The 72,089-nt window shown below is 43.6% G+C and overlaps 1 protein-coding gene across 1 annotated transcript; it reads right to left on the bottom strand.

Annotated features, from left to right (window-relative positions):
• Positions 1-8,795: 8,795 nt before the first annotated feature.
• LOC147631328 (proteasome subunit alpha type-3-like) lies at positions 8,796-52,185 on the bottom strand. Its single transcript, XM_086809720.1, has 11 exons — positions 52,034-52,185; positions 47,168-47,250; positions 46,991-47,030; positions 46,759-46,842; positions 33,015-33,088; positions 32,785-32,871; positions 32,592-32,676; positions 32,439-32,485; positions 32,295-32,360; positions 32,079-32,169; positions 8,796-9,106 (listed from the first exon to the last, which is right to left on the bottom strand). Exons 1-11 carry the CDS (start codon positions 52,172-52,174, stop codon positions 9,032-9,034), a joined length of 873 nt encoding a protein of 290 aa, XP_086665846.1. The 5' UTR covers positions 52,175-52,185; the 3' UTR covers positions 8,796-9,031.
• Between the last annotated feature and the right edge of the window lie 19,904 nt (positions 52,186-72,089).

The following is a 72,089-nucleotide window of genomic DNA, read 5'->3' on the forward strand; positions in this document are numbered from 1 at the left end:
AGCGTTCAACAGATATATGCAAGTTGCATTTTTTTATACAAAGGGGAGAGAAGGGGACACTCCAAATGGAGTGGGAATGAGAACTTAATGATGATTATGGATCATGCCCTAATACCATGTTGGATTTTGGGTTTGGAGAGAGCCTAAGGTGGAAAGAAGTGGTGATAAAGCACGGTGATCATTACTAATGGATATATTAACACTTCAAACTTCTCTCATGAGAGAGCCTTCATGAATAAATATGCTATGTTGTCCCTTGTTTTAGCACATAAGCCAAGCTGATTTCCCCTACGGAGCATCTCTCCCCAACATAATGATAATGCACCTTAATGTGCTTTGTTTGAGCATGAAAAAATAGATTCCTCGAAACTACCATAGCACTCTAACTATCAGTAAAGATGGTAGTGGCTAAGGACTTGCCAATACCCAAATCAACAAGGCGTCTGAGCCAACACACTCGACTGCCCTATACTCAGCTTCACAACTAGAAGTGGCCACAGTGGGTTGCTTCTTGCTGAGCCATGATATACATGAATCACCAAGGTGAAATCAAAAACCACTTGTGGACACTCGTGTTTCGTAACATCTAGCCCAACTTGAGTCTGTAAATGCAGCTGTGATTTACCCCCCTTGGGAATAAAACAACCCAAAGTGCTTGGTGCCCTTTAGGTAATAGAACACTTGTTTAACAGACTGCCAATGTTTTGTGCCTAGGCTATGCATAAATTTTCTCAATACTGAGACCCCATACTAAATGTTAAGCTTGGTGTTACATAATAGGATAAGGAATACATGCTAGCATCAAAAGGGTCACCTTCATCTTCAAGACTAAGTCGCAAGAGCAACACATTTGCAATCTCCAAGATTGAAACCTTTTCAACAATTCCTCTATTTATTGTGTCTGCAAGATAAGAATGCCATCATTACGTTGTCAAAACTCAATGCCCAAATAAAAGTGCAACAGGCCAAGATCTAACATTTCAAAAGTCCTCTATAAATCAGCTCTATAAAAGCTGAAATATGATCATCATCACGGCCTATGAGGAACATGTCATCAACATATAGTACAATGACCAAAAATTCATCCTTAGTCCTCTTAATGTAGAGGGTATTGTCAGTAGGACTATTGCACAAGGTTTGCAGGCAAGTATACATGTATCTTCTCATACCATGCTCTCAGAGCTTGCTTAAGACCATACAAAGCTTTTTTCAATGTGACATACTTTTGATTCCTGACTTTTCTAAACAAAACCATAAGGCTAAGATACATAGACCTCCTCATGAAAATCTCCATTTAACAAAGAAATTTTAATGTCCAATTGGCATACATTCTAACCTTTATATGTTGCTAATGCAATGATACTCTGCATGGTAGTCTTATGATATGTGGGTGCAAAGGTGTCACCATACTCAATGCCTTTTTCCTATGCATAACCCTTTGCAACAAGCCTTGCTTTGTATCGCTCAATACTACCATCATCTTTACGTTTAGCTTGTAAACCCATTTTGTGCCAATGACCTTCTTGCCATGAGGCAAATCAGACAACTCCCCAAGTATCATTTTTTAGTAAAGCATCATATTCAGACTGCATAGCACTTATCCATTATTCTGATTCCTTTGCTTCATCAAAGGAGACAAGTTTCTCTTCATTTCATAAACGAGCAATAAGAGCATGACCTGCATCAACATTATATGCATAATGAGAATCTACACGTTTTCTACTAGAAAAAGGAGTGGCCAATTTGATATCACATAGTGTTTGCACAAGCCATTTGGCATACTTTTTGACCCCTCGATTTTCCTTCTTTCCTCATCAACTACATCATCCGCATTTGCCTCATCAATAGACTGATCTGTGGGCTAAAAAACATGATGATTTTTAACGTGTGGGTTGATTTTTAACATTTCTTTGAGTACCCAAATGCTCTACATCAATGTGTCATGCATTGAACAATGGAAGGAGAGTATCAAATATGTCCTGCAAACATACATTTTGTTGTTTTTTACACAAAATCAAGGGCTAGATTGCATCTTCCACAAATACAATATCTCTACTCACACGAACCTGCTTGTTGGTAGTAGGATGATAGAGACGGTAGGACACCTATCATCCTACTTGGTAGCAAGATGATAGAGACGGTAGGACACCTATTCAAAACATATGTTGCACACATGATTGCTTCTAGTCAAAAACCATAAGGTAACTCCTGACTTTTAACCATATAACGTGCCATCTCCATGAGAGACCTATTTTTGCATTCAGCTACACCATTTTGCAGAGACGTATAGAGAACAATACATTGGTATTTTATCCCATAATCAGCCATGTATGCATGGAACTTCTTAGACATATACTCTCCCCCTCGACCGATACACGCATGGTATCAATCTTACATGTAGAAGCATTTTCAACCATAGCAACAAAGTGTTTCGAGCACATAAAAAGCATCAACTACAACATTGTCACGTCCAAGAGTGTATTGAATAGCTGGCTGAAAACTTTAAATAAAAGATGCCCACTTAATACGCCTATCCGAAATCAAAGGTTGTGACAGAAAATGTTTGATGCTTTGTTGATCAGTTTTAATAATAAATTCCAAACCCATGAGGTAATGCTTCCAAATTTTTAATACATGCACAACAGCAATCAGTTCTTTGTCATAAGTGCTATAATTAATCTAAGATGGTTTCAATTTCCTAGTCTCAAAGGTAATAGGATGATTATCTTCCATAAGTGCAGTACCAATTCCATGTCCACTAGCATCAGTTACTACCACAAAAAATGGTCTAAGAAAATCAAGAAGTGTTAATAGAGATGCATGTGTAAGTGTGTACTTAAGAGCATTAAAAGATTTCTCATACATGTCAGTCTGGAAAACTTTGGCCTTTTTCAAAAATACAGTCAATGTGCTTTGTAAGCAAAATCTCCTATGATATAACACAATCCAAGAAAAGATATCAATTCATGAATTTCCTTTGGTCTAGCCTTTGGTCTAAGCCATGTTCTAAATAGTCTCTATCTTCTTAGGGTCAACACAAATTCCATCGACTTTCTTTAAATGCTTTTCATTCTCATCTTCATCTTTGCTAAAGACTAAAATATCATCAAAGAAGACAACAATAAAATTCTGGTGCTTCAGGAATATACGGTTCATCATATGACTAAATGTAGCCAGAGCATTAGTAAGTCAGAATGGCATTACTAAAAACTCATAATGACCCGTTTATATGCAAAAGGCAATCTTATAGACATCCTCTTCGAAAATTCTAACCTAATGGTAACTTAATTTCAGGTCAATCTTATAAAATATGTTAGCTCCTTTTAACTTATCTAAGAGATCATCTACACGAGGTATAGAATACCTATTCTTGACAGTATTCTTATTCAAATCTTGGCAGTCTATATACATGTAAAATATTCCATTCTTATTTTTTACAAGAAGAACAGGTGCTCCATATGGTGAACTACTAGGCCTGATAAGTTTCCTATCAAAAGCAAGTCCTCTATCTCTCTTTTTGCTCTAAAAATTTTACCTTATAAAGATATCTACAATGAGGGATGCTACCAGGGATAATGTCTATACTATGGTCTTTTGGTCTCAAACTAGGCAAACCTGGTGGTAGCTCATTCATGAAATAATCTGAAAATTATGAAATGAATTGTTTGTGTGATGAGTTCTTAAGAGTTAGTTTAGAAGAAGTAAGCTCGTTAACCAAGACTAAATAAGTCTTCTCATTTTTTCTCATGGTCCACTTAGCCTGGGTGTGGCTAAGGAGTGCACATTCACTAATTTTCCTAATCCTTTCCGACAAACATGCTCACCATTGAAAACAAATAATAAATCAGGAGATTTATAATCAATGTGAGGGTTATGTTCATGTCTGCATGGCAGAATAACATCATATGAATACAAGGGTGCAATGAGAAATGTGTGGGGTTGCTCGTAACGTGCAATGGATAATACATCTTTCACTTCCCTAGTACAATTATACTTAGTTCCTTGGAATGCAATTTTAATCTTGTATTAGAAGAAATAGCATCTACTTTAAGATCATACACAAGCTTTTCGAAAATAAAATCATGTATACTACCATCATCATATAATATACTACCATCATCATATAATATACTTACTTCCTTTCCCTTAATTGTACCTTTCATTTTAAGACGTATATGAGGAGAGATTTTATTTTCAAAACGATGAGTTTAGGCATACCTGGATCATCGTATTCATCTTCTTGTTTGGAATCACTCTCTTGCTTGAGAGAAAAGTCATCACGTCGTCCTCATTGTTTTCGCTATCGATCATGTTGACTCGAGCGGTAGGTTGCTTCTTATTCTCCGGGAAATTGATTGCAATGTGTCCTCGTTGCCCGCAATTGTAACATCTTGTAATTTTAGGTACGGAATCCTACTTTGACTTCACATCTTCACTCTTCTTGTTGTTGATGTTGGCACCTCGTTTGTCATTGCTAGAAGCTATGCTTCTACTTGCATTGGTATTCCTATCAAACTTACGAAAAGCAACAAGCTTTTTAAATGTGTTAGTATGAGACTCCTATGGTGGTTTGTTCTCCCTTGGTGCTCCATATTTCACTCACAATTGTGGGTCAAAGAGATAGACGTGGATAGAGAGCGTGGTTGTTGATCTCCACCATAAGTATAGGCTTCAATCCGGCAATGAATTTCCACTTTTGGTCCCTCGATCGCACTCTCTCGAAGGCTTGAAGTTGGATATGTGTTTGCCAAAATTTATCCACGTATATCTACACATTTTCTTTATCAAGTTAACGTAGCATATCCCATTGTTGACACACCCTAGCTTTGTATTGAGGTGGAAGGAAATTTGTTTGATGAGCTTTTGAAATTTATTCCAAGTCCTTGGTTTGTCTTATCCTTGCTTGATGGTGTTCCACCATAGAGATAAACTTTCAACCAAATGATTGGCAGCACATTTGACTTTGTCTTTCTCAGAAAATTCCTCCCGAGAAAAGTAGTCATTAAGTTTACTAAACCATTATAATATAATCTTTGGTTCCTTCTAACCATCTAAATTTTGAAAGATGAATGCTTTACGACTAATTTCGTTCTTCTTGCTCACGAAAAGTCTCTTGGATGGTACAACGGATGTCAAGTTGGGACTCAACACTTCGTTCACGTTTCTTATTATTGAGTATTTGCTCCAATTCTATTCTTTTAGCTCTTTCTTGGTTAATTTGAGCTTGAACATATTAAAGTTGTTCTATAATTGTTGGGAGTTGGGGATTACTCATGATGCGAAATTGAGAAGACAAAATAAAATTGTAAAAATGTATAGTATTTAAGATAAGCAAAGCAAACAATATATGTGCAAAATAATACTTACGGCCTTGCGTCAATTTGTTGGAAGCCAAGTGTTAAACCGATTCTTGAGCGAGCGAGAATAAATCTCCAAGTGTCAAATAAATCTGTAAGTAGCTTTTCAAGCTTGGAGGAATCTCGAAAAAGTTGTTGAAGAAGCCTCTTTAATTGGTTCGTCACAAGATAGCAAACTTTGATGTGTGCAAGTAGAAGCCCCGAACACTTGTTTATGTCCCGAATTTCAAAAATAGGAGAGTAGAGGATGAAGAAAAATTTGTGACATAGAAACTCCCTCTGTCTCCATCTTTAACCAAAGCAAAATTTGAATTTTGAAACTCTCTATTTATTGGTGCAAATTCTGAAATTCCAACCAAAAGGGATATTTGCAGCCTTTAATTCACTTAAGAAGGCAAGGATTTTGACGCTTGCCTTTTGAAAGGTTGAAAGGTTAATATTGTAGCTTATTGAAGAAGCTATTTTTAATAGCTTATAGTTTTGGTAGGTAGGTAAGCTATAGGCTAGGCTTAAAATAGCTTATAGCTTTGATAGGTAGGTAAGCTATAGATTATGCTTAATTAAGCTTAAAACTTGAGCATAATCGTAAGCACAAACCTCCCGTGAGACCAATTTTCGAAGGCATAAGTTTGGAGAAAATTAGAAGCCCTCCATTATGGATTTTGAGCAAAGACATAGCTAAGCGATTATAGAAATAGGCCCCTGATAATACAATTGGATCATGATGAGGATTAAGATTCATGAAAGTGGTTTTGGAAAGAAGAAGGGTGGTTTCTATTCAAAATAGTGGTTTTATGCAAAAAGGTGGCTTAAAACCTCATCCCTTGATCCCAATCTTGATCCGATGTCCCAAAAATTTTCCATAAACCATTGAACCTTTGCCCAAAGATCTCTTTGCTTTTGTCTCCTTTGCCCAAAGATCTCTTTGCTTTTGTCTCCTTTGCTCTTTGGATTTTTGAATGAATCCCTCTCTTTGTCCAAAGCCCTTGTACCTTTGCTGCAGGTCTTTCTTTTTCTCATAAAACTTACTTTTGCTTTGATGAAGCTTTAGAATTCTTCAAGAGTAACCTTCCTTGCTCCAAAAGCTTGAAATAAATTTTGCCTTGAATTTTTTTTCTCCACGAATTCTTCTCCTTGAACGGTCCCCAAGCTCTGATACCACTGTCAAGATCTTTATGATACTTGCAAAAGAATTACTCAAACTCAAATACAAAAATTAATTGAACATAGACTTTGCACAAATTAAACACCAAAACTTTACGTAAACAATTCAACAAAGCATAAACCATGAAAGAGATCACCATCAACACAAGATTGGGTTCAATCTCCCCTTGGTGATGTGACCTATCATACCACCCACTCATATTTAAATATTGATGCTTGCTTTTTACAAAAAGATAAAAATAAAACCAAATAGCTTTTTGAGTCTTTGAGCGTACAATCTCATTTCAAAAATATAGCAAGCCTAATTATATAGTCTTAGACCTACCAAAAACATAAAATACTAATTAGTATATACAAAGATCTAAGACTAAGACCTTCCAAAATATAAATGCCAGATATGAAAACCTAGAAGATGATCACATGTCTTCCAAGATATCTCATTGTAGTCCAACACATGTTTCATTCGTGATTAACACATAGTCGACCACTCAATTATCGCTTATACCAAAATAATATTAGTTAGCGCACATAGCCGATTAAATACATTAATCCTAACTATATCATATTAATGCATACAACTGATTAAACATATTAATCCTGAAAAAATGATATAAATAAAAAACGCATCCCATACACAAATATTGACCCGATCTACATACTTCACATATGGAATTAAAATAATGGCATCACCCACATTCTTATATGAAAGCAATTATTCCATAGACGTCCCCACTTGACTATAGAGTTCATGACTAACACTTACTAAGACCTTTTCCCATGCATCGTGATACCTTTCACGTTTAGGCCGCTCTAATACCAAGTGTTACAACCTCATGTATCTCCTAAACGCAAAACATGAGTGATTAGTACAAACCCCCTAAGAGGAGTGCATGCTAGCTCACCTATCAACTATAGGTTCTATGCTTCAAACCACCCCCAAGCCAGGAACACTAAAGTATGACTCCCACAAATCCATGCCAATCCTTCAACATAATGATCTATGCTCTACCACATAGATGGTTGGAGTCTTGGTCGAACTCTCACCAATAACCCATGGTTCACTTGTATAGTGCCCTATGCTGCCATGAATAACCAATTTATTATAAATAGCCAATACAAACCTTAGCCACCCATATTAACTTGCTTTCTCCTAATGCCAAGGTTGCTAGATTAGGCCCACTATTTCGAGAATTAGAAGCCTGGTACATAACACTATCCTCCGTCATTTTGCGACAACAATACTGGTTGCTTGGACTCTAGGGCCTAGATTTTTAATGGCACAAGTCGTGTGGTTTCTAAATCAGCAACACATCCAGTTGCCAAGTTCGAACAGATTCCACCAGGTGTACCAATACGCTATTTGAGCTGCTAGGTGGACCTTGACATTTTCGTGGAACAAGAAATCACCCCTCTTCTTTTGAGCATCTGAAGGAAGCTCCTTTAGTAGAGCAAAGCTAGCCTATCACTAGCAAGAGTGTGGTGGTAGCCCACCAGATCTGTTGGCCAGCACGTGATACATTACCTCTTGCTAGGCTTTTCAACAATCATGCATTGGATAGATTTAGACATTGATCCAAAACTGTGTGGTTAGGCAATGACGAATGCCAAACACCCTCTATTCTCTCCCCTATGTGAACCATGGGGCTTGATTTGATTGATCCAATGATACAAAACAAAAGGCAGCTCTCTTAGTAGGCAAGTTGATTGTACGTGATCTCTCGCCGTCAACCTCTTCCACACATGGCAACTCCTTCGTCTAGCCATGATTCAAGAGGAACAGCCCTCACTTGAAACCCCTACTTTCGCATCCCTTCTGTGGCCACTTGGTGGGTGTCCGATCTCATTTCTCATGGGGTCGCCCCTGCCTGGACTTTCAGTACTTCGCAAGTTTTCCATCGTGTGCCGGAGCAAAAACTCAATAGGTTCACCTTCCAATGGCAGCATCATTGCAGTGTTTGTACTCTTACCACTCGAGCAGGCTTTTCATTTAACTAATGAAAGGATCTTCTCTTGGGAAAAAAAAATGGAGGGTGCCGTTTTGATTATGTGAAGGGATCTTTGATAGGCTCAAAAGACAACTTAGTGCAACAGTTCTATGAAACGCAATCAGCATTAATTTTAGTGCTGCATAAGGCAGTGCTCAAACCGGGAGTTATATCTTCTAGCTTTCATTTTCAAGCAAAATGTTGCTCTCGTCCTTAACTTCCTTGGACTCCACTTCAGAATCATGCTCATCCCAAATAAGATGGAAAGACATTGTTAAAACCTTCCTTCTCAAGATAACCTATTTAAAACTTTTAGAAAGATACAGAAATTCAAATCTTATTACCAAAATCTCATTCAAAGTTTGAGAGGCTTCACCACTCTAAAGCATGAGGTATACATAATTTAGCACAAGACAACTTTTTCCGCCTTTTTTTGGACACATCTTCCACAATCTGCAAGGAATTCTACGGTCCTCGGGAGATCCTATGCCCTCCAGCAATGATTACCCTCACTTGGTTTCATTGCTAATCAGCATCCATGTCTTCCTCTAGTGCAGCCTTGGCAGCTGCCTTGGCCTGTTCAAGTAGATCAGCTGGCACCTGTTGAAGGTTAAAACACAACCATGAAATTTATGGAATGAGAAAAACTCTTACTTTTATGAGCAGCCATTTTTTAAAAGCCCTTTAAACATGCAAGCATGCTGGTGTACATGGCCTCATGTGAGTGTGCATGATGGTGGCTGCATGAGAATAATGATATATCATATAACCATTTGGTATGGTAAGAAAAAACAAGATTATGAATGCTGCTGAGGCATTGTCAAGGAAGCAAAGCTATGTTTATAATGCGCCATATACCTTTTGGTGTTAGCAAACAAATATAGGAAGACAGTTCCGTTAGGCCTGCAGAACTCTAGCTTTGGAAAACAAAATATGACATTTAGTGGATGTGGTATAAAAACACTCGTGGTTCTGAAGCAATCTGAAAACACATGTCGACACTATCAATGCATGTGTAATGTTGCATATTCAAATGTGGGCTGGCCTAGCATGTTTTACCAGGTGGCCAGGAGCATGCAATAAGGTCTATGCAATAGGACTGTGATGGATTGTCCAAATGCCTTGCTTGGCCTTTACACACCTTTTACTTGAATTTGTTAATGTAACGGGAGGCGGACGCGTGAATTGGAATCGTATAAATGTGAACAAGATTCTGAGCACTTAACACTTGAGCATTACAACCACAAAGCTGAAAATGACAGTACACCACATAAAGGGGCCGATGATAGGCTGACCCCCCCCCCTTTAGGTTATATTACCAAAAGAGTCTGCAAAGTACAAGATTACGGGTGCCTGGGGATTCACCACCAGCCTGCACCTGATTCTTCCAAATACATTATGAATGAATACATTTCAAACAAGAGAATCTGTAGGTACATCCGCCCTACACATAGGTACATCCGCCCTGCACAAGCCTCTTCACAGGTACATCAGCCTTGCACAAGAGTATCACAATCCTCACAGGTACTCCACCCTGCACAAGATGTAAATGGATCTTTAGGCCCTGTTTCCACGCGAGAAACTGATCCAGAAACCTGTGTTCTCCGCGAGCAAGTGTCCCCAATGCTTGCCCTAAGCACCTGCTATACCAGGAATCCTTGAGACACATCCATGCTCACATATTCCATTGCTGTCCAGCCTGTTTTGTGCAATAACCAGTCCAAAACAGCAACTTTCTGTCGCGAGAAATCCACATGTAAAGGGTCCTACAGCCCTGTGGAGGTCCCTAGAGCTGTCCTGTACTGTCCAAGTTGACTTTGGACACCTGTAACCAGTCCAAAACTCGCAATAACCAGAAATTGCAGGTCTGAAATTTACCAACCAGCCCTTTAGAAGAGTGTGGGGATCGTTGTCCAAGCTTGTGTGAGTCCGGGAAGCAACCAACCAGCCCTGTAGCAACTCCCAAAGCTGCAACCAGCTCTCCAATGTGTTGAATAATGAATAAAACAGCCCACAAGGGCCTTTAGAGGGAGGCGCCTTTTTCCAGTGCCACCTAAGGGGCCTCTTGAGGGAGGCGCCTTTTTCCAGTGCCACCTAAGGGGCCTGGTGGGTACACATACTGGCTGACAGGTGTCCCCATAAGGTGTCCAGCCCATAGTGCTCCATTTGTCCTGTTTGTATAAGTTTAGGTCCAACCAAATGGAAAATGACCATAAGCTGTCCGGACTTCATTAATTTTGGTCCAACCAAATGCGAACGCATTATAAGTTGTCCGGCCACTTATTAATGAGTGTGGACCTGCAAACCAACAAACCTTAGTAGTAAATGAAGTAAGCTGTAAATTGAGTGTGGACGCACTTACCACCTGCAAAACCCATAAGCCCACAGTTTTAGGCCCAAACAGGAGTGCACACACGTGTCCACAAGGTGCCCGGGCGTCCCCGGTCCCTCGGACTTCACAAGCCAAAATAACAAGCATTGTCCAGGCAGCAAGACAATGTCACACAAAGTAAAATAAAGTTATGGCATGCATCATTTATGCATTGTGCACATGTAAACTTGGAGAACCACCTATCATCTATTCCGCCTGCCATCATAACACACCATGTGTGCATGGCCGGAATCCACACAGGCACCGCCCGAAAGTCCACAAATGTCCTGCCATGTCCTTGGACTCATATGCATCCACTCATATGATCCATACACATGTCCAGGTATAATACATACATGCATCCGCATGTTTCTAGGCCTGACACGCATCCGCATGTCCCTAGAATATAGGGGTTTGTGACATCCCCCCGACTTCTAATCAGTTGACCGCAACTGAAAAGCCTCCAGATAGGCCTTCAAAAGATCTGGGTAATCCTCGAAGTAGGCCTCATCCATCCATTTCGCATCCAAAGCTGAATAATTCTTGAACTTCACAAGGTACCTACGAACAAGTTTGCCTCCCGCAAGCTTTCATTCCTTGTGAAAAACAATCTGTTCAGATTGAAGAATCTCTTCCAGCTCATCCACCTCGGGTGGGTCTTCCAAAACCGGCTCAAACGGTGTCGGTCCCACATAAGGCCTCAATAGGCTCACATGAAAAGCATTATGCATGTTCCAATGATCTGGGAGTACAAGCCGAAATGCAACATCATTGATCTTCTCCAAGATCTGAAAAGGTCCATAGTACCTGTTGGAAAGTTTAGGGTACTTTCCCTCTTTCCCTGGCCTCTTCCGAAGGCCTGCCTTTTCAAATTTCAGCAAGACCCAATCACCTTGTTTGAATTGTACATCCCTTCTATGCTTATCAGCTGCCTTTTTATTCTTGGTTTGAGACCTCTCTATGGCTGTCCGTACCTGTGCAAATGCAGTATCCAAGTCTCTGACATACTCATCTGCTGCAAACATCTCATCCTTTGTACGAAGGATGGGTGGTAGTACCACCTTGCCATAGATAATCTCAAAGGGTGCCTTGCCCGTAGAAGTATGTACCGTATTGTTGTAGGCAAACTCAACAAGTGGTAAATACTTCTCCCAATCCGATTTGCGATCGGATACATAAGATTTCAGCAAGTCGAGGACGGCTGAATTTGCTATTTCACTTTGGCCATCTGTCTGTGGATGGTAAGCTGATGAGAAGTTCAGCTTTGTACCCACATTGTCAAATAATGCGCGCCAAAATAAGCTTGTGGTTCTAGGATCTCTATCTCCCACAATAGATTTAGGCATGCCATGGTGTTTGAATATCTGTGCCAAAAACATCCTAGCCATATGGTCTGGCTTTATTGTCTTGCACACGGGAATGAAATGTGCCTGCTTGCTAAACCTATCAATGACGGTCCAAATAGCATCATTTCCCTGTGGCGTCCTTGGCAAATCCATAATGAAATCCATAGCAATGCTTTCCCATGGTTCATTTGGTATAGGCAAAGGCTGAAGCAATCCAGGTGCTTTATGTCGATCAAACTTGACCTTTTGACATACCATACATTCACATACATATGCTTCAATATCCTTGCGAATATCTGGCCAAAAGAAATACCTGTCCAAAGCTTGTGCTGTGGCCAAAATGCCTCTATGACCTGCATATGGAGGAGCATGGCACTCATCCATAACCTTATGGCGAAGGTTCTTTACCACACATACGATTTTGCATCATGAGATATCCATCTCTTATGACATAAGATGGGACAGCAATACCCTCTTGCAAATCAGCCCATACATGTGCAAAATCCTCATCCAGATGATAAGTATTACGCATATCCGATAAGTCCTCATGGTATGCAACTGTAATAGCATGAACCTGTGGTCGTCTAGATAAGGCATCTGCCACCACATTCTTTTTCCCTGGAGTGTGTAAAATCTGAAAATGAAACATTGTGAGGAAATTTGCCCATCTCATATGCTTCTCTGAGAGCTTACTTTGAGTCAAAAAGTATCTCAAACTTTGATGATCAGTTTTGACCATAAAATCAGCCCCTAAAAGATAGTGTTTCCAAATAGTAAGGGCATGAATTACAGCCAACAACTCCTTCTCATAAACCTGTAAGTGAAGCTCTGCATGTTGCAAGCGTCTGCTCTCATAGGCAATGACATGTCCTTCTTGGTTCAAAACAGTCCCTATGCAGTCCCCACATGCATCACATTCGACCACAAAAGGTTTGTGCAAATCCGGAATAATGAGTAACGGTCCCGAGATGATTGCACTCTTCAACTTTTGAAAGGCATCTCTCTCTTCTTGTGTCCATTTAAAGATTGCTTTCTTCTTCGTTAACTCGTGTAACGGAGCGGCAATGAAAGCAAAATGCTTGACGAACCTCCTGTAGTAAGCACATAAACCAAGGAAGCTCCTCACTTCATGGACTGATTTCAGCTCTGGCCATTCTTGCATGGCTTGTATCTTTGCGGGATCCATGCGCACACCATCCTTTGATACAATGTGACCAAGATAGTGAATCTCTGGGAGGAAGAATTCACTCTTTTTTGCATTTATGTAGAGCTGATTTTCCTTAAGCTCTTTAAACACAATAGCCAGGTGCTCACGATGTTGGGCTTCATTCTTTGAGAATACAATAATGTCATCAAAGAATATACCTGTGAACTTTCTATGCTTTCTGAACACCCTGTCCATCATCCTGTTGAAGGTAGCGGGTGCATTTGTAAGGCCAAAAGGCACCACCAAAAACTCATAAAGACCAAAGGCTGTCCTAAATGCAGTCTTGTGTACATCTTGAGGTGCTACTCTCACTTGATGATACCCACTCTTGAGGTCTATTCGGCTGAAACATGCCGAACCTTCAAGCTTGTCCAAGATGTCATCAATGCGCGGAATCGAAAACCGATTCTTGATGGTTATCTTATTGAGGGCACGGTAATCAGCACACATCTTGTAAGTACCATGTTTCTTTTGAACAAGAAGTACCGGCGAGTAATATGGCGAGGAACTAGGCCGAATCAAACCCTTTTCCAAAAGTTCATTCACCTGTGCCATAATCTCTTCTTGTTGACTAGCACTCACCCTGTATGGTAGCCTATTAGGTGGAGAGCTACCGGGAATTAGATCTATGCAATGATCTTCCGGCCTCTCTGGTGGCAACCTTGCTGGCAAAGCATTCGCAAAACAATCTTTGAACTGATTCAAAAAGTTAAGCTTGTCTTGATCTAATGTACTAACATCAACACTAGAATGTTCAATGGTATCACGTACAAAAACCAAGTAAGAACAAGCTAATTTCTTTATTGCCTTATTAATTTGTACATGGCTTACAAGAGGTATGGTACTTCCAGTAGTACCAACATCTATAGAGTGCTCACGGCCTCTATGTACAAAGCTGATTTTCTTCTCTTTGTAAGCCTTAATAGGCTCTAAACGGTGATGCCAGGGCATCCCCAACAAAACATCACAACCTGTAAGAGGAGCCACTAAAAAGCTCTCATGGTCGAGGTAGTCCTGTATATGTACACGGAGCTTACCAATGACTGGAGTTACATCAACCTGTTTGCCCTCAAAGGCGGCATCTGCATTCATTTGCATTCCCATGTCTTCCACATTGAGACCTATGGCGGCAGCCATCTGTACGGATATAAAGTTATCTGTGGAAGCATCATCAAAAAGAAACAAAGCGGGCTGATCCTTCAATTTGCCCCAAGCCTTGCATATGACTACTCTTGGGCTCATGCCCTGTATTACCCTGCACATCGGGTACAACATTCACAAGAGGCTTTTCCACATTAGGCTCAGCATTCTTAGGATTCTGTGGGCATTTAGGATATATATGATCTTTACTGCCACACTTAAAGCATTGTCCAGCCTTCCTGTACTCTTCCAATTGCTGTTTTGAGAGCCCAAAATTGTGGCGTTTAGCCCCCGGCTTCTTTTCGGAGTCATCCTTTGCATCTCGGCCATCTTTGGGAGCATTCTTAGGTGGCTGTCCACCCTTTTTCTGGTCATCCGCAATCATGGCTGAGTGTATAAGCTCTTGTATGGTCTTATTTGGATACACTCCCAAGCTTTGTTGAATGATGTGATGGAGCCCCGATTCAAACTTTCTCTTCTTCTCGTCCTCTCCAATATTCATGAAGGGAGTAACCTTGAGAAGGACTTTCCAAAACTTTGCTATGTATGAAGCCACGGATTCTCCCTCATCTTGGGATAGCCAATCCCACTCCTTGCGTACATCCTTTGCAAAGTTTGGTGGTAAGAATTGATCATAAAACTGAATTTTGAAAGAAGACCAAGTTGGGGCAGCACTTCCATCAAGTATTTTTGCAAGCCACCAATCACTTGCCGTATCCTTGAGATGCATTCCCACATGCCTGAGCATAGACTTTTCCGAAAAGTCTTCATTGCAAAAAGCTATCTCAAACTGTCTAATGAAAGCAAGTGCTTTGGTAGAGTCCATCCGTCCCTGAAAGTTTTCAAACTTTGCATCCTTGTCACCGGACTTGAACTCTCGAGGCTTCTTCCTTCTATATGCATCCCTATGTACATCCTGTTCATCTGCATGATGATGATGCCGTGATGAAGATTCACGATCCCTCTTCGTTCTCTCTTGAGCCACACTCTCCAAATGAGTGGAAAGCTCAACACGAGAACGGATATGTCTTCTTGGAGCAAAGCAGGAATGAGTAGAGGATCCCTCATCCTTACTCTTCTCTTGACCTGCATCAAGCCTAGCACCAGGGACTCTTGTCCTTTCAGCATTTGGCACTTGCTGTGCTCTTCCTGCTTGTTGTGCATCATGTGCACCACCACGGGCAGCCATGAGTGGTGGCTTCTTGAAAGCCAAACTACCATCTGCTGCAGTGTATACATCACCCTTAACCATTAGGTATGCAAGAGCAAGCTCTCGGGGTTTCTCAACATCCATTTCCTTTGCAATTGCTTCAAAAGTGACTTCATGGACCGAAGCCTTTGCCTTCGCAGCCAACACCCTTTGTACATCCGGGTCATTTTTCAATGACCTAAGCTCTTCGGTTTCAGCCCTATAGCGTCACACTTGACACCTCAAAGATTCCAAATCAGAATGCATAGTGTCATGAGTACCTGCATCTCCATAGACATCATTGCCTGCAGCATCTCTTGCATCCCTTGTACCATGAAATTCATGGTCCTGTGTGTTCTCCACACTGTCAGAAATGTGGCTGTCCATGACACTCAAATCAGGTCACCAGTTATGATTCCAAGCCTCAGACCGTTTTCCAATGAGGGGAAAAACTGAGCTCTGATACCAATGTAACGGGAGGCGGACGCGTGAATTGGAATCGTATAAATGTGAACAAGATTCTGAGCACTTAACACTTGAGCATTACAACCACAAAGCTGAAAATGACAGTACACCACATAAAGGGGCCGATGATAGGCTGACCCCCCCCCCCCCCCCCCCCTTTAGGTTATATTACCAAAAGAGTTTGCAAAGTACAAGATTACGGGTGCCTGGGGATTCACCACCAGCCTGCACCTGATTCTTCCAAATACATTATGAATGAATACATTTCAAACAAGAGAATCTGTAGGTACATCCGCCCTACACACAGGTACATCCGCCCTGCACAAGCCTCTTCACAGGTACATCCGCCCTGCACAAGAGTATCACAATCCTCACAAGTACTCCGCCCTCCACAAGATGTAAATGGATCTTTAGGCCCTGTTTCCACGCGAGAAACTGATCCAGAAACCTGTGTTCTCCGCGAGCAAGTGTCCCCAATGCTTGCCCTAAGCACCTGCTATACCAGGAATCCTTGAGACACATCCATGCTCACATATTCCATTGATGTCCGACCTGTTTTGTGCAATAACCAGTCCAAAACAGCAACTTTCTGTCGCGAGAAATCTACCTGTAAGGGGTCCTACAGCCCTGTGGAGGTCCCTAGAGCTGTCCTGTACTGTCCAAGTTGACTTTGGACACCTGTAACCAGCCCAAAACTCGCAATAACCAGAAATTGCAGGTCTGAAATTTACCAACCAGCCCTTTAGAAGAGTGTGGGGATCGTTGTCCAAGCTTGTGTGAGTCCGGGAAGCAACCAACCAACCCTCCCAAAGCTCCAACCAGCTCTCCAATGTGTTGAATAATGAATAAAACAGCCCAAAAGGGCCTCTTGAGGGAGGCGCCTTTTTCCAGTGCCACCTAAGGGGCCTGGTGGGTACACATACTAGCTGACATGTGTCCCCATAAGGTGTCCAGGTAGGTGTCCAGCCCATAGTGCTCCATTTGTCCTGTTTGTATAAGTTTAGGTCCAACCAAATGGGAAATGGCCATAAGCTGTCCGGACTTCATTAATTTTGGTTCAACCAAATGCGAACGCATTATAAGTTGTCCGGCCACTTATTAATGAGTGTGGACCTGCAAACCAACAAACCTTAGTAGTAAATGAAGTAAGCTGTAAATTGAGTGTGGACGCACTTACCACCTGCAAAACCCATAAGCCCACAGTTTTAGGCCCAAACAGGAGTGCACACAAGTGTCCACAAGGTGCCCGGGCGTCCCCGGTCCCTCGGACTTCACAAGCCAAAATAACAAGCATTGTCCAGGCAGCAAGACAATGTCACACAAAGTAAAATAAAGTTATGGCATGCATCATTTATGCATTGTGCACATGTAAACTTGGAGAACCACCTATCATCATTCTTGTACTTGAAAATATTCCGCCTGCCATCATAACACACCATGTGTGCATGGCCGGAATCCACACGGGCACCGCCCGAAAGTCCACAAATGTCCTGCCATGTCCTTGGACTCATATGCATCCACTCATATGATCCATACACATGCCCAGGTATAATACATACATGCATCCGCATGTTTCTAGGCCTGACACGCATCCGCATGTCCCTAGAATATAGGGGTTTGTGACATAAGGTCTATGCGATAGGACTGTGATGGATTGTCCAAATGCCTTGCTTGGCCTTTACACACCTTTTACTTGAATTTGTTTGTGCACTTACTGCAAGGTGCCCAGATATGCTCCATCTCTGTCTGCCATCCTTTGGGATAGCATACACATATACCAATAGTCCATCATGGCTACACGGAACTACCCATTCGGTGAAAGTTCAACTTAATTCCCAAATTTGACAAAAACCAAAGTGCAATCTCGACTCCATGAGAGCCTGAGAATGAAGAAGTCAGGAACGACAAGAGTACAGCCACTAGGCCCTTATTAAAGTGCATGATGCCTGCATGTCGCCATTTGGTCTAGAACCCCCTTTCTAATGAATGGTGCCCACTGAGACTAGATGTCTAGATAAGTATTGAGAACGGAAGATTTCCGAGTATCATGTCTTGATACAAGTATGTGCATTTGCACCATGCATGATTGCATGTGAATCTAGAAGATTTTTTTTTCCCCGGGGAAAAAGATCCTTCAATTAGTTAAAGAAAAAACAGCCACAAAGGGCGAAGTACAACCACAACGGGCTAGATACAAACTCACCTCATATAAGGGCGGGAAACAAGTGATCAGAAGGGGAAGAGATGCTTCTCCTCCGGCTGGCCGCTCTGTGAGGAGAAGGCTATCTCATAAGGGGGGGAGGGGGGAACAACCACAGAGGTGGTCTATAATGCCAAATGGGGTCACCGCCTCTATCTGTGAGGAAAGGGCCAGGCCTCCGAAGTCTCAAGAAGGCTTCCCACCGCTTCCACATGCGGTCAGAACCTCCATGTAACTTCCCCAACTGACCGTGGAGGGTGTGAATGATATCAAGCAATATGCTCCTGATGGTCTCAGCTAACGAAGTGTGGGTACCCTCGATGGCCTCGCTGCTTCTAGCACGCCAAGTGCCAGGCTGCTATGCTACTGCAAATCTCCCATCTCTGGCATGAGCCTAGCTGCCAGTCACCTATAGGTGGGGTTGTGAATGGCGGATACTACAACAATACGATGGCGGGAGACCTGAAGGGCTATTCCTCCATCCTCCTCGTAAGTCCTGACCACTCCAGCCTCACTGGCCCAAGCGACAATGCCCCAAGTGATGATCCGGGTCGATGCCTTGTCCATAGCGAAGATGCGAAGAATCCGCTGCCAAATCTGCTGAGCCTTCGGGCAATCCCGAACGCAATGTCGCTGAGACTCCTGGGGGTGGCCGCACCGCGGACAAGCTACTGACCGACCTCCAACTACCAGCCAAGTACCGACCGCCAAACTCCTGTGTGCCATCAGCCAAAGAAAGAGAATGATCTTCCTAGGCCGAAAGCTGTCCCAAAGCCTCTTCCAGAAATCTGAAAGGAAGCGCTATGATAGGCTCTGAGACTACCAATGTGTTGATGCTGAAGGTGTGCCATCTATCTCAGGCATCTGGATCCTGCGGCCAAGCCGTGCTGTGTATGCAAAGAAGGGGGCATCCAGAGTCTCCTCTCGATCCGCAGGATCATGCCAAGTCCACTCTCCCAGGTCCCACTGCAACCGCGTGAGAGGTCGGCACTCCCAAATCCATAGCCACCATAGTCCCTCCCTGGCCACCTTAGCCGGTGCTGGATCTGTGTGTCATTCCCGTGCCCGAAAACCAATCACCCTCACCCTTTGGTGTAGCCCCTCAAATCCTCCAAGGGGAGCTCTGATCTCTCTAGTCTACCATGGGATCCAATAGAAAAATTGAGCAGACCATTGTCCTCATCTGGTCCATGGACCGCCACGAGGATATCGTGTCTGGTATACATGCCTAGCCACACCGCAGGAGAGGGGGGGGGGGGTGTATTCTGGAATAGGCATAGTCACCAGAAACAAGAACGAAAACGTTCGAGGAATGAAAACGGGGAAACGAGGGCGGGTGCTGACACTACCCAAAAACCACACGACTTGTGCTAGTTGATCTGCGCTCCTGGTGCACGGCAGAAAATCTCAATCGCCTCTGCGAATCTCTGGAGATTTCCAACATCTCCTACAAGGTAAGCTGCTGTGTCGTCTGCAAACTCTAAGCCGCCCAACAGCTCCTACGTGCGGAGGGCAAGGCACAATCCCTGGAATCCAGTCTCCTGGGCGGGGAGAGAACTACTCATGGCGTCGACGACAAATAGGAAGAGGTACGGTGCCAGAGGCCAGCCTTGTCGAACCGAGTGGGAAAGGGGAAATCTGTCACCTCAAGCTCCTTGAATGAGAACCTGGCTGTGTGATGCTGAGTAAAGTCCTGAGACTCCATGAATCCACTCCATGGGGAATCCCATCCGGCTCATTGTGCCCTCTAGAAAGCTCCAAACCACCCTGTCATAAGCTTTCTCAAAGTCTAGGAGTAGCACAATGAGGTCCTGCTGCCGCATCTTGGCCGAAGCTGTCGCCTCCCAAAAGGTAAAGATGTTGTCTAGAATGCTCTGATCCTGAACAAAGCCAGTCTGAGTGTCGTGGATTAAGTCTAGAAGAGAAAGCTGAAGTTGCCTGCTAATGGCCTTGACCAAGATCTTATAAGCTGTCCCTAGGAGGGTGATAGGTCTCCACTCCCAGATCTCCAATCTATCACCACCCTCCTTGGGAATCAAATGTATCAAGCCCTCTGAAAGCCTCTCTAGCATGGCACCTATGGCCATAATCTCATTGAAAACAGCATGAAGGCCACCTTCCATGAGGTCCCAATGGCGAAGAAAGAAAGAGACAGGAAGCTCGTCCGCCCCCGAGCATTTGCCCCTAGGTAGTGCCATCACCACTTCCGCTAGCTCCTCTGAAGTGAAAGGGGTCAATAAGAAAGACTGAAGGGAGGAGGGAGCCACCTCTCTCGTGTGCCGCCAGACTCTCTCACGCACGTCCATCACCTGGGGGGATAATGGGGCACCAATGAGGAGATCGGAAGAAGTCCGTGGCGATGGCTCTCACATGTGGGGAATCAGAAACAATAGCTCCATCCTGGCCACGCAACCTGCGAATACCATCTCTCCTCCTATGGGAGCCAGCTATCTCAAAGAAATGTCCTATAACTCTGTCACCGGCATGAGTCTAGAATGAAGCCCTCGCATGGTATCTGTACTCCACCCTCCTCTCCTCAATGGACCAAATCTCCGTGCGGGTGGCAGCAAGCTAACTCTCAATCCACGGCCTGTCTGGGGAACTCTCCTGAAGACACTGTAAAGAGGCTAGGCTCCTCCACAGACTCCTCTCCTGCTCCCAAAATCCCTCCAAACTACTCTAGGCTGCCTCCAGTAAGAAAACATTGATCTCCCCCAAGCCACCATCCAAAGTGAACGCTGTAGAGCCTGGTGATGCTCTTGGAGGAAAAGAATGTCGATTGGTCCCCCCACCATAGCTCGCTGAAGCTCTCCTCTAAGGATGCCTCGTCTCTGAAAGCACTGAGGTCCCCTAAATCCTCATATCAATCTCTCTGAGGCGGAACTATTAGCACTGAGGTCCCCTAAATCCTCATATCAATCTCTGTGAGGCGGAACTATTGGAACTGCCCTCCACTCGAAGAGTCTTGGACGCCGTTTCAGACGGGGAATAGTCACAATCCGTCCTGGTGCGAAGTCGTGCCAAGTGGGCATGGATCTTGCCCTGCATGTACTGCCACTCTGTCCGAGCTCGAGAGTATGAATACTCCGTGCTCCATCGATCACAATGAATATACCTGTAAGAAGGGGGGGGAGGTACTGCGATATAGGTATGCATGAACACAAAAAGCAACACCTCCAGGCTGGAGGTCACCATCTCCCCTTCCTGGTCTCTGTGGGCTAATCCACCAAGCTCCATCCTGGCCAAAGGCCATAGAAAAGTAAGTACGTCGATGATTCGGAGATCCTGAAGATGCTGCGATAGCTCAACTGCCTGACCCTAAATGGCAGCAACCACCGACTCTGCGTCCCACTCTGTCCTCGGGGCTGCGCTCAAGAGGAAAGAGAAGACCATCACGCAATTCTTTGGCGTAGAGGGTCTAGAGTGGTGGAAGACCACACAAATCCGAATAGGGGCTACAGTCTCCTCAAACCTATCTATCCCTTCCATCGGAAGACACCGGAAGAAACTATAATCCACCGGCTGCCCCAAGATCCTTGGGGCCCACCTGGAAACTCGAGTGGGAGAGCCCTCACCGGAGAGGCCGCAATGATTATCTCAACCGGCTCTGAGAACCGATTCATGCGACGAACGGAACTCGCCGGCTATCTCCTCTCCGCATCGGGGGCAATAGGGGGCCGACGGGAGTGCTAGCGGGGGGGGGGGGGGGGGGGCGATGGGGGGCCCAGAAGAAGAGGAAGGGGCAAATGGAGCGACTGCAGGTAGAGTCGGTGGCGGGAGGCTAGAGAGGGACGTTGCTGAGAGGCATCTGTTGGAGAGGAAGGCTACTGGGGAAGGCCCGATGGAGAGAGGGTGAGGTCAACCGGCCCCACTAGGCACTGAGAGCTGGAAGAGGAGTCACGACGATGAATCGGCCGCCCGATCCGCGCGGGGGGGGGGGGGGGGGGGGGGACACCATCTGTGGACGGGTGCTAGGATAAGTGCTCGTAACAGTTCTTTGGCAAAACCGAATCCCCCTGCATGCTGCCAACCTGGCACGCATGGCAACGACGCTCAGCTCTGGTGCTCGGTTGGCAGGGACCAACCGTCCGCCATTATTTGGCTGGAGGGTCATCCGTGGTCAGTACCTGGTGCTCCGCTGCCTGGAAATCTGCTCCTCCCTCAGCCCCCTAGTGCAAAATTGAGCGGGAAGCGAGGGGGGGAGACCATCGAGGGCAATCTCCTAGACTGACACCGAGGGCAAGCTCTGGCCAGATGACCCATCTATCTGCAAATGAAGCATTGGCCTAGAAGGCCGGAATACTCCACTCGTTGCATAATGGGGTCGCCCCGAAGGCTGGGAATAGATATCATGTGAGGCACAGAATCCGGTGAGGCAACACACATGCGCAGAGATGGAATCTCGGCTACTTGTGCGAGGGCGAAGGCAGCTGTGGGGATTCCATCACTCTCCCGATGGCACCACCTATCATCGGGAGAAGAGGAAGGTATTCGTTCTTGAGGCCTAGAAAGTAGACTATCATGGGAAAGCCTGAAACTCCAGCTAGAGGGTCGGATGCCAAGTGGAGGCCGTGCTGGCACTGTCCAAAGAAGGCATGGGCCGTACGCAATGCAACGGGGCTCAGCTACATGACAAGATCAGACGCCGCTGGTGAGTCCCAGAGGAGTGCTAGTGATCATCAGTAGATTACTGGGGGACTTTTTACTTCAGTTAGTGGAGGTTTTTTCCCCCAGTTTAGCTCAGTTTCACTTATATGCAATTTATAAGTGTTTTGGTCCACCCGGCACATTTTATGGCCGGACATGTGAACACTTATCTTTAGGGTCACTATTATGTGGCTTTTGTACTTCACTTTTTTCATCAAGCAATAGACTGAAGTCGTGTTCTCTCTCTCTCTTGGTTTCCACGCCTGCTTGAAGCTCCTGTAAACCCTAACCCTAACACTTCATTGCCTTCATTTGGTATCAGAGCATTGAAGCCTTGCCCTGCCCTGCCCGTACACTGCCAGTGCTGCTGCCCATACTCCTGAGCGCCGTACACCTGTGCGCCGTACAGCACTGTTGTTGCTGCCCGTACATCTGTGCGCCGTACTGCAGCTTCAGCACCTGCTGCCCGTACACCTGTGCGCCGTACTGCATTCCGTACCTGACAGCGCCGTACTGCATTTCGTTCCTGTCAGCGCACGTGTACCAGCCCCGTATACCCAGACTGAGCCGCCTTCAGGTACTGTACCTGCCCCGTACAACTGTCAGCGCTGCCTTCAGCATCTGGTCGCCTTGCTACCAGCTTCCGTACAAACCTGCGCAGAAAGCCCTGCAGCATTCAGTGCTGCGTACCTGCTTTTGTACCTGGCGACTGTACCTGCTGTGATACGACTGCAACTTCCACCTGCTTCCGTACAGAACCAGTAAACTGTACCTGCATAGTACAGTCAACAGTACTTGTTCATTACTCAGTACAACTGTGGTAAGCATTACAAGTTCTGAATATTGGGCATTTTTTATTTTCTCTGTGAAAATCTACAGGCAAATACAGGCAGATTTTCTAGCAAAGAACTATACAGTTTTTTGCACAGTTTGGGTGCAGCAAATTTGGGGCATTTTGGCATTGTGTACGCCACTTGCTGCTCTACTCAGTCATTGGTGCATTGATCTGCACATTCAGAGGATTGAGAGTGCAGGCATAATTGGGTGAACTGTATTCAGTGAAGTACAGTTATTATCAGGGTTTCTGCTATTGGGTTTTTTGATACACAGGTACAACATTGTGCATAAGCATAATGGCAAATCAACAGCAAAGTGATGTATTCACATATTTGTCTAAGGAAGACAAATTGGATGGCACGAACTACTCCCTGTGGAGTTTTATGCTGAAAAATGTGCTTGTGGCAAAAGGTCTTTGGGATTTTGTTAGTGGTGATGAACCACGTCCAGGTCCATTGGCTCCAGAGACTCCTCCCCAAGGGGGTGCTCGTGGACGAGGACAACAGGTACAGGCTCCAAGACAGCCATTGCCTGTTCAAAGAACAAATGCTCAAAAGACATGGGATGCCAGGGATGCACAAGCTTTGTCACTCATTGCATTGTCAGTACAGAGGTCCATTATACCTCATATTCGTTCAGCTGGCTCTTCACAGAATGCATGGGTGACTTTGGAGCAGATGTATGCTGCTCGTAATGAGGCTAGGATCTCATTTTTGAAAAGAGAGCTGGAAAATCAGAAAATGAATGAAGGAGATGATATGTCTAGCCACTTAAACAAGCTGCAGGATTTGAGAGAACAACTCATCAATGTGGATGAGATTATTCCTGAGACGCAGCTTGTGTCCACCATCTTGCACTCTTTGCCAAGATCTTACTTGGCTTTTCATACCTCTTTGAACCTCAGCATGAGGAATGCTGTTGAACCCCTCAAGTATCAGGAACTTGTTGCTCTCTTACTACAAGAGGAGCAAATGAGGAAGAATATGAATATGAACACAAATGCTGAACAAGCATTTACTACAGGTCAAAAGGGGAAAGGAAAAACTCAGCCAAAGAGTTCAAATCAAAATTCAGGTGATGGTGGTTCTTCACAGGATACCAAGAAAGGTGATGGACAGCCCAAGAAGAAGGGCAAATGTCATTACTGTAAGAAGCCAGGTCACTACATCACGGAATGTAGGAAGAGGATTGCCAAAGAGAAGGCAAAGGAAGCTGGGATGTCTGTTAATGATGCTTCTAAAGCTCCTCCAGAGACTGCTTCTTTTGTTGAGGACAGGGATTACTGTTTTTATACATGCAGCTATGATGCCTCTTGGTCTTCACAGGCACTCAGTTTGACAGAGCATGCATGTACTTGGTATTTTGATAGTGGTGCCTCAAAGCATATCACATCTCACAGGGATTTGTTTAGTCATGTTGGCCCTGCCCCTGTTGGCAAAACTGTTCAGTGTGCCAACAATGCTTCATATCCAGTTCGTGGCATTGGGGAGATTCAGCTCACAGCCATTGATGGCTCCATTCTCCGCCTTACAGATGCCTTATATGTACCAGGGATAAAGAAGAATTTGTTGTCCATTTCTTCTTTAGCACATTGTGGTATGCAAGTCCACTTTGATGATGATAAATGCATGGTCAGAGACAAAGCTAATGCCTTGACCTTGATGCTTACTGGTACATTATGTCATGGACTTTATCAGTTGGATGCATTTCAGCCAGTGGATCAGTCTGCTTATCATGCATTCACTCTTACTCCAGCTATGGTTGATGCGGAGTTATGGCATGCTCGCATGGGGCATGTAAATTTTGGTAGTCTTATGCTTATGCAGCGACATAACATGTTTACAGATCTACCTCTCATGGAGAAGCCTCCAGATCACATTTGTGAAGGATGTATTTTGGGAAAAATGCATAGGTTTTCCTTCCCACGTGATCAGGCTCTAAGAGCAACTGCAAAGTTGCAGCTTATACACAGTGATCTTTGTGGTCCCATGCAGACGAAGTCATTAGGTGGTTGCTTCTATTTTGCAACATTTATTGATGACTTCTCTCGTATACGCTGGGTCTATCCTTTGACACAGAAATCACAGGTATATGATGCATTTTTGGCCTTTGTAGCACTTGCTGAGACAGAGTCAGGATGCAAGGTCAAGACTCTCCGTTCTGACCGAGGGGGGGAATATATGTCACATATGCTGAATTCCTTTCTTGGGAGTAGAGGTATAAAACATCAGTATACTACTCCTTACACCCCACAGCAGAATGGGGTTGCAGAAAGGAAGAATCGGTCACTCATGGAGATGGCCAGATGTATGCTAAAGGCAAAAAGGCCACCACATATCTTTTGGGTGGAAGCAGTCATGTGTGCTTGTCATATTTTGAAGTCCCACAAAGGCATTGGTTTCTATTACTCCTTTTGAGGCTTGGCATGGCCGCAAGCCTTCTGTATCGCATTTTCGTATCTTTGGGTGTCTTGCATATGCACACATACCCAAAGAGTTGAGGAGGAAGCTGGATGATAAAGCCACAAAATGCATTTTTGTTGGGTATAGCCGTGAGAGCAAGGGCTACAGGTTATATGACCCACTATCCAGGAAGATATTCACTAGTCGGGATGTGATTTTTGATGAAAAATCAGAAATATCCATGGCTGGTTATGAGGCAAATCAGGCTTAAAATGATGTGTTTGAAGGTCTACTACCTATGGAATTTCATTCCACAGTTGGTGATCCAACTCATGAGGGTACAGGACAGCCAGCAAATGATGTAGGTGGTGCAGAAATTCAGCAGCAAAATGAGCCAGAAGCTGAACCAAATATGGGGCAGCAGGCACCACAGGTCAGACATATACCTAGATGGTATTTGAGGACATTACAGGACAGCCATTTAGAGGGTCCTCTTGCTGGTCGTACTCGTAGGGAGACAAGGACCAATGAGCATGCACACATCATGGATTTGAATCTGGTTATGGCAGCCAGTTTACAGGATGATGATGAGCCTGATTCATTTGTGGATGCACGAGATAATGTGCATTGGAACAAAGCCATGCAGGATGAGCTTGATTCTATTAAAAGGAATCAAACATGGGATTTGGTTGATCTGCCCAAAGGCAAGAAAGCAATTGGTACTAAATGGGTCTATAAGTTGAAAAGACATGCAGATGGATCCATTGACAGGTACAAAGCCCGTCTAGTTGCAAAGGGCTATGCACAGAAGAAGGGCATTGATTATGAGGAGACATTTGCTCCTACATCCCGTATGTCGACACTTAGGTGTGTCATTGCATTGGCTTCACATCGTGGTTGGGTTGTTCACCAGTTGGACATAAAGACTGCATTCCTACATGGGGACCTCGAGGAGGAAGTTTATGTATTTCAGCCCATGGGATTTGCAGAACATGGTCATGAGGGGAAAGTTTGCAGGCTGAAAAAGGCCTTGTATGGTTTGAAACAAGCTCCACGAGCTTGGTATGCAAAAATAGATGCTTTCCTACTCACTCAGGGATTTGTGAACAGTCCATCAGAAGCCACTCTGTATGTAAAGAAAGAAGAGACAGATCTGCTGGTCATCACTCTTTATGTGGATGATCTCTTGCTCATGGGATCAAATGATGACAAAATTGCAGCTTTTAAGGAGATACTGCAACAGACATTTGACATGTCTGACTTGGGGCTTGTACATTACTATTTGGGCATACAGTTTGTGCAGGATAACAGAGGCATTGGGTTGTTGCAATCACGTTATGTTACTAAACTTCTGGAGAAGTTTAAATTTCAGGATTGCAATCCTATTAGTACTCCTATGGAGCCTGGGATGAAACTGTCACTACAAGATGACAGTATTTCCTTTGATGCCACTACATATGCACAGGCTGTTGGGTGCCTCATTTATTTGTGTAATACAAGGCCAGATATTCAGTATGCAGTCTCTCAATTGAGCAGATTTATGCACAGCCCGCGGTTGTCACATTGGCAAGCTGTGAAGCGTGTATTCCGTTATTTGCAGGGTACCTTGTCTCTTGGATTGCTTTATCTTGAGGGGGGTGACATGCAGTTATACGCTTACAGTGATTCAGATTGGGCTGGTGATTTTGATACCAGACATTCCACTAGTGGAAATTGTTTCTTTCTTGGCTCTTCATGCATTTCTTGGCTAAGCAAGAAACAGACCACAGTGGCCACTTCGTCTTGTGAGGCAGAGTACAGAGCAGCCTACACTACTACTGTTGAGTGTGTTTGGTTGCGTCGTCTCATGACTGATATGGATATTTCAGTGGAGGAGCCTACACCTATCTATACTGATAGTCAGAGTGCCATTGCTGTGGCCAGGAATCCTGTGTTTCATGCTCGCACGAAACACATTGAGATTCACTATCATTTTGTTCGGGAGAGACTCCAGGCAAGAGATATCAGTCTGATCTACTGTCCTACAGATCAGAATGTGGCAGACATCTTCACCAAGGCATTACCACGTCCGAAATTTGAAGCATTCCGCAGTGCTTTGAATTTGTTTCCTTTTGGTGGATGATGTACAGTGATCACATATCACTCCAGGGGGGGTTTGTTGGGTTTTATGCTGTGTATGCACCCAGAGGAGTGCTAGTGATCATCAGTAGATTACTGGGGCACTTTTTACTTCAGTTAGTGGAGGTTTTTCCCCCAGTTTAGCTCAGTTTCACTTATATGCAGTTTATAAGCGTTTTGGTCCACCCGGCACATTTTATGGCCGGACATGTGAACACTTATCTTTAGGGTCACTATTATGTGGCTATTGTACTTCACTTTTTTCATCAAGCAATAGACTGAAGTCGTGTTCTCTCTCTCTCTCTGTTGGTTTCCACGCCTACTTGAAGCTCCTGTAAACCCTAACCCTAACACTTCATTGCCTTCAGGGGGGGAGGTCACGCTCGACTGTACTGGCAACTTTTTTCTCCTAGGAAAATCTAGAAGATTTGCTAGATATTTGGTATGTTTTTGTGTGTTGCATGAGATGTTGTGTAAAGCCTAGGAGTGGCGGGACCCGGACATGCTGGCACATGAGAGCTTTGGACTTAGACAAATTACGAGCAATGTGTGTTCACACTCATTAATAAATGAGTATGAACATGAGTAAGTTGGGCACCACGCATTTCATTAAAGATGAACATCCCCCACCATTTGAACCAAGTGCCCTCCTTATGGCATACTGTGGGGTGTCCAAGCCTCATTTCGGAAAGTAAAATTCAGTTTTTAATAAGCATATGCGTCACCTGGAAACTAGTAAAAAAGCTTGAAGACAGCAGACCTTTCTGCTGCTAGAGTTTCTCATTAGTGCCCAGAAGCCATGAAGAACAAAGAGAAGTTGCTTGTGAAGCTTGGAGGAACCTTCAAGACCAGAGAGTGCTGTCCTTGGGTGCATCCAAGCCATATGAGACTGGACCTGGCTTGAGAGTTCCACGTAGAAGTCTATTTGAGACTCAGCTGTAATGATGTGACTTGTTGCTTGATAATTTCAAGTAAGTACAGAGGTTGATTCTATGGCATCATTGCTTATGTCAAACTCACACAAATATCTAGATATTATTGTGATCCCTATAAGAGGTGGTTCACACACACACACACACACACACACAAACAGACAAGTGACCCCTCTAAGAGGTGGTTCACATGCACAAGTAAGACCTTGATTCCCAACAGTGTCCAGAAGACCCAACCATGAAGGTTGTCAGCCTACTGACAATGCCCATGATAGTTGTTCACACTAGGCTAAGTGCTCGTGTCCACATTGATTGCCACATTGCCAACTCGACTGCCATGCTACCTGTCAACAACTTGTCTGGCACTTGTATGTTGTTGTCGACTCATGTGTGTGTTGCTCCCAAGTGCCACATGTGCCCGCAATATACGAGGATGTGTCACATGGGCTATGGGAGCCAAATCCCTTGGAAAAGGCCAGATTTCTATTGGGAAGAGAGGGAAGCAGCAACAATACTCACACACACACACACACATAGAGAAGCAAGTACACAGTCGTGTTAGCTTGCGAGAAAGAAATCACGTTACACAATGATATTGGGTGTACCTAAAAATGAAAGTACAATGAAATGATAAGGTAAAACACAGTAATGGCTTAGGGTGTGTTCCTGTGCACACGGAAAAAACCCCTCCTTAGGAGAGTTAAGAGTGCTTCGGCTATCCTACACTGTGACAAAGATGTCAACAAACCCCCCCTGGAGTGATGATGTGAACATGTGGATCAATCCCCAAAAGGCAATAATTCCAAAGCTTTGCGAAAAACTTCGAACTTTTCACGAGAAAGAGCCTTCGTGAATAAATATGCCATGTTATCGTGTGTAGGCACATATACCAAGTTAATCTCTCCTGCTGAGAGTCTTTCCCTGACATAGTGATAATGCACCTCAATGTGCTTATAGTGAGAGCATGAAACACTAGGTTTTTCGCAACTACCAATGCGATCTGATTGTCAATGAAAATGGTAGTGGAGAACAACTGTCCAACACCCAAATTAGCCATAAGGAGTCTAAGCCAGACACACTCAATTGTAGCTGTAAAAGTTGCCTTGTACACAGCTTCACAACTAGAAGTGATCTTCTTCCACATTTGATTTAAGTCCTGCAAGCTAGTTCATTAGGGAGTTCATTTTGTTCACATGAGCATCAAAGCTTTCATATGGTTGCATTGTGAGTCCATAGAACTCTATCTATGGAGAAACCTTCGTGGTTCTTGCCTGAATTCCGAAGATCTTGTCCAGCTTTTCAAAAGCCTCTTTGGAGGTAGTGAGAACGCCAACATGGTGTATGAAGTTATCAAATGGCTATGAGGCCAAAGGCTCATTGATCTCTGAGCTTCCAAGATTTTTGTAATGCATCTTCTTTCTCAAGCATCTTCTCTTCCCCTTCAAAGAAAGGCCAAAGGCCTTCGCTCATCATACTAAACTTCAGCTTAGTATGCCAGGTGTGGAAACTCTCCTTATTAAATATTTCAATGAACATGTGGCAAGCCACTTTATGCTATGAAATTAACAGAGGAATGTATCCAATGTCAGAGTCTAATCTCGTACAAATAATGCCAAAACTTGGGGTTTCAAGAAAAATTAGAATTTCCCAAAAATTAGGGCTTTTTGAAAATGATGCTATTGGAGGCTATAGCAACACTTGAATGCTCGATATATGCCCTCAATTTTGAAAAAAGATTAAAGATTTGGAATTAATGCTCTTATTAAGGTGGATTTAAGAAATTGTAAAAAAACCCCAAGTTGATTTTACTTTCCTAAATTTTGTCGATTTGATGCAAGTTACATTGGAAGCGGCTATCTCTGATACACATGATCTCCAATGCTAATGTTGTTGTAGGCGACGTACATGCGGGTACACCTCGCCGAAAAGAGAGCTGCAGCAGGCGGAGCAAAGGTGGCACTAACTAGACTCTGCTGCAAGTGCTGAGTTTCGGGAATGTCACAGCATTGTTTGAGTAGTGGCAATGTCGGTCGCAGTTGACGTCACCAAGCAAGAGCTAGATGGTGAAGACTCACCAGGTGGGAGCTAGATGGCGAAGACGACGTAGTCACCAAGCGAGAGCTAGATGCAGACTGAGCAATGCACAGAAGTTGTTGAAATCGGGCCAAGTGGCAATCCAGCTCCGACTCCACTCTGGCCTTTTTGGATGCTGTCGTGATTAGTTTCTATTGTATTGGTTGTAACCTCCCTTGCAGCAAAAGCCACAATTCATTCATTCTACCTTCTCGGGGTGAGATTCTTGCCAAACAGATATTCAAGAAAAGCCATTTCCTGAATCCAGGAACATGCCCAAATTCATCTTTTAAGAACATGCATGTTATATACTCATGGTAGTCAACCCACAAGACTATATAACTATCACCTCCATTATGCATAGTACGGACTACTAACGTCATCAGTGCCCAATAGTGGAGAAGCAGTGTACATTTTATGTTTTCTGTACGAGGCAGATAGCTAACTGTTAGTCACCCCATTTATTTATTTATTTAAAAACCTTGAAACAGAAAAAAACGGGCATGAAACATCCAAAACATTTTCAAAACACTTCCGACTTTTAAAAAGGTATGTAACATGTTCATTGCAAGTATGCAATATGACCCAAGGTATCATAATTTAGGAACTCTCATAAAAAATACTCTCAAACATTATTAAGCTCACCCGTTGGTGTTCACGGTTTGATTCATCACATATCCAGCTCATCTCCAGTTCAAAAGCCTTGTCTTTTGCTTCATCATGAACTCCATATATACTGCAGAGGATGGCAGAGATATGAAAGCAAGTACATACATTGACTGTGCCAAGAACATCTCCATAACAGTGTCTTTCTAATTGTACCACATTCCAAGCACCAAAATGAGTCTACATACAACTTACATTTTTGCTACTTCAATAACACCTTCTCTGCAAGTCATTTCTGCTAGCTTCAGCTTCTCAATTTCCCTGCTCAGCGTTCGACACTAGTTTTAAATTGGTTATGTTTGAACCCTAACAACTTCTGAAAAAGAAACCAAGACTCACGTTTTCGCAGCTTGTCTTCCTTTTCCAACAGCTGCCCCAAAATACCTCTGCCAACAAATCAACCCAATCTTTTAGGCACGGTCATCTCTTTGAATAAAGGAAAAAATGATATACTCAAATGTAAAATCTGGTGAGGATAGTAAAAGCCATTACATATGCAACACCTGACGGCTCAATCATGTATAGCTGTGGACCATCCCGATCATACCCACCAAGAAGAGCCGCTGTCCCAAATGGTCTGCATAACATCAAGCTAGTAAGCCCTAGAATCCTCCAAGAAGCAATCCAAAGCCAGACCTGAAGATTTTAATGTAAGGACTATGAAAAGCATGTGTTTGGGGAAAACCTCAACCACCAATAGAGAGTGCACAAATGCACATAACTAGCCACACGGTCACTAAGCTCCTTGATGGGAATTTCTTCCCCATAAAAACTGACGAGAAAAAAGATACTTGTGAGTTCTTTTAATGCAAACTAGTATAGTATCTGAAAGAGATCGCACTTCTGAAGCCCAGCCATAATGCTTGGGCATCAAATTAGTCTCCAAGCAAACATTATACTTTTCAAAAGGCATACCTTTGGTAATTGTTAGCTTCTCCCCGAGCACGTGACACTATTTGCCTACCATCAGCTGCTAGCCCTGCCATTGCCTGAATATAAAACACAGGTTACAACCATGTATTGCCAACAACTTAAGAGTGACTGACTACAAGGAAGGACAGAACATCTACACAAATGAAAGAAACTCGCTTTTATGTTGAACCAGTGTTACAAAGGAAATGCCTTCCCAATTTCAACCAAGACCTAGATCTCATCAATTGAACAATGCCTTCGCAGCTAAAAATGAGCATCAGAGTTAATTCTCCCAGGGGCAATTATCTATCAATGCAGCTGCTCCCAGTTTTATTTGTTGCTGACACCTTTGTCAGACTTGGGAGTATCTGGTCATTGCCTAGCTATTTCCCTCACACCCTACTCTCCCTCCCTACCTTAGTATCTCTACCTCTCTTTAGCTCCCCCTTCTCCTTCCCCTCTATGCCTCTCAAACACACACAAACAACGAAAAGTGCCTGGCCAGGAGCAAAGTATCACAGTAATTAACATCAATAGACCAAGATGTACATGCAGAGGATTATACAAGGCCCATAAGAAAGTAAACTATTTGGAATATTACTCCAATATCAAAACCTAATAGATACACAAATTTTTTATTTACATGGTTCTCTTCTGCTAATGAATGCCTTTGATTGATTAATCATAGCTTAATCAAGCCTGAAACTTTTTAAATGGCTAGTCTCTGCCCTCAACCTTGGCCATACTTGCCTATATCTTTAGTAGCTATGAGCATTCCCATTTACAACTTACACAACCTTCGAAAGTTGTCTAATCTTCTTAAAAGAGACAAATCGTGTCTTAAAACACAAGCTGAAAATCAGCCCTTTCACACAAAGGTCCTTCCACTAGGCAGACCTCATACGCTGAAGCATAATTTGAATCTGACTAATACGTTGAGCATCAGTGTGTACTTATACAGATCAAAAAAGGTGGTCCACTTCTCAGCCCAGCTATCCAAGTAAAGCTCCTCAAATTCTTTCTTCTCAGTCGAAAAAGGTTACGATGAAAACAGTCTCGCACAGGAGGAGGATTACTAGCTGCAGCTTGGAGGGCCTGCAAGCGTAGCTCCCAGTATGGGCCAAGGACTTTGCACATGGAGCCATGTCTCGGATGCTACTTTTCCCCTGTGCTCAAGGGTGAGCCTGAATGGCTCTACGGTTGGGCGGTGAGCTAGATGCTCATGTCTATGTTTGATTTCCTGTTTGTTTATGCTTAATCGTAGGGGCTTTAGCTTGGGGGCTAATTATTGGTATCAGAGCCAGCCAGCCCTGCTGGAATTAAGTGTGGTAAACTCCAAAAGGAGGAGGGGAGAAAATCCATCACCGGGTCTTCCAAGGCCTGCATGGTTAGATATACAAGAGACAGTCTTTGTGGTGTTGTGTATCTATGAAAAAGTAAGAGCTTTTTGCCATGTTTATTTGAGTTTTGTGTGGTCCCTGATTGGACCTCTTATGCGTGTGTTTGTGGGTGAAACCCTTAGCCTTGGTCGTTTTCATGCATAAGAGGATTTGGGACTGTTTGCTGTGTTATACAGGGAGCTGGTAGAGTTCTGCAGAGGGCTGAATTTTATGCGCTTGGGACTTTCTGCTTTTTGGGACTTTAAAGGATGCTTTTTGTGTACATGGCTGCAAATAGCAGTACCTCAGGCATCTAAAAAAAGCATGCGCATGGAGAAAAGAGGGCCAAAAACTGAGTGTCTTGTTAATTTGGGGTTGAGATTGCTTTTCTGGGTGCATGCTCACAATAGCCTGCGTGTGTCAAGCGTGGGCTGAAAGTCGACCTCTGTGAGCTGTTCTTTTGCAAAAGCTGAAGCCTGTTACACCTACCCCTTGTTGGTGACCATCTCCAACCCTCTGAATTCCTCATACTCCTGCAGGCTTATTGAAATTTCTGCATCTTCTCCTTAGCGCAAGACTTCTCCATCATTCATACGTGCTTCTCCCATGGCTGAATTTTATATGCAAGCAACTATGGCTATGGATACACTGGTGGACAGCCTATGTCCCCTATTTGGGAAGGGAAAGGGAGTTCCACTTAGGCCATGGATATAAGGCCAGGAATTCATGTGCAACCACCTGTGACAACTCAGGTATCGCCTCCTTATGTGGGACAATGGTTCCTATGGCGGGTTTCAGTATTGATCCTAATATTCACTCTGCTTTTTCTCATACCCTTAGCCATTAACAATCGATGTGGGCTACACTTAAAGGTTGCCCGTGAGCACTAGTAAACCATCCACATGAGAAAAAATAGCAAGGGTTGTATCCCTTCACGTAAGGAAGGACAGGTGGGACAAGGAACCAACAATACCAAAAAGATGGTGACTTTTCCCAACCCCAACCTATAAAAAAACTCATGTTAAATTGTCTTCAAGTGTCAAAGCTCTAATACCAATGTTGCATGCGGAAGACTTGGAGATGAATTGTAAACTTGATTAGAGCACAGATTCAGCACTTAAACTAGACGATTTCATATGCACAAATGACAGAGAGAGAAGCACGAGAGAGTACACCATACTGGGTCGCAAATATCCCCCCAACCTCAAGCAAATCCTTTTATACTTTGCACATTAAGTGATGTAGCAGTGCACCGTGGCCCTGCCGTGGACATGACTGCCGAGGAATGTGCAAGCCTTGTGGTTGGACACCTGGGCCCTTGTGAGCCCTTGTGAGCCCTTGTCCAGGGATATGTCAACCAATGTGCCACCACACGAATGCCAAGGTCATTGTGCACATCCCGCATAGGTCAAGTCATGCTTGCCCTGCACACTGAGGTAACCCCTTTGAATGATGTATCGATGTTCCGGGCACTTACTATATACCTAGATGAATCCAAGAACATGCCCAAATTCACCTTTTAGGAACATGCAAGTTATATACTCATGGTAGTCAACCCACAAGACTATATAACTATCAACTCCATTATGCATAGTATGGACTAGATACTCCGACATCGCCACTAACGTCATCAATGCCCAATAGTGGGTGTAGAACTTTGTATCAAGATATGCTCTCACACACGCACTCCACCCACACACACACACACATAAGACCATATATTCACACAAAGCACTTCGTGCTGAGTTTCTGTCAAACCTCCAGAGATGCAGGGCAGAATTAGCCATAATGAAGCCTAGCACTAAGGGAAGTAGCAAATAGAAAGAATTAGTACAGCAAATAAGTAGTTGATAAGGCAAACGCGCCGCTAAAGATAGAAAGAATAAGCACAATATCGATGTTCCGAGCACTTACTAGGCTAGTAGCTGGGTGTATGGGCAGCTGAGTCTTAGGTTTGGCGCTTATATATGTGTGAACCCATTATTAGCATGACAACTAGCAATATACATTAGGATTTGTGGTGGCTAGTTGGTCATGGGCTGTGGACAGCCCATTGGCTTGTCAACGCCTCATTAAGCTTTGATAAACCTTATTCAAAAAAGGCCACGTAGCTTAGCGCCTCTATTGTTCACGCACTGCCTACACCCTTCCTGTCACGCTCTAGCTGCCATCGCTGACACTGAGGCTGCGCTGAAAATGTGCAAATTGTGACTAACAAAACACAAAGCAAGAGGTGAATAGCATTGTGCTTAGCATGTCAGTCTTCAGTAGGTTCTTGGTTGATGGATTGAGATAGAGGACTATGAAGATAAAGTGAGTATGAGTGTGCAATGGGCATGCCCAAACTACTCTTTGAATTTCATTGTCAGTGGGAGGACCATGAAGATATAAGAGTTAAGTGTAGGAAGGTGTCATGTGCATCCCGCACTTGGATGCCACGTAGACATATCTGTACAAGAAGGTGCAAGACATGGGATGGAAAACTGGTCCCATGTGAGCCCAGTCCGAGACGAGTCAGCCAGGGTTCCACTCCAGTCGTCCGAGGTCTAGTGTGCATTGTCCTGCACAAACGTCAGGTGTGCATTGTCCTGCACATGAAACAGTGCCAGTCCACGTTGTGAGTCTCCCTCTGGAATGATGTCAGTGATTCTGTGTATCTGGTATGACACTGGATGCCAAACCTCTGTGTAGGCAAGAGATGGGGCCAGCCCATAGAACTACCCCAAGACCATTGATGTGGGCATGGGGGAGGTGTAGACCCACCCCCAAGGGGCCAAGAGGGCCCCGGCTGTGCCCACCAGCCATGTGATGGGCTGGAAGGAACTGTCGGCCAGCCCTAGGGCCTTGGGACAGCCAGCCAACTGGGCAACAGGGCCTAGAATGGCTGTTGGCCAAGTGTGGGGCAGCCCACACAGGCTGCCCAGCAGTACAGTACCCTTGCACAGGGCTGACCAGCAGTTTGGGTACTGTTCTTGGTTCATGCGCAGGATGGCCAGCCCATCGAATGGTGTGAAACCATTTATTTACACTTTTTTCAAGACCTAGTCGTGAGGCTCTTTAGTAGCTGGCCGACTGGATACATTATGGGGTATAAATACCCAAGTCTTGTTTTCATTCATTCATCTCATAATTCACAAAGTGCTGGAGCTCACTCAAGGGCCAGGACAGCAAAGGAGAAGCTAACGCAAAGGGTGAAGAATTGAAGGTCAAGGGCAGAGGATCCTCCTCAGCCAAGAAGGTTCAGGTTCAGTCTTTTATTTTCAGATTTGCATCATTTTAATAAAAGCAAAATACACCATTCGTGGTGGGGGCCCTACATAGGGTATTCGGGACCCAATACTGTGTCCTCTTCTCCCTCTCTCTATCTATATTTTTCTGCACATCTACATTCAGTTTTGTGCGTTATTTTCGTTGCAACAAGTGTGCTGATTTCTGAGCATTGAAGTAACGGATCTCCCCCGAAGCTTCCGCATGTTACAGTGGTATCAAAGCCTACTTCAAGTGTAAAGATTCAGCAAGAAACCAGAATTTTTTTTCTCGCTTGTGTGGTTGGTTTTTAGACTCCGGTGGACCACCCCTTTCTGAGTGACTCCTGTCCCTCGAAGGACGATTGGTTTTCAGCCTCCGGAAGTCTCCCGCACACATAGTGGATGGTCAGATTGCACTCCGAAAAGGAGGTGCATTTTCTTGCTATGGCGAGCTTCGAGGACGACGAGAGAGACCAAGAACCTTGGGACCTAAGTGCACCAGGCAGCCCAGCTAGGGCATCAGCCATGAGTGTTAAAGAGATGTTCCAACAGCCGTTCTCCGGCTCCGCGTTTTTTGTCTCCTCCTCCCTCTCCTTCTGTTTCCCAGATTCCAGATCCTCTACACAGGGACCCTCTCGAACTGTCACGACCGCAACCGAGTTAGATGCGTGCATTGGAGATCCGACAACGTGAAGACGAAGCCATGCGACGCATGGCACAAGAGCGATACCTTGCGGCTTTGGACGCAAGACTGACACCAGCGGCTTCCTCAAATCGTTTTCCCAAAAAAGTTAATTTCAGTAAGTATAATGGTAAACTCGACCCCACAGCTCTTTATTCATGGTTGCATCAATTTGAAGCTTACTTTGCCACAGTTAGAAAGAATGATACTGACAAGGTGATCTTAGCCAATTGGTACTTGGAAGGTGAGGCCATTCCTTGGTGAACCCAGTGGACTCATGCCCACACCAGATTAGGTATGGCAACTTATGTTGGGATGAGTTTGTCCGCAACCTTAAGTAACAGTTTCTACCGCCCCATTACCTTGAGCGACTCGAAGACGAGTTTCGAGGAACGCGTCAGAACGTGCAACCAGTCCTTTAGTTTGCCAACAAAATTTCGAACTTATGTTTGCAATTAGGCTTATCTCATACGGACAAGAAAGGGCAATTCATGTATGGCCTTGACACGCAAATCCAGTGGGAGGTGCGTATGTTTAGGCCAGCCACCTTCAAAGACGCACTCTCGCTTGCGCAGAATGCTGAAATGAAGCACAATGGTGGAAAGCGGCTACTCCCAAGGCTAGCACCTCGAGGGAAAAAGGCCAGAACCAAACGGGGTCTTCCCCAGGATAGAGCACGGGAGCCTCTCCAAGAACTCGACCAATGCGCCCAAGCTTACTCCAGACCAGAAAGTGGAGGCAGGCAAGACCAATGGCAAGTTGAGTGTTGAGGAGATTACTCAATACAAGGAGGGTAGGTGTTTCTTTTGCCATACAAAAGGACACACTTCTCGAGAGTGTTCTAAGAAGACTACCGCTCCAGAGACCGCCGCCTCAGCCTCCACGGCTTCAGTGGTGAGTCCAGCTCCCGCACAGACCCCAGTGGCTGCCCCTAGTTCTTCAAATCCCAATGCTTCGGTTGAAGCAATCATTAGCCGGGAGCTCGAAGATAAGCAGAAGGGCGCTTATGACCAGGAGTATGAGTGCAACGAATTGCTCAAGACCTTTGGCTACATAGGTGGCCAAAGTCGTCGTCTTGTTTGATAGCGACAATACGAAGGACGTGGTCACGGAACAGGCCGCTCGGCGAGCCCGTTTCGTCCCGACTTCGGTGGACAAGCAAGTTGAGGATTTTAGCACAGACATGACGACAAGCGTTAAGTATGAAGCTCTTGGTGCTAAGTTAGTTATTTAGGGCATAGAGTTTGTACGTGATTTTATGGTTGCTCCTCTTGTAGGAGGAAACATCATACTAGGCATTCAGTGGTTTCACAAGTTCCTTCCTGATGTCAAGTGGGACAAGCACACTTTCCAGATTAGTCGAAATGTGTCAAATACTCCAATGACCATTAAGTGTGAGCCAAGAATTCCGAACTTTCCGCTCATAAGCCACTTGCAAGCTAAACGAGCAATCAGGAAAGGTGCACATTGTGCCATGATTTACATCCAAACTGCCCAGACGGTGGCCAGTGCTTCCGAGAAGTATTTGGCTCTCCATGAAAAGTTCCAAAAGATTTTTTTTCGGAAAAATCTCCCTCTCCAGCTACTTTCGTCCAGACCAGAGAACCACAAGATCGATCTCCTCCCAGGCTCAGAACCCCCGAGCAGGTTTCCATATCGCCTTTCCAAGGCAATGGAATCGGAGTTGGACCGCCAACTCCAAGAATTGTTGTAATCTAGCTTCATCCGCCCCAGCGTGTCGCCTTTTGCAACACTGATCCTGTTTGTCAAGAAGAAAGATGGGTCTTCTCAATTGTGTGTCGATTATCATGTACTCAATAAGCTGACTATCAAGAGTAGATTCCCGATGCCTCAATAGATTATACTCTCCAGAGGCTGAATGGGACTAAGGTGTTCTCGAAACTCAATTTGAAGAGTGGGTACCACCAGGTGAGGATTGTTGAGGAGGACATCCCCAAGACAACCTTTCGTACGGAATGGGCCCGCTTGACGAACACCCCAGCCACATTCAACCGCATGATGATGTGGGTGTTCCGGGAATTGATTGGAAAGTGTGTTTATATTTCTGGACGACATACTGGTATATTCAGCTACGGTTGTGCAGCATGACATTGTTAGAAGTCATCTCCAGTCTAGATTTATACACCAGGGCCTTTGTTGTGGGTGTGCCCGCCCTTATGAGGTGTTTTCCCATTTTTCCCCACTCTCCGCATTTTTCCCCTATTTTTTTCCATTTTTCTGAGGCTTGGGAGGGCTGCCAGGTGATGCCAGGAGCACCCCAGTGCTGGCCGACTCCATGTTGATCAGTCGTGGGCTACTGGGCTGCTGGCCGACTGGATTTCATCAGTCGTGGGCACCTGTTTGCTGGCCGACTGCATTTATGCAGTCGTGGGACCTTTTTATTAGTCGTGGGCATTCTTTCTGTTGGCCGACTGCCCTCTATGGGAGGTATATATAGGCCCCCAGCCCCCATACCTCATTTGTATCATTCCTCGGGATCTTCTTGTGTATATAGAGCAGAGTTACACGCTTACATCTGTCTCTCTCTTGTGCTGTTTTTCTGCCTGCGTTTTTGCTCTTGTGTTCCCAGATTTGGTCATCATCTCCGCTGCGTATTCTGACATGGTATCAGAGCCCTAGGCTCTAGATAGGTCTTGGGATTTGTGTGAGCAAGAGGGGGACTCTTTTGTGGCCGATTGGTGGACTGTTTTGGGCTGATCGGGAAGAGAAGGTGCAAGAGGAAGGCGAGCTGATTTGCTGGACAGCCACTTGCAGGTTTTAGTTCTTCTTTGTTCCCACCCACCCACCCACCCTTTTCAGAGTACATCCCCGCTATGGCAGATCTGTTTGAGATGGCCGAGAGACATGTGAAGATCCCGACACTCCCCACGTTCCCGGTGGACCGTCAGTTGGACGGGAGCAATTACGGCATATGGAAGGTGATGATGGAATCCGTTCTGGAGTCTTACGACCTCGCCGATTTCGTCGTTGTTGGTGTTCCACGGCCGGAAGTAGAGGAAGGGGAGTTACCGTCAGCCCGAAAGGACCGGGAGGCCCAAACACAGATGTGGGATCGTGTCAACGCCAGGGTCCGTTCGTTTATTTTCCTCAACTGCACACTACAGGTAATCAACCATGTACAGCACATGACGCTGGCCAGAGGTATATGGCAGCATTTGGCCTCACTTTACAACAGGGTATCGCCCATGAAGAGGATTTCCTTGGAAGTACAGATGCGGGTTATGAGCCTTGCAAAGTCGTCGACGATGCGGGAGCATATTAACAAGCTGCAGGCTCTTCAGCAGGAAGTTCTTCAGGCTGGGAAGGAGATATCGTTAGAGGACATGGCCATCACGTTGCTGTCACATTTGCCCTCTTCGTACTCAGCATTCTACTCGTCGTTGATTACCAGTGGCAGGCTCAGCACCATAACATGGGAGGAGCTTGTGCCCATGGTCTTGGACTAGGAGGAACGATTTACGAACCCTCCTCAGGGTGGAGGTTCGGAGGCCTTTACTGGCCAACGGTCGAAAGGCCGTAACTCGGGCAAAGGGAAGGCTTCATCGGAGAAGTCTTCTGAGAAGAAGTCCGACGCTGACCGCGAGAAACTGAAGGCAGAGAGGACCTGTAATGATTGTGGCGAGAAAGGCCACTACTGGAGGCAGTGTCCCAAGCGGAAGACCAAGAAGGGTGAAGACTCCTCAGCAATCATGAAGACTCCGGCTTTTGTGCACCTGGAGGTGATGGACACCGATGTTTCATTTTCTTCAGGCAGGGAGGAGATTGGAGGACTCTCCGCAACGGATACTCGGGAGTGGATTCTCGATAGTGGTGCTTCCAGGCACATGACTCCTTCCCGTTCCGGTTTACAGGATCTCTGCAGGCTTTCTGGTCATATTCTTACTGGGGATACGTCCACTATCCCAGTTCACAGTGAGGGCAGGATGGAGATAGTTCCCGATGGCAGAGGGGGGAAGCATTCCTCCCAGGTGTTGTATGTTCCGGCACTTGGTTTTCATCTGTTGTCAGTGCATCAGGTTTGCAAGACTGGCGTACGGGTGGAGTTTGATGAGCATTTTGTTGCTCTCCGGGACAAAGCAACAGGCCAAGTGGTTTGGGAAGGTGGAGTGGAGAATGGAGTCTACAGGCTTTCAGCACTCCCTCTCCCAGGTCCTCAGGGTTGTGATGAGTGGCAGTCTGGTAATGGCTACTCAAGTGTGGATACGCTGCAGGTGCGGGCTTTCCGAGACCAGGTGGTGGATAGCTTGCCAGTAAATGGCAGCAGTTGGCAGGAACTTTCCAGTACTGAGGTTGGTAGTTCTTGTGTTCGTGAGTCAGAGGAAGCTGAACAGGTCACTTATGCTCTGATGTCTCATAGTGTTCGGGACATAGAACTTCCAGTAGTTGAGGATGTTCTTTCCACGGGGACCTTTCGGAAAGCCAGGCAGGTGACAAGTAATTACTTGCAGAAGGAGGTGGTTTCTCCAGGCTTTGTGGTTCCGGATTCAGAGGGGGTGGTTAACAGGTTTCGTCAGGTTTCCAGGACTTGTTTGTGCAACGTAACAGGTGTTGATCCTTGTGAGCAGTGTGATGTCTTTGTGACTCAGAAGCTGTATGGTTCATTGATCTGGTTGATGGACACCGGATTGGACGGGAGCTTCCTGATGAGGCAGTTGAGCTCTTGGTTGCAGATGTCTCTTTGTGAGGCAGGATTGCGTTTCCTGTGGTTTCTGCAGCATGCGAAGGATCATGGACTCTTGTACACAGGAGGGAGATTGTTGGATGGAGTCCGACTCCACGGTTGGAGTGACTCGGTTTGGGGAGGAGATCCGGACACAAGGGGATCTACTTATGGCCCAGGAGCAGTTTTACGGAGCAGGAGGAGGTTACATTGCAGGTTTGGGCTTCCACTGGAGGAACCCTTGGTCATCCAGAGGCACTTTGTTCGTGAACAGATTGTTGCTGATGACATCTTGCTGGAGTTCTGTTCGACGAAGGACAGTACGGTGGACCTCTTCACGAAGTCGCTCTCTCAGGACTTGCTCAGGCGGCACTCCAGCTCCCAGTGGTTGGTTACACAGCCAGGAGCTGAGAGGGGGTGTTAGAAGTCATCTCCTGTCTAGATTTATACACCAGGGCCTTTGTTGTGGGTGTGCCCACCCTTATGAGGTGTTTTCCCATTTTTCCCCACTCTCCGCATTTTTCTCCTATTTTTTTCCATTTTTCTGAGGCTTGGGAGGGCTGCCAGGTGATGCCAGGAGCACCCCAGTGCTGGCCGACTCCATGTTGATCAGTCGTGGGCTACTGGGCTGCTGGCCGACTGGATTTCATCAGTCGTGGGCACCTGTTTGCTGGCCGACTGCATTTATGCAGTCGTGGGACCTTTTTATCAGTCGTGGGCATTCTTTCTGCTGGCCGACTGCCCTCTATGGGAGGTATATATAGGCCCCCAGCCCCCATACCTCATTTGTATCATTCCTCGGGATCTTCTTGTGTATATAGAGCAGAGTTACACGCCTACATCTGTCTCTCTCTTGTGCTGTTTTTCTGCTTGCGTTTTTGCTCTCGTGTTCCCAGATTTGGTCATCGTCTCCGCTGCGTATTCTGACAGACATTAATGTGGAGAAAGTCTTGAAGTTGCTGGAAAGCAACGAGCTCTACGTCAATGAGAAGAAGTCACAATTTTATTTGTTCAAGGTTCATTACCTTGGATATATAATTAGTGCCGAAGGCATTCGACTTGGTCCGGCCAAGGTGGCCGAGATTGTCAATTGGGAAGTACCACAGACTGCTTATGACATCAGATCCTTTGTGGATATATGCCAGGCATACTCCACCCACAGAGATAAATTTTCTGACCTCTCGACGGATCTCACCGATCTGCTAAAGGGTGTCGAGACTAAAAGACAACGGATTCGAATGACTCCACGAGCATTGGAGGCATTCAAGAACCTCAAGGTGGCTTTATCCGAAGCGCCTTGTTTAGCACTTGCCTCGTGGGACGAGCCATTCCAAGTGATCACCGATGCGAGTAACAGTGGAAATCATATTTGCCTTTAGTTCAAGCTGTTTTGAATGATTCTTTTTCTTCAGCTATTGGCAGGACTCCATATGAGGCAGCGTTTGGAAGACCATTCCAGTCGCTATTGACCAGGACCTCGTCTTCGGTACCTGAAGCAAATAGATTGACGGAGTCTTACCAGGAGATTTTGAAGTCAGTAAAAGACAGGTTCACTAAAGCGCAGGAGGCCTACGCTCGACAGGTCAATAAAGACCAAAGGGATATGAAGTTTTCAGAAGGTGATTGGGTGTATCTTCGGATTATGAAGTAAAGGTTGAAACAGGTGGGCAAGCAATGCCCAAAGTTGTCATTTAGGAGCTTTGGACCTTTTCCCATCTCCAGAGAAAAATTAATGAGGTTTCAATGAAGTTGAAGCTATCTCCGAGTTGGACTATGCACGATGTGTTTCATGTCAGTTGGTTAAACCATATGCAGGTCTGATACCTTCAGAAGTAAAAGACGAGGCGGAACCAGATATCATTGATGAAGCTGAAGTTAAACAGATCCTTTTGCACCGCTTCAAGCATGGCTCAGGCCGAAGACACAGACAGTTCCTCACAAAGTTTCAGGACCGAGGGACCCACGAAGCGGTATGGCTTGACAAAGTTTTTCAACGACTATCTGACGTTATTGACGGATTATTTGAAGGCTATGCAGCTTCCGTCAAGTTAAGCAGAAGGGGGTGTCACGTGCATCCTGCACTTGGATGCCACGTAGACATATCTGCACAAGAAGGTGCAAGACTTGGGGTGGGAAACTGGTCCCATGTGAGCCCAGTCCAGGACGAGTCAGCCAGGGTTCCACTCCAATCGTCCGAGGTCTAGCGTGCATTGTCTTGCACATGAATGCTGTCAGTGGTTCTATGTATCTGGTGTGACACTGGATGCCAAACCTTTGTGTAGGCATGTTGGGTTTTGCATGTAGAGATGGGGCCAGCCCATAGGGCTACCCCAAGACCATTGATGTGGGCATGGGGGAGGTGCAGACCCACCCCCAATGAGCCAAGAGGGCCCCGGCTGTGCCCACCAGCCATGTGATGGGCTGGAAGGGGCTGTCGGCCAGCCCTAGGGCCTTGGGACAGCCAGCCGACTCGGCAACAAGGCCTAGAATGGCTGTTGGCCAAGTGTGGGGCGGCCCACACAGGCTGCCCAGCAGTACAGTACCCTTGCGCAGGGCTGTCCAGCAGTTTGGGTACTGTTCTTGGTTCACGCGCAGGATGACCAGCCCATTGAATGGTGTGAAACCATTTATTTACACTTTTTTCAAGACCTACTTGTGAGGCTCTTTAGTAGCTGGCCGACTGGATACATTATGGGGTATAAATACCCAAGTCTTGTTTTCATTCATTCATCTCATAATTCACAAAGTGCCGGAGCTAACTCAAGGGCCAGGACAGCCAAGGAAAAGCTAACGCAAAGGGTGAAGAATTGAAGGTCTAGGGCAGAGGATCCTCCTCAGCCAAGAAGGTTCAGGTTCAGTCTTTTATTTTCAGATTTGCATCATTCTAATAAAAGCAAAATACACCATTCGTGGTGGGGGCCCTACAGAGGGTATTCAGGACCCAATAATTTGTCCTCTTCTCCCTCTCTCTCTCTCTATATATTTTTCTGCACATCTACATTCAGTTTTGTGCGTTATTTTCATCACGACAAGTGTGCTGATTTCTGAGCATTGAAGTTACCGATCTCCCCCAAAGCTTCCGCATGTTACAGAAGGGCATGCCCAGACTACTGTCTGAATTTCATCGTCACAACAGTGCATTAATGCTTCTTATTTTCATTGTTCTCCGTGTGTGGCAAACTGAGGACAGTGCTGCCTATTTTTGCAGGTGAACAATTGTTCACTTGACCTTCTTGGTTAAGTGTTGGGAAAACTATAAGCTAAGGAAAGAGTTAAGCCTCGGAACACTATGCTTAAGGCTTATATTAGTTCTTTGACCATTATAATCAGACTCAAAATCTCAAAAACTTGATGCAGAAGAAACTGGATAAATCAAAATACAACAAATCACAGTTTGAGTCGTGTTGACTCATCATCAATAAGAGGTACGAGGAGGAGCACAAGGGCAGCCTTCGCTAGTGTGGCATACATATGCATTAAGGACATGCAATTGCATGTGGACATAGCTGAAATTAAAAAGCCCTAATGTGAACACAGCTCAGGAGGAAAGATGGCCGCCCACATGAGTTGTGAATCACTTGGTCTGATTGGAGACTACGTAGCGAACAATAACAAGCAAAAAGTCAACCATCGAATACACCCACTCACCAGCTATGCACTTTCTCATGGACATATTAACTTCAACAAAACCATATGTACAGAGATAGGTGTATACCTGCATCAAAGAACTCACACACATGGAAGGAGAGAAACTCACCATTCCAGCATGCCGATGAACAGAATGTATTCTGCGATTAGATCCCTCCAGCAACATTTTGGAAGCAATCAACTTCTCTACACCCTGGCACGCCCCTCAGACACAAAAATCAATGTGTCCCTAAGGATGCATTTAATCAATCTCTTGATATATATGAGAGTCACAAGGCCAAGACGTATTGTGACCTTATCTTGCATAAGCAATGAAATAATCAATCAAAGTCAAAAATTACCAAGACTACTCCATCCTTGCACTTTATGCCGACAGATGTTCTGCCAAAATGTAAACAAAGAGATTTGAGTGTGTGTGAGATTAGAATAAGTCCAACATAAGTGATTTGGTCAACCCCCCAACACGCCACACACACGCAAACAGAGAGATTGAAAAACACCCATAGAAATCCTTATACCCGCTATTGTCAACAGCCTTTGTTGCATACTCAATTTGAAAGACACGCCCATCCGGTGAAAAGGTTGTCACCGATAGATCATACTGTGAATCAACCAGAAATCATGTTAGAGCAGTTTCAAAAAGTCTCTTTTCTTCTTATTGTATATTACAAGAGTCTCCAAATGCTCAAACATTGAGAAAACAAACATGGTATGCATAATCGAGTCAAATGAGAAGCAATCAAAGACAAAAGTCTACACAAGCATAGGAGCTTCCTTTCATAGAAGTGTCAATATAAAAATCTCGAAGTGTAAGATACACTGCAGCATTGCCTTATTTCCTTCTTATAGTAGCTCCATGAAGTAATTGGAGGTTTAACCATTCTACTGTAATTCTTAAAAGTTAATACAACTTAAGCAGTTAACAGCCAAGCCTTCTAAACAAGGCTGTATGGACAGCAGGCCTATGCTAGGGTTACACAGGACAGCTGCCTAGGGTTAGGCGCAGAAAGCTGTGGCAAGTGGAACTCCATCACGTGAAGTAGAAAAGAAAGAAAAACAACTGTAGAGAGAGAAGGAGAGAGAGAGCCAAAGGTAGAGAGACATGATTGCACAACTCAATAGTACTTTGATTGATATTTTTATGAAGTACACCGAGTACATGCTTTTATAGGTTACAAACCTTATCTTTTGATTCACATAAATCACATACACGTATAAGCATAAGACACATGTCATAAACCTACCTTATCCAATTATAAGAGTGAGTTCACACCTATGCAGGTGTTCACACACACATATACATGAATAAGGCTACACAACATACATACGAACACAAAACCCTTTGGGGGCAGTACACATGGACACACACACACACGTGACTCCGAAATACCCAACAGGCTGCACTAATGATAGCAAGACTCTAAGCCACAATACCATTCGTATGCTGTTAATATCACAAGCATCATTAAGAACACGAAATTATGAATTTTTTTCAGTATTTGCACATTCCCAAGTGTTCAAGTTCAGTTGTTTCCTTCAATAAATGAGCAATTTTCAGATGTTACATGCACCTCTTTTATACAGAACAGGGAATCAATTATTATGCAGCCATGGTACTGGGTAGTTTTGGTCTGGTTTCCCCCCTACAGGCTAGTCAATTGGCAACCTGGCCTCTTCTCTAGCCGGTTTTGGCATCCCTTCATGAATCCCCCCCCCCTTCAGAAAAAATTGTCACTTTATCCCTCTCACGTAGCTCAAAGACTCCCGTAAGCAAAAACAGCCAAGCCCACACATACAAAAAAAGACGTTTTCTAATCAGCTTAAAGTCTCCCGTAAAGCAAAATCAGCATCCCCCCCCCCCCGCGCCCCACACACACCACGTTTTCTAATCAGCCCAAAGTCTTCTGTAAGTAAAAACAGCCAGCCCACACACACACACACACAAAAAAAAATTCTTCTAATCAGCCTGAAGTCTCCCATAAGCAAAAAATGGCCAGCCCACAAAAAAAATGACTAGGCCCCTTCTACACATCATTTTGAGTCGCCATGCCTATGGAGTGCATGTTCATGACTTCTACCTACACATGGCATACCACTCCTCGACAAGGTTTTTTGCACGTGTGCTCATTTCAATTTATGCATGCTAAAATGTATAATTTGTTTTACTTCAGAAACCTGTCATTTCATTATTTTGCGGGCATAGCACCTCTGGCAAAAGCATCACATACGACCAGCACAGGGCAAATGGTCTCATTAGATGGATGGTGATCACTTTCCCATAGCCTCATAACACCTCAACGGTTGCCCGTATACCTGCTTTCCTGGTAGCTTATGGCCAAGAAGTCATGTCTGATACTAGCTATCTACAAGATCCTCCCTCGTGAAAAAACCCTTAAGACCCCTCTACATTGGGAGTACCTTCTCCCATACCTCAGCACTTTCGCGTTCACCTTGCCCCCCCAACCACCAGGTCTTATTACTTTGACATGTCGACTACCCGTGTGTTGCATGCACGGAAGCCTTGCTTACTTGATCCTCAGCCCTAAGCCTGATATGCAAACTTTAATGATGATTAGACAAAGAAAGAAGAGGGAGAGATGAGCTGTGTGTTCAATGTATTATATGGTACAAAAAGATGATGATGTCTATACAACTTCTGAGGCCTTTGGCCTGACCAAAAAGTTGACTTTAGACCTTCTAGTGACTACCTATAACATGATCCCAAAGGGGGGTTAGATGATATGTGCGAATGAGAGCTTGGCTATTTATAAGAAGAAAATTCATAATCCAATCGTTTTTGCCTTTTCAATCCACAAAATTGCATCGCCCAAAAGGTGTCCCGTATATAAGTGTATGTTTTGGGCACTTCTAGAGCCAATTGAGCTACAAAATCGTCTCTAAATCTGCCCCTAGGAGTTTACCAACCTAGTACTACAGATTTCTACATTGTCCCCACACCACAAACTACATGCTTTTGTTGAAAGACTTTAGCCCACGTTGCGCACAAACCTTCACAAATATGACCCAATCGATCTGACTATTGCAATTAATTATGCTGAGCGCAAAGCCGACATCACTTTTATACCTTGGGATCTTCGTCACAACGTTACCCAAGACCTTCCAACTTTGGCAATGGCAATCGATTGGTTCGTGATGGTTCCAAACCTTATTTTGGGGGCTCTCAACCTCAATCCAATCCTCAGTAGCAATATTTTTAGAGACCATGGATGTGACTCTAGTCAAACCAATCCCGTACTTCTAAACAATCAATCCTCTTCTCAAGGCCAATAGGAACCGAGATTATGTATGATTTGTTCAAGAAACCATCATTGGTGCCCTAAACATCCCAATAATCAAGAAAACTCCAATGTGGAACCTTTAACCTCAGAGGACAAGTCGCAAGTTTAGTCAAAAGGCAAACGTGCTATGGTCTTGTCCTAACATGCAGATATGTGTAATTACTTCACTGACACAAGCACAGTCTACCTCTACTATTCTTGCCTCCGTGTCAACGCATGTGTTAAACACTTATTGGGTCGATTTCTGGCTACCCAATCAGTATTCTAATTAACAACGGATGTTCCCACAACTTTGTGGCACGACTATGGTTTCAGCGTTTGAAAATATGTACCATTCGCAATCTCCAAACTTATGAGATTGAGTTGGCATATGGTTCTAGATTAAGTGCAATACATGGCCTCTCCATCCAACACTATCATGATAAGATGAACTTTGAGGTAATGCCCCTATCTAGATACGACACAATATTGAGTCAACAATGGTTATATCAATATGACCCCCTTATAAGCTTCTGGTGATCGAGGTATGAATTTGACTTTGGAGAAGCTAGAGCAGCATTTCTTTTGGCCACATATGAAGCCGGATGTCTTCGAAAATGTAAAGCATTATCCTATTTGTCAAAAAATATACGTCTCAAAAGAAGAAGGCATGACTTTTACAACTCATGCCCATTCCCAAGGGTCCCTTTCAAGACATATCAATGGACTTTGTGACAAGCTTGCCTCCTAGCTTTGCCTCTGAATGGTAACGCTCCTTCTCAGCATATTGTACCATCAACCACAAGTGAATTCTAACACACAACAAGGTCTTTTCATTTTTCCCTTACAATACAATGCTATGGTGCAATATTGGTCATTGAAGAGTAGTACCCTTTACTCAAGTAGAAATTCTCATTATTCAACCACCATAATTGAGATGCCACCTTCTTTGGCACCTTTTTAGAATTCCCTAAGTGGGATTTCCAAGGTAATGACCCACCCACTAACTTACAAAAAATTTAACCACTATCTCTTGAAAAAAGCAACTCGACCTTGTTCCAATTTGAAAACCTCTATTATTCCAATCAATGGCTTTGGCTACTTAATGCATACTATGCCTTGCTTATTTTGATCCACCTTGCCTCTTTCCTCCAACGTAAAAAGCCTAACATAACTCAAACCAACCCAACTTCTTTGAAATAGTCCTTTGAGCAAACTCCACTCTATTTTCATGTCATAACTAGCCACACCAAGACAAGGATATAAAATCTTGCCACAAGGGACTAAGCCTTATTGTCAATTGATTGTTTTCTCAAACACCCATTTTCTTGCTGATCAATTGTCAACCCAAACCATGAGTTAGCTTTGCATAATCTAGGTAAAAATACATGAACAAGTGGTCAATATCAGTCTTTAATACAACTGCATCAAAGATTTGGTAAGGAGAAATTGCCCCATTCCCTTGGGCATGCAATCTAAAATTTAGTTTGCTGGTTGTGTGTTACCCTGTCATGCTTGCCACTCATAGATGCAAGCGAATTTGTGGAATCATAGTTGACTCTGTGGCGATAACCTCTCACCATACATATGACACGGATTACATAAAATTGTAGTTTTAATTATTAACCTCAAATAGGACCAATATGTAGCTAGTTACTTCTACAGCAAGATACCAAGCTATTGTTATCAGCAGAGTAAGGGAAGCTTGCGCAACAAAAGTCATCTTGGAAATGATTCATCTGCACAAAATCAAAAACTATTTATGAAGAGCCATTAAACATAAACAATCAATTTCTCCACCACGATCCTAGTGAAAAGACACCTGCTCAGATGACCACTTTGACCTGACGTTACATCAATTTTTTCCCCGAAATAACAAAAGGACCAGTTTGTAAGGAGAACTAGAAACCCTTCGCAGAGAAGCAACAGATGGAAGATCTGAAAAACCGTAGACTACTAAAGCCGTAGACTACTAAAGCAGCAGATGGAAGATCTGAAAAACCGTAGACTACTAAAGCTCGCGCTCTCTCTCACTCACGCGCGCGCGCGCGCGCGCGCACACACACTCAGAGAGAGAGAGACAGCACAATACGTGCAGAAGATTACCCCAGTTCCGATACTGCTCATCCTGGCGGGCTTATGTCGAGCACTCGAAGATCGTAGACACAAGAAGCTCCAACGCCGCCAACAGAAAACTTTCGACGCAAGTCGATTATCTCTGTGGAGAATTATATACTCTGCTGCCATAGTCGCTTCACACGCTACCTTATAAAGGACCGGACACTGTTTTGGCCTGTGTGAGATTTTTGGTCCCGCCTATGGTTTCTCGCTGGTGACTTGCTCAAGGGTAGCGCTTTGTAGCTTTATTAGCTCGCTCCAGTGTTCCGTACATTTAAAGGCATTCTCTCTCCCCATCTCTCTCTCTCCAACTTACGTCACTCTCTAGTGCTCCTTAATTGTGCCCTACATAGACAAGGGAGAAACTATCCTGTTTGTCTCAATGAGGGCCTTTGTTGTGGATGTGTCCACCTCCAATTTTCCTTTTTTACCGTGTTGTTTTTCCTATTTTTCTTCGTCGTGGGGGACTATTGATGTAGGTCGACTACCTCTGTACTGGCCGACTTCACCTCTGTACTGACCAACTTCATTTATGTCTTGGCCGACTACATATGTGCATGTTTGATGTTGTCGGCTGTTTTTGGGTTGGCCAACCAACACCATAGGGTGGTATAAATACCATGCCCCGCACTTCCACATTGTACCGGATCTTGTGTATATAGCAGAGTTTATACAGCTTCTCTCTCTCTAGACTTCTGCATTTTGTTTCTCATAGCAGTTGTCTCATTTTCCGCTATGCATTCCGATGTGGTATCAGAGCCCCAAGTGGCTTGAAACTTGGAGACAGTGAGAGCTTGAGGGTTTGGTGTTTTTTGGTATTGATTGGAGATTTCTTGGGCTGTTCGGGACTTGGAGAACGGGTAGAATGCAGGCCATCACCATTGGACAACCACCTTGCATAGTGTTTGCGCCTCTTCTTCATTTTTTCCCCACCAACCCTCCCTTCACAAGACCTTGTGAACCCTTGAGATGGCTGAGAAGCATGTGAAGATCCCCACTATTCCCACATTCCCGGTGGATCAACAGTTGGGACCAACTATGGCATCTGGAAGGCAATGATGGAGTCTGTCTTGGAGTCTTATGGCTTGGTTGATTTCATTGTGGTTGGTGTTCCACGGCCAGAGTTAGAGGACCGGGAGCTTTACGCTCTACTAGGAAAAAACGAGAGGCTCATGCACAGTTATGGGATCGTGTCAATGCCCGTGTGCGTTCTTTTATCTTCCTTAATTGCACACCCCACATGATTAATCATATCAAACACATGACGCTAGCCAGAAGGATTTAGCAGCACTTGGCTTCTCTGTATAACAGGGTATCACCCATGAAGCAGATTTCCTTGGAAGTGCAGATGCGAGTGATGAATCCTACAAAGTCTTCCATGATGCGGGAGGACATCAACAAACTCAAGGCTCTTCAGCAGGAGGTTCTTCATGCTAGGAAGGAGATATCTTCAGAGGATATGGCCATCACTTTGCTGTCTCATCTGACCTCTCAGTATTCAACTTTCTATTCCTCTTTGATCACCAGTGGGAGCCTTAGCACCATCACATGGGAGGAGCTTGTGCCTATGGTTTTGGACTAGGAAGAGCGTTTTACGAACCCTCCCTGTGGGGGGTGGCAGAGGTTCTGAGGCCTTGACTGGCCAGCGGTCGAAAGGCCACAACAACAACAACAATAAGGGCAAAGGGAAGTCTTCTGAGAAGAAGCCCAACTCAAAGCATGATGCTTTGAAGGCTGAGCGGACCTGTAACCATTGTGGCCGGAAGGGTCACTATTGGAGGAAGTGTCCTCAATGGAGTACCAAGAAGAGTGCTGATTCTTCAGCTCTACAGCTGCAAAAACTCCAGCTTTTGTGCACTTGGAGATTATGGACACAAATGCTTCATCTTCTTCAAGCAGGGAGGCAGTTGGTCTCACCACCAGGGATGCTCGGGAGTGGATTCTCGATAGTGGTGCTTCCATGCACATGACTCCTTCCCGAGAGTTATTACAAGATCTTCAATGGCAAACAGGTCACATCTTCATTGGTACAATTCCACTATCCCAATTCACAGTGAGAACAGGATGGAGATTATTCCCGATGGCAAAGGGGGGAAGCGTCCCTCCTGGGTTCTTTATGTCCCAGCTCTTGGTTTTCATCTTTTGTGAGTGCATGAGGTTTGCAAGGTTGGCATGTGGAGTTTGATGAGCATTTTGTTGCTCTCCAGGATAAAGCAACAGGCCAGGTTGTTTGGGAAGTCGGAGTGGAGAATGGGATTTACAAACTCTCAGCACTCTCTTCTCTATAACAGGTACTCAGCTCGATGATTTGTGGCATTTCTGTTTTGGCCACTTGAATCTGGATGCGTTGCAGCAGGCTTTTCGGGACCAGATGGTGGATGGCTTGCCAAATGTTAGCATCAAGCAGGGACACTGTAGTTCTTGCATTCGTGGTAAGCAGCATAGGGAATCTTTTCCGAAGCAGGCTACTAGGTGTTTGAAATTAGAGCAATGTGATGAGCTATGGTGGATCAAATACTAGAATCAACATCATTAACAAAGTGATTAGTAAATAATTAAGACGTGATTAGTGAGTAATTAACAAATAGCTTAATGTAGGCATGGATAATCAAAAACCAGCAAATTCTCATTAGGCCAATGCCTCAATTTATAGAGTTTACATCCAAGCATCAAATCCCATTGATTTCTCCTTGATTCACTCCACCTCTCCCAAAATATCTCCACCTCTTTTGCTTGATTCTCTCCACCTCTTCACTTTTCCCAGAATATCTCCCAAAATATCTCCACACTTTCTAAATCTTCTCATGCTACCCTTTATTCTCTCCCAGTAGATTCTTCTCACCTTTTCATAGGTTCTTTCACATTTACACATTCTCTTTTACAGCCTCTAACCAAGGGCTTGTTCCCGCACACACCCTATTCACTTGTATATTTCAACACCTCCCCTCAAGTGAATACTCCTAGCAGACCTGGACCCTATACCAAGTTTCTCTCTTACTTGATAGCCCGCCGCGACCAGTGCCTCAAGTCCCTAAACTCATAGTCCTTGACACTCTCTCTCTCTCTCTCTATGTGTCCAAGACTACTACAAGTGCCCGTGACCTTGACTAAAGTGCTCACACATACATCTACCACGTGGCCTACATCATCGGTGGCTCAAAGGTGGTTTTAGTTTGTTGGGGCAGGATACATTGGGAGTCTCTCTCTCTCTCTCTCTCTCTCTCTCTCTCTCTCTCTCTCTCTCTCTCTCTCTCTCTCTCAGAAAAGATGATCCGGCTCCACTTCCTTTGGAGCCTCCATGAAGTTTGCCGATGTCGTTCCTTCTCCACTAGGTTTGTTGTAGCAGTCTCTTGCCATGTGTCCTGGCTTTCCACAGTTGTGGCAAGTGAAGATCCTTCTTCCTACTTTGGCTCTTCCTCGTCCTCGTCCTCGAGAGAATCCTCCTCCGGTGAAGAATGCTTTTTCTTCTCCTGCTGTTGAGTCGAGCCATTTCTTCTCTTTGCCTCTACTCTCTTGCTCTAGTAGAGCTGCTTCTATCTCGTGTAGCTTCAATTCAGGTACATTCTTTAGTGTTGCTACAATATTTTCATATTTACCTTTGTCCACACTCTTTAGAAGCACTGCTAGTGCCTCATCATCTTCTACCTTTTTGCCAATAGCTGCCAGTTGTTGCTTAATACTTTTATATCTGTTCAAGTGTGTGATTAAAGGTTCACTTTCCTTCATGTCCAATTTGTAGAATTGCAGTAACAGATTTATCTTTGAATTTTTTGCTTGTGTGCCAAACAATTTATTGAGTTCATCCCATGCATCTTTTGCCCATTGTATCCTTGTGATGTGATGAATGATTTTATCATTTAAACTGAGTGCAATAAGTCCCAATGCTTTTTCATTCCTGCTCTTCCACTCATTTTTCCCTCTCGCCTCTGGGCATTCATCTCTTCCCTCAACTAGCGCCCCAAAGATTTTTCCTCATGAGCAAATACATGGTTTTTGTCTGCCATGTGTAAAACTGCTCCCCATTAAATTAGGCTATTTCTTGTGCTATACTCATGATAATGTGAAGGGGGTCTTGCCTCTTGATCCAATTTCAAGATTCAAGGGCAGTGTCTACCCTTTTACAACTCAATCTGGTGTTTAAGAGATGATTGCACAACAAATTTATCAGCATAAAATCACCAAAAATTACATTAAATCAAGGGTAACCAATTTGTACGGAATGGTTGGAGTATCAAACCAACTCCGAATTGCAATATGAAGTTATAGGGATCTGTATCAGATACCTAATGGTTAATTTAAACCCTCAATTGCACCAAAATACAATGATTAGCATTGATTAATCATTGATTAACAAATTAATCCTTTGTTTTGTGTGCAGAAAACAGAGTATGCGGGGAGTCCAAATCTGGTGCCTTAGACTTCAAATGAGCTCAAATGCTTTCAAGGCCATCAATAGCAACAATGAGTCTAGTAGAGGATTAAGCCAAGAAACACAAGATTTGACCAAATATTGAAAGCTTAATCTCTGTTTTACCAGTCACCTGCAGATTTGATGAAGAGCTTGGATCTCATTGTAGACTTGATAAAATTGAATTCTGACTCCACCAGCTTGTAGAGCATGCTTGAAAACACTTGGGGCTAAGAGGAATTAGACCCATTTGAACTGTGTAAGTGAAGATCTCAAATTTTCTCCCAGAAATAGGCACCTGCTAAATTCGCGATTTCTCCTGAACCCGTCGGCGGTTTTCTGCGCTGATTTGATGAGCTTGAGTAGCAATGAGTTGGCTGGTTGTGGCTAGAAGGGTTTGGCCTAATGTGATGTGTGCAAGGAGCTAGAGCTCCTCCACTAGCTGGGGGTACAGAGGTGAGTTGAAAAAAGAGAAAAAAATTTATAATTTTCTACTAATCTTAATTAGCAAAATGATTAGCAAGATAATGGGCTCACAAAATGATGGATTCTAAGCATGGCTCTGATACCATGTTGAAATTAGAGCAATGTGATGAGCTATGGTGGATCAAATACTAGAATCAACATCATTAACAAAGTGATTAGTAAATAATTAAGATGTGATTAGTGAGTAAATAATTAAGATGTGATTAGTGAGTAATTAACAAATAGCTTAATGTAGGCATGGATAATCAAAAACCAGCAAATTCTCATTAGGCCAATGCCTCAATTTATAGAGTTTACATCCAAGCATCAAATCCCACTGATTTCTCCTTGATTCACTCCACCTCTCCCAGAATATCTCCACCTCTTTTGCTTGATTCTCTTCACCTCTTCGCTTTTCCTAGAATATCTCCCAGAATATCTCCACACTTCCTAAATCTTCTCATGCTACCCTTTATTCTCTCCCAGTAGATTCTTCTCACCTTTTCACAGGTTTTTCACATTTACACATTCTCTTTTACAGCCTCTAACCAAGGGCTTGTTCCCGCACACACCCTATTTACTTGTATATTTCAACACTAGGCAGGCTTCAAAACCTTTGGAGTTGGTACACACTGACTTGTGTGGCCCTATACGGACCCCATCCTTGGGAGGTTCTTTGTATTTTATGCTGCTTGTGGATGATTGTATTTTATGCTGCTTGTGGATGACTGTAGGAGGTTTACATGGGTTCATTTTCTTTCCCAAAAGGACCAAGCCTTTGCTCGATTCAAGAAGTGGCATGTTATGGTGGAGAAGGAGTCTGGATTGCAGGTGAAGACTCTTTGGGCTGACAAAGGAGGAGAGTTCTCTTCTAATGCTTTCGTGTAGTTTTGTGAGAAGAAGCTGGCCAATACAGGTTCGTCTTCAGAGAATGGAGTAGTTGAGCAAAAGAATCAGATTGTGGTGGAGATGACGCGAGGACGATGCTAGAGAATCGTGATCTTCCTTGTCCACTTTGGGGAGAGGCTGTGGCTACAGTTGTCCATACCCTCATTTCGATGATTTCAGTACCAAAGATGACTCCATATGAGGCTTATTTTGGCAGAAAACCAGATGTCTCCCATCTCCATGTGTTTGGAGTGATGCCTATGTTCACATTCCAAAGAAGCAAAAGGGGAAGCTTGACTTGAAGTCCCAGAAGCTTATATTTGTGGGATATAACTCTCTTTCCAAAGCTTAGAGGTTATATGACCCAGCGCGGAATGAGGTTGTTGTCAGCAGGGATGTTGTCTTTGATGAGCATGTTCCAGCTTCCACTGTTAATGAGCCACCACTTCTTGGAGAACCAAATGAGTCTGAGGATGACTCCCATGCTATTTTTCCAGCTAGACAGCCTTAGTCACTTGTAGAGGTTGAGCCCAAGGCTGGAGATGAGCCCGAGCAGTAGCAGCAGGAGGCTCCGCATTCTGTTCGAGTACCAAAGTGGTTGTTAAGTATCCCTCCAAGTGAACCACAAAGGATGGACCTCGAAGATCGCACAGAGTTTGTGATAAAAGTCAATGAGAGGAGCTGTTACAAGTGAACTATGCCTTGATGTCTCATATCATTTATGACAAATAGCTCACTTCCGTTAAGGAAGCTCTTTCCTAGGAGACCTAGAGGAAAGCCATGCAAGTGGAACTGAAAGCCATTGAGAAGAATAACACTTGGGAGTTGGTTCCGAGGCTGTCAAAATGGTCTATCATTGGTGTCAAGTGGGTCTATAAGACCGATGGGTCGGTGGACAAGCACAAGGCCAGACTTGTAAGGGCTATGCTTAGTGTCCTGGCATCGACTACGAGGATACCTTTGCACGAATAGCGAGGATGACCACGATTCGGACAGTTCTTACCCTTGCCTCTTCTCAACGATGGCCGATGTATCAGATGGATGTAAAATCTGTGTTCCTTAACGGTGACTTGCAGAAGGAGGTGTATGTTGAGCAACCTCGAGGCTTTGAGGTTCCGGGAACAAAGGGGATGGTTTATAGGTTACGGAAGGCCTTGTATGATCTTAAGCAGGCTCCCAGGACTTGGAATCAAAAGATTGATTCTTTCTTTCTATGGACAGGTTTTTAGAGATTAGTTGCAGATCCTAACTTGAATCTCTTTTGGGAACGCGATATGGTCACATTGATTATCCTTTATGTGAATGATCTCATTCTCATTGGCGGTCATGTGGGAAGACATAGCTGCGATGAAGGCTACCTTGTTAAAGGAGTTTGAGATGACCGACTTAGGCTTACTCCATTTCTTTTTGGGATTGGAGATTTGGCAGATCCAGAGGGGGTTCTTTGTTTCACTGTAGAGGTATGTTCATGAGTTGCTGTGGAGACCTTTGGGGGATGGAGAACTCCAAGCCAATTTCTTCATCGATGGACCCGAATACCAAACTTACGATTAATGATCCTTGTGAGCAGGTTGATGCCTCCTTGTATCGGAAGCTTGTTGGTTCATTGATTTGGTTGCTGAACACCAGATTGGACTTGATCTTATTCATGTAGACACCTTTGAAGACTCATTGGGACACAGGATTGCAAATCTTGCGGTATCTGCAGGGTACGAAGGATCTTGGACTCTTCTATGACATTAGAGGGGGAACGACGAAACGAGTCAACCTCCAAGGTTGGAGTGACTCAAATTGGGGAGTCAATCCAGACACGAGGGGATCTACATCAAGCTACAGATTTACCCTTAGCTCAGGAGCTATTTCTTGGAGCAGCAAGAGGCAACCAACTATTGCCTTGTCTTCTACAGAGGTAGAGTACCGGGCTGCTTGTGGTGTTGCTTGTGAGGTTGTGTGGCTACAGAGGTTACTTGGCGAGATTGGGTTTCCACAAAGGAACCCACGGTCATCCAGTGCGATAACCAGAGCTTTATAGCTATTGCTCGGAACCCGGTCTTCCATGCTCGGACCAAGCACATTGAGATACAATATCACTTTGTTGGGGGGAAGATTTTGGTTGGTGACATCTTGCTTGTTGTTTATTGTTCAGCGGTGGAGGACAATATCTCAGGTGATGCTCTAGCAGCACTCCAACTCATCACTGGGGTTGGTTCCACATCCATGAGCTAAGAGGGGGTGTTAGCAGTCATCTCCTATTTGTACCATATCACTTACTGAGGGCCTTTGTTGTGGGTGTGCTCTCCCATAAGTTCTCTCCAGTTTTCCTCATTTTTTCGTGTTGTTTTCCCTATTTTTCTTATTCGTGGGAGACTGTTGTTGTAGGCCGATTACCTCTGTACTGGCTGACTTCACCTTTGTACTCAATGACTTCATTTTTGTGCTGGCCGACTGGTCTTTTACCCAGTCATGGGCATGTTTGTTGCTGTCGGGCTGTTTTTTAGGCTAGCCAACCAGCACCATAGGGTGGTATAAATACCACCCTTGCCCCCCACTTCCACATTGTACTGGATCTTGTGTATATAGCAGAGTTTATATAGCTTCTCTCTCTCTACACTTTTGAGTTTTGTTTCTCACAGCAATTGTCTCATTTTCTGCTATGCATTGAGGAACACCTATGTTTATCCAAGAGAGATTTCAGAACTCATGTCCAGGTCATAACCCAGGTGGGGGAGGTGTAGACGACTAAACCCTCAGAAGAATGCAAGGGTAGAGGATAATCTTGAGCTCCTTGCAAGCAAACATGCACACACAAGAGGATAATCTTGAGCTCCTTGTTGCAAGCAAACATGCACACACAAGAGCAGACAAGCACACAAGATAGATGGATGGCTGAATTTTATTCTATTCTCTTCTCTTCTCTATAAGCATAACATGATATGCCGCTATGACTATGTCATAACTCACCAAAGTGAATGTCACACAGCCTATCGACTGGTGGCATATCACCCATAATCTAAGCAAGCATGCCAGTGATTAGTGCAGAAGCTATCACCCAAGCAATTCATCAATGTTATGAGAGAATGAATTCATGGAATATTTTATACATTCCCATGTTGTGTAAATTATGGATTCTTAAAAGAATTCATGAAATATTTATATTCCCAAGTTTTATGTTATGAATTCTCCTAGACGGGTTTAGATTAGGATGCCTTTCTAACCCAATGGATTCATAGCTTACTTTACGCATACATGGGTGAATCCATAGATGCGTGGAAAGTATTGGTTGCATTGTCTTGTTGATATGAAATTTTAATCAATTAATTTATTGGCTAGTTGATGCAAATGCAGATCATTGGACCAGATAATGGAGGCGAGCTGGTGATGATCAAGAAATATATTTTGAAATGATAATTTTTGAATATCAACAAATAAGATTTGATTTTGTGACGCAAGCGCCATTAATTTATTTGGACACTATTCATATTTATTGACAATGTATATATGTTAATTGGGACATGTGAAAGCTCCCTAGTGCATATTTCAATTTTCAAGACGTGCACTTTTATAAGGTTCAAGGCTCACACCTATTTTTAAGAGGAAGCCTAGCTTGCACGTTCAAGAAAGCTATTTTTTAAGCAATCCACTTTTGAGGATACTATTCTTGAGAAAGTCGACATTTTTATAAAAGTATACTATTTTTTAGCCCCAAAGGTTACCCATGAAATATATTTAAGTACACCAAGAGGAAGCGTGGCTCATTCTTGTGTGGGGGTAGATTGGACCCAATCTTGAGTATTGAGTATATTATTTTGTTCTATTTATTTTCCAATATTTTATTCATTGCAATCATATTTATGGGTTCAAGTCAACCTCCCACAATAGTGGTATTAGAGTCATTTGATTATAATTGATTGAAGCCATGAAGAGCTAGTGGATAAAGAGCTTGGCCTACGGTAAAAATTTTCATTCAAAGCATCCAAAAGCCTAAGGTTTTTCAAGAAGCTTAATTTCTACCCGATGGGTAATAAAAACCCATAACTCTTTGGTCCATTCAAGGTGGAAAACTACTTTTCCATTTTGAAAACCACTTCAAATCCAAAAACCATCTTTATGTTTCCAATCCCTCTCTCCGATCAAATTCCACATATGAATTTCCCTCATCTTGGAGGCTCTCTCTCTCTATACTTGAACAATCTCTCTCTAACTATTGCCACCACCATCTCCGCCCACCACCACCCAGCCCAGTCCCCCTCCACCACCAACCTTGCTCCTTCCTTTCTCTCTCTATCTATTACCATCATCCCTTCCTCTCCTCTCCTCTCCTCTCTCCAACCAACATTCAAGTCTTTTTGTTGCTCTTCTCTCTCTATATTTGTCTCTTTGCTCACTCTCTCTATCTACCATCCCTCTCTCTCTCTCTCTCTCTCTCTCCTCTTACCTCTTATCCTCCTTCCCTCTCTCGCTCTCTATTTCCTCCTCCTCCTCTCTCTCTCTCTCTCTCTCTCTCTCTCTCTCTCTCTCTATCCATCTCTTTGCTCACTCTCTCTATCCTTCTCTTTACTCACTCTCTATCCTCCCTCGCTAAATCTATCTATCCTTCTCTCTTTTTGCTAACTCTCTCTATTCCCCCCCTCCCCCTCTCACTCTCTCTATCCTTCTCTTTTCTCACTCTCTCTGTCCTCCCTCGCTAACTCTCTCTATCCTTCTCTTTACTCACTCTCTCTATCCTCCCCCCCTCTCACTCTCTCTATCCTTCTTTTGGCTCTCTCTCTCTCTCTCTCTCTCTCTCTCTCTCTCTCTCTCTCTCTATCCTTCCTCGCTAACTCTCTCTTTGCTAACTCTATTCTCCCCCTCTCACTCTCTCTATCCTTCTCTTTTCTCGCTCTCTGTATCCTCCCTATCTCACTCTCTCTATCCTTCTCTCTCTCTCTCTCTCTCTCTCTCTCTCTCTCTCTCTCTCTCTCTCTCTATATATATATATATATATATATATATATATATATATATATATATATATATATATATATCCTTCTCTTTGCTTACTCTCTGTCCTCCCTAGTCCACTCTCTCTATCCTTCTCTTTACTCACTCTATCCTCCCCCCCTTCTTTCTCTCTCTCTCTCTCTCTCTCCCCTTCATTTCCCTCTCCCTTCCTCCCACCCTCCCTCTCTCTCCTTCTCTCACCCTCTTCCCTCCCTCCCTTTCACTGTCCCACCCTCCCTCTCTCTCCTTCTCTCACCCTCTCCTGTTTGCATGACATTGCCTATTCTTTATTATCCTTTTGCACGTCAATGCATGTATGTGCATTACAACACATGGCATGGCATGGCGTTGCATTTGGATGTTATTACACGTGCTTGTCATTGCATGGTGGTCTTGCCCTTTGCATAGTGTTAGTGTTGCATGTCATTTGCATAGTGTTGCATGTCGTTGCATGCGATTATATGTCATTCGAATGCTTTGCATGTGACTTTATATCATTTAATGTAAGTACAATTGAGAAGGTGAATAAGGTACATAATTATACATAGAAGATAATTCCATTGTAAGCAAGATATCTAGTATGTCTGCGTACTATTTCATAAAAATAGTGAACAATGTAAATTTATTAAGGTTAATAAATTTACAATTATTATTGAGGTCATGGCATAATTATGAGAGAGAGAGAGAGAGAGAGAGAGAGAGAGAGAGAGAGAGAGAGCAACATGACAACATTACATCCTGAGGATCAAAAATACCGCTTTCAATTACAAAAAAAACCAAGTTCATTCACATACAACTTCCAAATACAACTCTTCTATCATAACTATTATTCAGTTCCATCGAGAGTTCTATGGACAAGCGAATGTCATTCGTTCCCTTTCGCACTTCCTCTAGCAAGAGGAATTTGGTTGCATCATCAACAAAACCATGGGTTCGCCATGTACCAATTAATCCTACCACTTTGGTCTGTACTGTGGAGAAATATCATCATCACTACTAGAAAGTGGTAAGGATGTGAGAGCTTTCCATGCTTGTGCAACATCTACGGTCTTTTGCTTGACCTCCGCATCATTGGTGGCCTCACCAGCGATACATGCAATAACAATTTTAATGCTAATTTGGTATGAAGCCATCATAAACAATATGAAGGAGGGTTGTGGGTGGTGTGCTCTACTAAGAATGCTATGCTAAATGGTGGTTAACAAAGTTGTATGGAGGTTATTTGTATATTTATAGTAGTGGGAGAGGTGCGCTCTTATTTTGCATCAAACAAAAAAAGATGCCTTTCTTCTTTTTTAATGTCAATAATAAAGGCATCTTCCCTCAAAATCCTACACCCCAATAATGAATATATCTTTTCTTTCTTTTTTGGGGAAGAGCGAGTATGTCATGAAGAACAATGAACAATATAAAACTGAATACGCCAATATAGCTGCCAATTGAGGCCAAGATAATTTTTTGCTCTTCAAATGAAATTTTACTCAAACAACAACAAATCGAAAATTTGACAAGGCAATTAACAAAAAAGACAAGGCAAATTATAGTTGAGACCACTTTATTCCAAATAGGTTATTATCTCATCCTCTCAAGCTAAAGACAACTTATTACTTATAAGGGCTACAACAATCAAACATTGTTTACAATTGATAACATACCATAACTACCTAGGGTTCCTACACCTATATGCTTTTCTAGTCTACTCTATTCTTCAACACTTCTCGGAGGGGCTCCTCCATCTCTTCGACAATGTACACGTAACTCCGCCAAGTGATAATAGCGCTTCCAATCTTCTCATTCCACACATACAAATCTCCAGAATCAATAGGCCCATCTGCTAGCATCTTACTCCAAAGATTATGGGCCTCTGTTGTGATTCTGATATGTTCTGCTGCATCTCTGCTTGTTTTCTTGCACAAATATTTACAAACCCTATCAACGGTTTCCCTCAAAGTATAGTTGAGGCCATTAGAGATCAAAAAAGGTTAGTTGATGATAGTGAGGTTTGTAAGGAAGAGAATGATAGTGAGGGAGATAAAAATTATAAGAGAGAGAGGGAGGCAATTAGATTTGGAAGTGAGAATTAGAGTAAGAGCCAGGGGTCATATTTATAGACACACAAAGCTAAAAGCTAAAAGGTACTTTGAATGGCTATTCCCTAAATTTAGAAAAGTAGATGCATGGCTTTTCCCTAAAATTAGATAAGTACATGCATGGCTATTCCATAAATTTAGAAAAGTAGATACATGTATAAGTGTTGTGTGTAACAAGAGGAATTGCACGAATAAGTAATATATTCAAGGGAATCTACATAGACACCAACATTGAGGAGACCTTAAAATAGCAAATGAACATATTCCAACCATATTGACATTCAACCATATTGATTGTCCTACCAAAACCTTAAAAAATGAAAAAGTAAATAGTTCTTGCTAGAGAGTTGAGACAAAGGACATTTTATTATTATAACATGAAGGACCTTTTCAAAACTACACTACAATGTCATTAACAGTACAAGGTCCTTTTTAGATTGTTCTCCCTAGGTCCTCCTTTTTTAGAGTGGGTCGATGTATAAACGTATTATGGTTCGCATCTAACCCAAAGATACACAAATATACAAAATAAAGGTGCTTGCATGCACAATATGGTCTACTAGCACCTACCTTTATTTGAAAATCGGGTCATCTACATGATAGATTCTTTCCCATAGTCACTCATTATTTTTCATTGTGCAGTAGGGATTCCTTGGTCTCAATTATGAACACTTCCATTTGTTCGGCCTTAATGACCAAATGCTCAAATACTGTAGCTATGTTTGAAATTACCGAATCTATTCTCTTGGTTGCCATATCTGATATGCCACTTCTGTACTTTGTTGACCGATTGGCTACATCATTTGCTTCTTAGTGTAGTCCCTTTAGTAGCACAAATCCACCAGCCTCCAATGCTCGAACCTCATCCACAGTAAGGTTTGTACCTCGTCCAACTGGCCATACAATTGGGGGTCTAGCAGGTGATTGACAGATGGTATTACATACTCTCCAAGTATGATCCACGTTATTGTTGCAAAAGCACATAAATTGATGCCTTTGCCCCCCTGACCACTCTTTCATACCATAGAAAGATGGAGCTGGAACACCTTGCCCCGTAGTTCTTGATGCTCTTTTTACACTTACCATCTTGGCCACCTAACCATCCTTGGCAAGTGACCTTGCTGTGTTGAGGTGTTCGATGTATAGCCCACATTGAGTCGTGTATGTCATGCTTCAAAATTTCCTACACCTCTAGTTAAATTGCTAATCCATCTACATTGTAACCACCGTCTGTAGCTAAAGGAATAGTGGGTGGAAAGTTTGATCTCCTATTGTGGGTTTTTAACGATAGCTAACTATAATGTTGTCACACCAATATAGTTTGGTTGTGCATGCATTAGACTGCCACTTACCCCACCAATGTGCTGGTTCTTGACAGAATTGAAGCATTTGATGTTCTGGCCTTCTCCATCAACTTTGTTATTGTAAAGCCTACTCGTGATATTTACCTTGTATAAATGCATGATTCTTTGTGGATTGCAAGAGGGCATTAACAAGATCTGAAACAACGGCATCATATAAAGAGATGGTTCCCTTAAAACCCTCTCTTGCTAACCAACTTTCATGTTTCAATTCTGTTAGATTGGTGGTTGGCATGTGCGACAAAGTAGCATCATCCACCTCTTATAACAAAAGATTAACTGATAAGAATCAAAGTTGTACGCTCCAATCACATTCCACAACAAAAGACTAGATTTACAATTCAGATTCCAAATGCAAGCTATTGGTTTTCAAATCCAAGAAATTTATACTTACTCAGTCTCCTATTTGTCACATACGGTTTACCAGATCCAAACCCGAAGCGGGTCCTCTGGTTGACATTTTAAACATGTAACACTGCTCTGACTCGTCGAAAGCTTTCCTAGGAAAACGACTACCATGGAAGAACTCAAAAGCGGACTGCCTTCTTCAATTCTAGGATACTGGACTCTGGTCCTTACACTGAACCGTTGATCCTAAAAGCACTTACCATCCTCTTGAATCTACAAGAGAATTGGAGAACTTAATAAACTATGTAAACTTAAGTTAAGAAGAATAATTAAAGAATTTATGGAGTACGCATTACCTTTGACATTGAATTAGGGGATGCATGTGTTCCAATAATAGCGACAACTCCATGTTGCTAATATTTGATCCATCCTTTGTATGCCTCCTAACAACTACATCCAATACAAGTTGTTTGGTGATATCCATTTGTATCTTCCTTGGACCACTTGTAGCCACCTGTGAAACTTCTTGCACAAGTTCTCTTATCTTTTGCAATGCATGTCTGGATGTGCGCCTTTGCACCACATGTAAATTTTTCCCTTGATGTATCATCAATCTGGTCATATGTGGGTCAGCAGTACACCGTAGCACCACACATTCTCCTACATATAGGTTTGTTCTTGTAGTAGAAACAAGCTCAAAGAGCTATATCCATCTGTTGGTAAGCCTAGCGATGATGGAAGCTTCTATGTAAGCTTGCCTACTATTTGAAAAAATGGAAAAGTATCAATAAATACTCTTTTTAATCATGATTTATTGAAATTGAGCCAAGCTAATAAGTTTACCAATCCATGATGTTGTATTCGATGTGTTGTTCATAGTTCTGCTTTCACACAAGGCATAAGTGCACTCAAATAAGCCTCCATAATAACTCTTTCGTACTACTCTAGGAAAGTTCACATGGCTCTCCATAGGTTTGACCTAATAATGGCCATCATGTGCTTGCTCCATTCCTTGCATTAGAGAGGCTAAAGAATCATGTACAATCGGCAACTTAAAAGCCACATTACCATTATAGATTTGAGGAGTCTCTTCTACCTTCTCAATATGCGTACTTGCTAATAACATTTTACGCTGAACAGCTACATGAGATTCTTCTGACATTACGTATTTGACCACACTCTCCTGAAGTGGTGTACATGTGGGAGAATCTTCCGTTGTAAGATTAATAATGACTTGCTTTGGTGTGCTTGTTGTAGTGTTTCTTGACTCTCCTATTATTGGAACAACTAGGTAATCAGTTGTTATATCTTTATCAGATATATAACATGGTTCCTCTCCAGTGGGTCTAGCTGACTGGATAGATATAAGATAATCTACACCATCATCTTGTGGTTTGATTGCAAAAACCTTCAATCCAGAATAAGAATTCAGCATTCTATCAAAATCATCAAGTTTACTAATATAAAAACATCTCTGCATAGTTCTAATAATGGGATCATTCTCTAAACCTCCTACAAAAATGTGAAAGGTTGTGTTCTCCATGTCCATGAAGAAAAAAACAAGCCAAATGAAGATAAGAAAGAGAGAAAAAGATCTCTATTTGTCAAGCATTATGGCTCATAAAATCAACTCACAATAAACTAATGAAAATAAATTCAAATTTTAAACAATAAAATCATTAGACTTAATTTTAAAATATATTAATTTAAAAAAAATATTATTACTAATAAGCATAAAAACATTCTTTAATCATTATATATAGTGTCATTAATGTCTGAAATCTAAAATACATTTTCAAGAATTATATTTAATAAAATAAATAGTTACATAACTAACTCTTCCATGAATACATATAACTTATACATCATGATCACATTGTTATGATTAAAACCATCATTTTTGAATAACTATCTATTCTATTCTCTCTCTCTCTCTCTCTCTCTCTCTCTCTCTCTCTCACTCGCTTGCCCCTTCTCCATTTAGCACGAGGCAAGAATAAAGAGACCCACTTTATCTCTCTCTTTATCTTTAAAAAAAAATAAATATTTCTTTTAATTCTCTCTCTCTCTTTCTCTCTCTTATTGTTTTTTTTTCCTTTTAAAAAAGGAGATGTGAGGGAGAGGGAGAGAGAAAAGGAACACGAGAGAGAGAGAGAGAGAGAGAGAGAGAGAGAGAGAGGGGGGGGGGCGGTGGCCCTTAGTGTGAGGAGTGTCTAAGGAAGATGTCGTGTCGCGTCGTGTCGTGTCGTGCCCGTGCTCGTGCGACTCTCTCTCTCTCTCTCTCTCTCTCTCTCTCTCTTGTGCCAATGCCTCCCTCTCTCTCACCCTCTCTCTCTCTCTCTCTCTCTCTCTCTTTAATTTTTTTCTCTTATTTCTTTTCTCTCTCTTTATCTTTTTTCTTAAATTCTTTCTTTTAATTCTCTCTCTCTCTCTCTCTTTATCTTTTTTCTTCTTTTAATTCTCTCTCTCTCTCTCTCTCTCTCTCTCTCTCTCTCTCTCTCTCTCTCTCTTCTCTCTCCCTCTCGAACTCAACTCTTTTTAAAAAAGAAAAAAACCAATAAGAGATAGAAGAGTGGTTTTCGGCGAGAGAGAGAGAGAGAGAGAGAGAGAGAGAGAGAGAGAGAGAGAGGGAGGGAGGGGGGAGGCACTTAGTGAGGGGAGGGCCCCCACACTAAGGGTGACATCGCCCTTAGTGAGGGTGGACACCCCCTAAGGGTGACGTCGCCCATTAGTGGGGTGTCTCACCCCACACTCCCAATCTCTCTCTCGCATCCACACCCCTCCTCCCTCTCTCTCTCTCTCTCTCTCTCTCTCTCTCTCCCTCTCCGTACCCATGCCTACCTCTCTCTCTCACCCACTCTCATTTTCTCTCTCTCTCTCTCTCTCTCTCTCTCTCTCTCTCTCTCTCTCTCTCTCTCTCTCTATTTTTTCTCTTTTTTCTCTTTTCTCTCTCTTTATCTTAAAAAAAAAATCTCTTTTGATTCTCTCTCTCGCTTTTAATTCTCTCTCTTTCTTTTCTCTCTCCCTCTCCCTCTCCCTCTCATCTCCTTAAAAAAAACAATAAGAGAGAAAGAGTTTGTTTTTCGGAGAGAGAGAGAGAGAGAGAGAGAGAGAGAGAGAGAGAGAGAGAGAGAGAGAGAGAGAGAGAGTGCACGGGCAAGAGAGAGAGGGGGGTGGTGGGCGGTGGCCCTTAGTGAGGGGGGCCCTCCCCTCACTAAGGGCAACGTCGCCCTTAGTGGGGTGTCCAGCCCACAAAGGTCATCGCCTTTATCTATTCTCTCTCTCTCTCTCTCTCTCTCTGGGTCTTGTGCCCGCGTGGTTACACCTCCAATCTCTATCTCTCTCGCATCCACACCCCTCCCTCCCTCCCTCTCTCCCTCCCTCTCTCTCGCATCCACACCCCTCCCTCCCTCTCTCTCTCTCTCTCTCTCTCTCTCTCTCTCTCTCTCTCTCGTGCCCACACGCCTCCCCCCTCTCTCTCTCTCTCATGCCCACGCCTCCCCCCCCCCCTCTCTCTCTCTCTCTCTCTCTCTCTCTCTCTCTCTCTCTCTTAATTTTTTTTCTCTCTTATCTCTTTTCTCTCTCTTTTTCTTTCCAGGACCTCTCAAACCCTAAAAATTTTTCAAACCTTAAAAAATTTTTAAACCCAAAATTTATTTTCTTAAGATTTTTACTCTCTATTTTTAGCTTTATCTCTATTTTTAGTTCTCTCTCTATTTTTAGCTCTTTCTCTATTTAAGTTTTCTCTTTATTTATAGCTTAAAAAAAAAAGGTCTCTTCTTAGTTTCTTTCTTTTTTGTTCATTCTATTTGTTTGTTCTGTTTCTCTCCTCTTTCAATCTCCTTTTCGAGCTCCTCTTTTTTACATGGCGCCTTCTCAACTTGAATGAGGGGCACAAGTGTTCTTAATGTTCAATGACACCAAAGTAGCTATTGGAACCATTTTGCACATAAACCCTACACTGGATACCGTCCATGGAATTCCTTTGCTCGTTGGTCATGTTGGCGTGTCAATTAAGAATGTCGAAGTTGGAGAAGTACCTATTCCTTTTCCTCTCTAAGATAGTGATATCAGTACGTTAAACCAAACCATAGGCCATATCATGTATGGCCAGCAAAACAAGCAATTGCGTAAGTGTTGTTATATCTCTCTTGCTTTTATAATTATGCTTTTTTTGTGGTGATTCTAAAAACTATTTGTAGCAAACGATTATATCGATGTGTTTAGATTGATTCAAACACATCAAAGGAAACCCCACATCCAAAATGTGTACAACGCTTTAAAGAGCACACCTGCCAAACAAGTAAAGCTAGGAAGTGACAAGTGCAAAGAAGAGGAGGAAAATAGTGAAAGAAGATGATGAAGATTATTCTCCTCCATAAAGAAATCCACCACGCTCTTCAAAAAAAGGTGCTTCTTCAAAATCCTTGAAAACAGCAAAGGAAGTAGGAGAGGTGGAGGAGGGAACTAAAAAAGAAGGTGATAATGAAGAACACTTCATGGTGACATATGTAACACGTTTGCGACTAGAACTCCTACAAGACAGCCTAAATAGAGTAAAGGTAATTGTTATCCGCTTTTTACCAAATCTCTCATAAGGTATTTGTATGGCTCTCAAGCATAACCTGTGTGTGTGCATTGTAGGTGCACAAATCCACTCCTTTGCCACCTATTCCCTTGTGCAGACTTATGCCTAACCCCTTTATTAAAAGAGTGTAGTTTAGGTACAAGAAGTTGGCAAGGTAATTCTATACAAATGGCTATATTGCCGATTGATGTGGTTCATTTGTTCTATCTCCTCATCCCATAATCTTGTTAGAGAAGTGACGCAACATGATGTTAGTGCATGGGATGACATATGGTGAATGAGAAATGAGAAGTTTGAGAATGTGATCAAAGGCACGGAGTGGGAATTTATGAGCAACAAGATGTTTTATATGTGGGACAACAATTATCGCATTGTGGCATGGATGGAAGAGATTAGTAAATGTGAGTCATTTTAAATTGCTTACTTTTTCTATGCAGTGTTAAGCTTTTTAAAATAAAATTGGGACTAATTAGATTCACATTAATTGTAGCATTCAAGAATGTGCCATCGAGACATCCATGTGTTGACATTATCCTTATTAACTTCAATGAGGATAGCGAGGGGGAGGTCCTCATGGTCATAGCTCGCTTAAACAGGTAATGGAACGTACACATTACTTGAACATATATCTTAATTCTCTTTTACATGGGATGGTCCAAGTGTAGTACGTTTTATCTTTCATCATAACTCTTTTTTTTATCTTTCATCATAACTCTTTAAAAAAAAAAAAAGCCATAGGATGAATGAAGTGGTCCAAGTGTACTACGTTTTATCTTTCATATCTCTTTTTTTTTTTTAAAAGCCATAGGATGAATGAAGTGGGCTATGTTTCTTCATCTCTTATGGACAAAGTGTGCCTCTTTAGGGCTCTTGGCTTATCAAATAAAGAAACAATAATGAGGCACACTAGAACGAT

The sequence above is a fragment of the Cibotium barometz genome, chromosome 15, assembly GCF_041138505.1.
Source record: "Cibotium barometz isolate CiBa-2024 chromosome 15, ASM4113850v1, whole genome shotgun sequence".
NCBI classification, from domain to species: Eukaryota; Viridiplantae; Streptophyta; class Polypodiopsida; order Cyatheales; family Cibotiaceae; genus Cibotium; species Cibotium barometz.

Coding starts and splice junctions, on each gene's coding strand:
- LOC147631328 (XM_086809720.1), bottom strand. CDS start 52,174: ATGGCAGCAGAGTATATAATTCTCCACAGAGATAATCGACTTGCGTCG. Junction 32,872..33,014: donor GAAGCTAACAATTACCAAAG/GTATGCCTTTTG, acceptor TTTTCTCGTCAG/TTTTTATGGGGAAGAAATTC. Junction 32,486..32,591: donor AGCCGTCAGGTGTTGCATAT/GTAATGGCTTTT, acceptor ATTTGTTGGCAG/AGGTATTTTGGGGCAGCTGT.